At 36.6% G+C, this 72,089-nt stretch overlaps 4 protein-coding genes across 9 annotated transcripts; 2 read left to right on the top strand and 2 right to left on the bottom strand.

Moving 5' to 3' along the window:
- The first annotated feature begins 36,486 nt into the window (after window positions 1–36,486).
- Window positions 36,487–40,770, top strand: LOC107780169 (cytoplasmic 60S subunit biogenesis factor REI1 homolog 1-like). Its single transcript, XM_016600689.2, has 5 exons — window positions 36,487–36,713; window positions 39,032–39,625; window positions 39,708–39,877; window positions 40,106–40,324; window positions 40,408–40,770. The coding sequence occupies exons 1-5, from the start codon at window positions 36,609–36,611 to the stop codon at window positions 40,565–40,567; spliced, it is 1,248 nt and encodes a 415-aa protein (XP_016456175.1). The 5' UTR covers window positions 36,487–36,608; the 3' UTR covers window positions 40,568–40,770.
- Window positions 40,771–44,075: 3,305 nt separating this feature from the next.
- LOC107780170 (uncharacterized) lies at window positions 44,076–51,797 on the top strand. 6 transcript variants are annotated; one of them, XM_016600695.2, is made up of 5 exons: window positions 44,076–44,303; window positions 47,136–47,187; window positions 47,291–48,232; window positions 50,821–50,857; window positions 51,517–51,797. In XM_016600695.2, the coding sequence occupies exons 3-4, from the start codon at window positions 47,370–47,372 to the stop codon at window positions 50,855–50,857; spliced, it is 900 nt and encodes a 299-aa protein (XP_016456181.1). In that variant the 5' UTR covers window positions 44,076–44,303; window positions 47,136–47,187; window positions 47,291–47,369; the 3' UTR covers window positions 51,517–51,797. The 6 variants fall into 6 exon arrangements, with proteins under 6 accessions (XP_016456181.1, XP_016456176.1, XP_075103261.1 ...); XM_016600690.2 differs by lacking the exon at window positions 50,821–50,857; XM_075247160.1 differs by lacking the exon at window positions 47,136–47,187 and having other exon boundaries at window positions 44,085–44,303.
- A 913-nt stretch (window positions 51,798–52,710) lies between these two features.
- On the bottom strand, window positions 52,711–56,920 carry LOC107780171 (transcription initiation factor TFIID subunit 10). Its single transcript, XM_016600697.2, has 5 exons — window positions 56,664–56,920; window positions 56,478–56,542; window positions 53,954–54,011; window positions 53,841–53,891; window positions 52,711–53,095 (listed from the first exon to the last, which is right to left on the bottom strand). Exons 1-5 carry the CDS (start codon window positions 56,775–56,777, stop codon window positions 53,015–53,017), a joined length of 369 nt encoding a protein of 122 aa, XP_016456183.1. The 5' UTR covers window positions 56,778–56,920; the 3' UTR covers window positions 52,711–53,014.
- Window positions 56,921–65,457: 8,537 nt separating this feature from the next.
- Window positions 65,458–66,210, bottom strand: LOC107780172 (protein GLUTAMINE DUMPER 5-like). The gene has a single exon (XM_016600698.2). The coding sequence runs from the start codon at window positions 66,069–66,071 to the stop codon at window positions 65,631–65,633; it is 441 nt and encodes a 146-aa protein (XP_016456184.1). The 5' UTR covers window positions 66,072–66,210; the 3' UTR covers window positions 65,458–65,630.
- Window positions 66,211–72,089: the final 5,879 nt, after the last annotated feature.

Here is a 72,089-nt window from a genome sequence, read left to right as displayed (position 1 = left end):
GGAAGAAAAGCTATTGAGGGTGCTACGTGAGCACAAGCGAGCAATTGGGTGGACAATGTCTGACATTAAAGGCATTAGTCTAGCTTTCTGCATGCATAAAATCCTCATGGAGGACGGACACAAGCCAAGTGTAGAGCAACAACGCCGACTAAATCCAATCATGAAAGAGGTGGTAAGAAAAGAAGTGATTAAGTGGCTTGATGCAGGTATTGTATTTCCAATCTCTGATAGAAAATGGGTAAGCCCCGTTCAATATGTGCCGAAGAAAGGGGGGAAGACTGTAGTAGTTAATGAAAACAATGACTTAATTCCTACAAGAACTGTCACTGGATGGAGAATTTGCATAGATTATAGAAAATTGAACAATGCCACCCGGAAAGACCACTTTCCCCTCCCCTTTATTGACCAAATGCTTGATAGGTTAGCTGGCCAGGAATACTACTGTTTTCTGGATGGTTATTCGGGGTATAATCAGATTGCTATAGCCCCATAGGACCAAGAGAAAACTACATTTACGTGTCCTTATGGCACGTATGCATTCAAGAGAATGCCCTTTGGTCTTTATAATGCACCTGCGACTTTGTAAAGGTGTATGATGGCTATTTTTACTGACATGGTTGAAAGATTTGTAGAAGTGTTCATGGATGATTTTTCTGTGTTTGGATGTTCTTTTGATAATTGTTTAATGAACCTTGATAAAGTGCTTGCTAGGTGCGAAGAGACGAACTTGGTGCTAAACTGGGAAAAGTGCCATTTCATGGTACGTGAAGGTATAGTTTTGGGGCACAAGGTGTCCAAAGGTGGTTTGCAGGTGGACAAAGTGAAGGTGGAGGCGATTGAAAAATTGCCCCCACCAACATCCGTTAAAGGCATTCGCAGTTTCTTGGGCCATGCAGGTTTTTATCATCGTTTCATTAAAGATTTTTCGAAAATTTCTTCTCCTTTGTGCAGGCTTCTTGAGAAAGATGTGCCCTTCAAGTTTGATAATGCCTGTCTGAGAGCATTTAAGGAGCTGAAGGGAAGGTTGGTGACTGCACTAATTATCATTGGCCCAGATTGGTCGCAATCATTTGAGTTGATGTGCGATGCAAGTGACATAGCAATCGGAGCTATTTTGGGGCAAATGAGGGATAAAATCTTTCACTCCATTTATTATGCGAGCAAAACTATGAATCCAGCTCAGATGAATTATACAGTTACTAAAAAGGAGTTGCTTGCAGTGGTGTGGGCGTTTGACAAGTTCAGATCCTATCTAGTAGGAACCAAAGTCATCGTTTACACAGATCATTCAGCTATCAGATACTTGGTTGAAAAGAAAGACGCCAAGCCGAGGCTGATTCGTTAGGTCCTCCTCTTGCAAGAATTTGACTTAGAGATCCGAGATCGAAAAGGGACAGAAAATCAAGTGGCTGATCACTTGTCCAGATTAGAAAGTCGGAACCATGTAGTTGAAGGAGGGTCAATCAAAGAAACATTTCCTGATGAGCAGTCATTAGCAGTCACCTCAGGTGAAGCCCCATGGTATGCAGATTATGTGAATTTTATTAAAAGTGGGGTGACGCCACTAGAATTGACACCTGACAATAGAAGAAGATTCTTACATGATGTGAGGCTCTACATGTGGGATGAGCCATTCTTATATAGGCAGTGCGTAGATCAGTTGGTGCGAAGGTGTGTTCCTGAGGAAGAGATGAATGCAATACTGCATGACTGCCATGCTTCGCCATATGGAGGTCATCACGGCAGGGATAGAATCGCCCAAAAAGTGCTACAATCAGGTTTCTATTGGCCAAAATTGTTTAAGGTTGCACATGCCTTTGTTAAAAATTGTGACAGATGCCAAAGAACCGGAACTATCACAAGGAAGAACGAGATGCCCTTGCAAAATATTCTGGCAGTAGAGCTTTTTGATGTTTGGGGGATTGATTTTATGGGACCGTTCCCATATTCTAATGGGCACAGGTACATCTTGGTGGTGGTCGACTATGTTTCTAAGTGGGTGGAGGCCATTGCTCTTCCTACTAATGACGCAAAGGTAGTGGTAAGCTTTATAAAGAAGCACATCTTCACACGTTTTGGGACTCCAAGAGTGTTGATAAGCGACGGGGGAACTCACTTTTGTAACAAATTGCTGAATAATGTTCTTGCAAAGTATGGAGTTAAGAATAATGTTTCCACTGCCTATCATCCCCAAATGAGTGGTCAAGTAGAAGTTTCCAACAGAGAGGTAAAGCAGATTTTGGAGAAAACAGTAAGTGGGAATAGAAAGGACTGGGCTGGAAAGCTGGATGATGCATTATGGGCATATCGCACTGCATACAAGACCCCCATAGGTACTTCTCCGTACGGGTTGGTTTATGGGAAGGCGTGCCACTTGCCCGTTGAGCTTGAACACAAAGCCTATTGGGCGATTAAAAAGCTAAATATGGAGATGGACTTGGCCGGTGAGAAGAGATTGCTACAACTCAACGAGCTTGATGAATTTCGATTGCATGCGTATGAAAATGCCAAATTGTATAAATAAAAGACAAAGAGGTGGCATGATAAGCACATCCAACATCGTGAGTTTGAGCCAGGTCAAGAAGTTCTCTTGTTTAATTCGAGGCTAAAGCTTTTTCCCGGAAAGCTTAAATCTCGATGGTCGGGTCCGTTTGAAGTGGTTAGTGTGAAACCTCATGGGGCGGTGGAATTACGTGATACGAGTTCCAATGCGACATTCTTGGTAAATGGCCAGAGAGTAAAACACTATTGGGGTGGTGACATTGCACGTCACAAGACCTCGATGGATTTGGTGGAGGCGTGAAAAACATGTTGCGTCGTGCCGCGACGTTAAATCAGGCGCTTCTTGGGAGGCCACCCAAGTCCTGTTTTTTTTTTTGTTTTCATAGTTAGTTCATTTTTTTTAGGAATTAGATCTTGTATGTATATATTTTTTTAAAAAAAAAAGGTCCAGATATGGGAAAACAGGGTGGATGCGTCGTATCCCCCTCAGCATAAAAAAATTGACGGACCAATTGCTCAAGGCAGTGAAGTCTGCCTATAGCGTCCACAGCCGCGTCCAAACAATTTCAGAGAAAGCAGTTGGGACGCGTTGCATCCAAGCTCGCACGCACAGGTAAGTGTTATATTTTAACACATCATATGCACAACATCTCCTCATATACCCTTTTCTCATACCCACCGCCACATCTCTTATCCCTCGCACCACCACTACCTCACCCCAAACGTGACAGGTATGTATCTTCTTCCTCATTCTTTCTTTTTCTTTTCTCTCCTCATTCTCCTCTCTTCTCTCTCTCGCTGGTAGCAACAAACCCCCTGCCCCAAATTCCCCTAGGTTAAGTTTTACCAATTTAAATGTCACACATGTGATTCAAAAAGTTTGAGGTTTGGGGATGTCATTCCTGTTAGTTGTAATAGTTGCGAGATGATAAACTATAATTCCCTTCATCTTGTTAATTTTGGGAGGGTAGTCGAATTACCCTACTGATAGAAGAAACTAGGCACAACCGTTGCATATCACCTGTTCGACGAATTGCCCGTGAGGTAAATTTAGGCGCCGGTGAAGTCTAAGTAACCAAGCAACACTGGTATATGCTAGTGAATAAGTGTAGGGTCATTTGTCTTGATTGTGTACAGCATTGTCGGAATGTTTTGAGCCTATGATAGATTGTCTAAATAAATTAAACATCCGGCACATGCTAGACGTCTTGAATTGTAAAGTGTTACTCGATTTGAATTGTGTGAGCTCTATGCGTAATGATATGTCGTGAGAATAAGTGTGGGGTCGAGTGAGCTGCTATGTGTAATTGAACATGGTTAGTGAGCGTCGCTCGGATAAACCTCGTGTTGTGTATAATGATATCTATATAGCGAAGTGCTTATTTGTAAACTTGAAAAGAGTTATCATATCCCTGTTGAAAGCCATGGGCTATAGTTTCATGAAGTACTGAATGACATGACTATGCGAATGATTGGAAGTGCAAGATGTTGCAACTGCTTTATAGCTGAACTTCACTGTTCTATACGCTAATTGTTGATTTCTTTGCATTGCAGGTACTGAGGCTCAAAAATGGCAGCAACTAGCAAACCGTCCAAGCAACAAGACAAAGATAATAACAAGCAACCGCCCAAAAAGCCTACCGGAAAGGCAACAAGTGCTCCAAATCCACACAAAAAAAGGAAGCGGATTGACAAAGAGAAGGAACTGCAGACTAGGTAGTTAATTGATGAATCAGATCAAGAAGAGGAGGAACCATTAGTAAGGAGGACAGTGAAGAAGGGTATTATAACAACATCATTAAATCCGCCAAGCAAAGGGATAGAGATAAGAGAACCTGTGTCGAACCAGAGAAAAGCCTCCAAGCAGAGTGACCCGAATGATAAAGGAAAGCAGAAGATTACTGCAGAATCTGAGTCCGAGTCTAATTCGGATAATGAGCTTCTACATGTAGACATGAGTGACGAAGATGAGGGTAAACCAATAGACCGAGCTGCTTGGGAGAAGAACTTTGTTAATGAAAAGGCATTCCGAGCTTATAATAAGATACTAGGTTCAAAGAAGTACATTCCAGAAAAGCCAATCAACATCGGAGCACTTAAGAAAAAGTACCCAGAGTTTCTAAAATCAATTTGAGAGGTGCAACAATGGGGACCTATCTTGAAGGGCCACGGCAAGGCCAATCTTACTATCGTCAGAGAGCTTTATGCTAATTGGCGTCACTCCAGGGGCAGCATTGTGAGAGTACGAGGGGTGGATATTAATGTCTCAGCTGAAGCTCTGAATAATTTCTTAGGGGTGCCACACACACTAACAGATAGGTTTGACTCCATATGCAAAGCACCAGATTATGCACACATTAGGTCGGTCCTATGCCCTACCAGGAAGGATGCAAATTGGAAGCATGGGAGTATGGAGTACCATTCTCTGGCCAAGGAATTCATGAGTGCGTTAGCACGTGTGGCTCTAACTTTCATATGCAACCGCCTGATACCATGCCAACACAAAACTGATGTCCCTCGACACCGAGCACTAGTATTGTATGCTTTATTGGAAGGGATACCGCTCAACTTGGGAGCCATCATGCATGACCAAATGCAGTGCACCAGGATGAACTACAAGTGGAGATTGTTCTTTGCAAATACCTTATCGGCTTTCTTGACAGAGATGGGAGTACTATGGGACAAGGAGAATGACGACATTGAGGCTAAAGCTCCAGGACCATATGATGTTTCTCATGTACTAGAGCCGAACAAGGGAAGGTCTTCTAAGCTCACCATTCAACAGTTGTTTGAGCAGATGCAAGCTGATATGCAAGAGAACATGGCTGAGTTGATAGCGACTCGTGTAGAGTTGAGTGCCACCAGAGACGAGTTGAGTCAGACTCATGCGGATCTAAGCTGAGTCCTGACTGAGCAGGCCACGATGATGAGGGAGGTATCATTACTCCTCTGTGCTCTGGTTCAACGTGCAGATATAGACATCTCATAGCTGCTTGCATCGTCCACTGCTGGACCATCCACTTCTGCTCTTCCTATAGTCCCTGAGGCTCCACACACCATGCCTACTGAGGCCGTTGTACCACCTTCTACAGTCTCAGCTCCAGTTGGTGATGATAGGACTGTGACAGCTCTCCCTATTCGTAAGGATGCTATTGCAAGGCCGGAGGGGGTCTTGATGAATGCCATGGATGCTGATGCTCTTCCACAGACTGCGGATGAGCCTTCCACCTTGACTTGAGGGAGTTTCTTCTCACCCTACTTTACTTTATTTGTGTGCATTGGGGACAAAGCACGGTTTTAAGTGTGGGGTGGGGGGTTATTCATATTTTTGTAGATGAATGTACTTAACTGTTACAAGTTTTGTTGATTTTGATACTGTTGAGGGTTGTAATATTCACTAGATTAATGGCCTTTAATAGTTAATAAATTCATCTATATGGAGTAACTCTCAGTTCATTGTTGTGTGTAGTCGTAGTAAGTAGCCTTATCATTGTTGTGTGTAGTCGTAGAAAATAAAGGATTTTCCTGACGACAGACTACCTGGATAGTTCTCGCGAGGGATTAAGGTCCTTAGAAAAATACAAAATGATTTTCATTTGATTTTTGAAATTAGTGTTAGTATTAGGAGATTGACAGAAAACTAAAGAAAAGCACAAAAATAGAGTAGTAGCCTTGAGTAGTTAGTAAATTTTCTTTAGGTAGTAATAATCTCCTGTGATTTTTCTTTGTACCTCAGTTCTTTTTCATGGGATATATTTTGAACCGGGTAGTAATTATTTATTTTTAGAGTAGATTAGGAATTTAGAGAATAAAAGGAGCAAGAATGATGAACCTAGGCGCCCTTGACTTGTTTGATAGTAGCATATTTATGCTTTGGCATGTGTAGTATCTTTTGTATGATTTGAAATTATTGATGATGCCTTTTAAAATTGGATAGCATGTTTTGTGGCGCCTATGTCTCGTTTACATGACTTATGTTCACCTTGTGCTTAATGCTTAATATCTCGTTGCTCCGTGAATACTTACATTGTTTGAGAGTCGGAATGTGATCGTCCTTAGTGAGTCATGTGCCAAGTGTGGTGAGGTTTTTGTGTAGTCCATGTATTATACTTGTGTCTAGAACTTGCCCGGTATGTGAGTTGAAGTAAAATTTGAGGTGATGCTCGGTTTGAAAAATAATTTTAGGCTTTCTTTGATCTTTTTAAGCTTATTACTTATCATAAATAACATTTATCCCTAGTTAACCATTTTGAGCCTATTGACTATTATTTGGTACCCACATTACAAGCCTATACCCTTTTTATTCTTAATTGACATTGTTTTGATCCTTTTACCTCTTAAAGCACTTTAATTGTTAGATGAGCGCTAAAAGAAGTAAGAAGGGACTAAGTGTGGGGTGACTTTTGAGTGGAACCAATGAAAGGAAGAAAGGTGCACTTGTTTTGTAAAATACTACACCACTAGCAGAAATTGAAAAAAAAAACGAGTAGGAAAAATAGAAATAAATTAATTGTTGTCTTGTTCTTGCTAGTGGGTATGAACTAAAGTAGTGCTTAAAGAAAAAGGGACTGTTTTGGGAGTGATATTGTTTGTGAAATTGAAGTGGTGTTGAAGAAAATACGCTTAAAGTAATTTTGTGATGTATTAAAGTACTTAGGAGGGTGAGTCACTATTCCTTAAATATATCCTACCCGTCCCTTAGCCCACAGTACAACCATGAAAAAGTCCTAACTGATTTTAAATCGAGCGAGCTTACATTAGTAGAGATTTAAATTAAGGACAAGCCTATGGTACCAATTGCATGCATGTGACTTCTTTGTGAGAGTGAGCGATTTTCTTTGATATATGTGAGTCATTAAAATATATTTGATCATGAGATTCGAATGTGTGAATTGAACTCGCTTTCTTGTTCTTGTTGTGAGGGCACATGGTTTCACGAGGGATAGGTAACGTTATTAGACTTCTCTATGATGTTGGGTGTTCAAGCCATGAGTGCATTGTGACATTGAGTCGGTTTTTGAGGTTAGGATTGTTGTGAGCATGTTGTCTTTATTTGAATATTTTTAAAGAATGACATAAGTAAAGGGAAGTGTATGTGATGCATATTCTAGAGCCTAATTGTTGCAAATAACCATGGTCATAGGTGCAGTGTACTTTGAATGATAAGAGCTTAATTTTGTTTCGTCTACTATAGTGATGGTTTGTTCGAGGACGAACAAAGGTTTAAGTGTGGGGTGGTGATGTTGGGCATATTTCGATATGTGTTGATGTTACTTTACCCATGTTTTAATCGCTTTTTGATGCTATTTGATCTTTAAAATGCCCAACATAGTTTAATTATTGGTTTTATGACTAATTGAGTTGTGTGTGATGATTTAGGGTGTTTGGAGTGCAATAATATGAAGAAAAGGTGCTCTAGCTAGAGGAAGAGGGGTTGGATGCGTCGCATCCAATCTAGAAAAAAAATCAGATTTCGTGCACCCTTAGCAGTGAAGTCGGCCCATAGCATCCGCCTTAGCATTCGCACCTGGGCAAAGCTGAGATGGAGGAACAAAGGGTGGATGCGCGAAGCTAAGAAGTGGAGGATGAGGTGGATGCGGCGCATCCACCCCAGTATCAATCCCTGAAGCTGAGTCGGATTAGGAATAGGAGAACTTTGGCCCACGACTTTTGTACGCAATATATAAGCCAAAAACGCCTCTTTTAGGGCATCGAACATATTGGGAAGGGGAAAAAAGCCACGACAAAGCTGGGGAACCACGGAATTCATCTTGAGTTCTTATTTTTCCTTCTTTTATTGATTATTATGCACTCTTGTGAATTATTTGATGATTGCATGAACATGAGTGGCTAAGAACCCTATTATTCTAGGGTCATGGGCGATACATGAATATTGATGTTTGAAGTTTAATTTGACAAAGTTGATTTTATCATATTGAGTTGTTTATTTAATTCTATTTTTAATTAATTTGCTGAGTAGCTAACAGTGAATTACTATCTACGAATCTAGAGTTGAACTCGAAAGTGAAAATTCTAGATTGCATATAGAATTAAATAGAGCAAGTTCTTGAACCCGGACATCGGGGAACGGATTCGCAATTAGGATAGAAATATACCTAATTATCTTGCTCAGTTGAAATACAGGAAGTGTAAATGCATTCTTGTTAATCTTAATTCCATAGACATATAGGCATTAAGTTAGCTTGAATAGGCAAGTAAGGACTCGACAGATTTTTATGAGTAATATCAACCCTGTCAATCAACAATCCAGATAAATCAATTAGTTATTTTAAGCTAAGAATGCAACATGATTGTTAGATAACCCGTGACCCTGGAATATTATCTCCTATTGATTGTTATTCGAAATCATTTAAGTGTTGTGGTTGATCTTTAGTATTTCATTACTTGATAGTTTTTAGGTAGTAAATTAGAAAATTATCTATTTTGTGAGAAATCGCTTGAATCGATAAGTTATTTGAGTTTGAGTTAGTCAAAAGTTAATCATAAGTCTTCGTGGAAACGATACTCTACTCATTACTATATTACTTGACGGCCACGTATACTTGCGTGAGTGTGTTTGGTCGCAACACCTTCCATCGAAAAGTTATACCGATTAAGTAGGGTAAAAAACTAATTTTCTTATTACAAGTTTCAAATTTTGAATCGCTTTAACGTAAGAGAAATATATCATTTTGGATTTTTTTTAATCGCTCCGTCACTGCTTGCATGCTTTTTGTTTGTTAATTTGTTATTCAGTTTGACTTTGTCAACGTTCAATTTGACCGTTTTGTACGTGTAAATCTTTGCATGCAATTGCAACTAGAGTTTGGGCTCCTCCTGAATCTGATAGTGTATCAGATGGAGGGATCACGTTTTCAAGGCTGTACAATCAAGAGCAGAAGTTGAATTCTGTTCCTGATGATTGTGAAAACAAAAAGAACCAGGTCCAACACTCTCTCAGCCCCTATCTCTAGCAAAATTCTATATAACAAAAATTTATTATTACACCTATATATATATATATATATATATATATATATATATATATATATATATATAAAATCAGGGGCGGATCTATAGCCTCAATTATGGGGCACGTGAACTCATGGTTCCTTCGCCAAACTAGGTATTATATGTAAATATTTTCTAGAATTCATCCAATATTATGTATTTGCACTCGTGCTCCATAAAGGTTGAATGATGCACTTGGTTCAATATTTAATTATTTACTCAAAGAAACAAGGATCAATTCTCACTTTATACTTTTTTTCCCCTCCTTTCTTTTATGTTGCACTCATGTTCTAAATATCCTAAATCCGCCTCTGTATATAATATAAGTATCATTCACACATAGCACATTTTATGCATGTATGGATGTATGTTTGTATGTGTGTATCTTATTTTATTATCTTGATTATTTCTCAAGCATTCCTTTTTGTTGTGGTACACTTATGTTAATGCTATTAATTAACAGGTAACATTGATACTCCATATATCATGAGGAAAACTTATGACAAGCTAGCATTTGAATACAACATTATATGTTAAAAAAAGTAAAAGAGTGAAAACGAAATCAAGAAGGGCTTTGAGGCGTGAAATCGACCTATCGCCCGTATACAGTTTGGTGAAAATACAAGAAATTCTCTTCAAGATATTAATTTAACTTTTTTCGCTAGGATTTCACTTAATTTGGTATGGCTATATATAATTACTTGGATGAGATCGACTATCCAAATGGAGAACATGCCTACCATGATCACAACAGATTCTAAAAGAAGTGTAATAAGAAGGAAGCCTTTTATGATAATTGGAATAAACACTTGTAATATAGCCATTAATTTGGCTTATTTTCAAGTGGGTCAAGTTTTCGTAACATTTGTCATGACATAATATCCACTATAACAAAATTTGTGGACCAAGTTTTCATGATATTTGTCATAACATGATATCTACTATTAGGCCAAGGATTTCTTGCTATTAATAGATGAGTTTCTCCTCATTTGTAAACACACCAATTCAAGAGCTTTTCACTCTTGTCTTTCTTTCTCCTCCTTTATTTCATTATAGAATATTTTATAAGAGAGTGAGTGTTGGGAAACACTTGTGTGAACCCTTTCTTTGGAGTGATCTTGTGAGGTTATTCTCTTGGGGTATTTGGGATTAATTAGAGTATTTACTCTAATTTTGTACTCTTGTTGGTATAGTAAATTTGCTCCTCTCCGCTTGTGGACGTAGGTCACCTTGACCGAACCACGTTAAATTTATGTCTTCTTTATCTTCTTTAATTATCGTTATTTTCAACTTGCATTATTCTTATTATTGTCATTATAATGTTGTTTGGCTAAATTCTGCACTACCCGATTTTCCGATCCTAACAAATTGGTATCAGAGCCAGATCTATCCGGGTTAGTTTAAATAGCGAAAATGACTCTAACAAAGTCTTGTGTTGAGAAATTTGACCGAAGTGAAAACTTTGAAATGTGGCAATTAAAGATGGAAGCTATCCTAATTCAGGATGGCTTAGATTTGGCCTGCAAGAAAAGGAGAAGAAGCCGGATAAAATGACGGACGAGGAGTTTGCCGTCATAGACAAAAAGGCAAAAGCAGGTATTATTTTAAATCTCTCAAATGAAGTTTTGCATGAAGTTGCAGCAGAAAGATCAGCCAAAGGCATATGGAAAAAGCTGAAAACTATATATATGAAAAGAACAATAGAAAACAGGCTTTACCTAAAGCAAAAACTCTACACTTTTTGTATGGCTGAAGGTACCTCTATACCATCTTGATACTTTTGATTCTCTTCTTAAAGATTTAAATAACATAGATGTTGAAATCAAAGATGAGGATCAAGTTGTGTTATTGCTTGTTTCCTTACCCCAAATCTTTTAAACATATTAGAGATACTATGCTTTATGAAAAGGATAATATCTCTTATAAAGATATCAAATATATTTTGAAATCAAAAGAACAAATAGATAGAGATAACTAGGAAAACTAGTGGGAACCAAGGGAAAGGCTTATTCATAAGAGGTAGATCCAATAAGAAAGATGCAAGTAGTGAAAAACCTAAATTAAGGTCAAAATCCAGATACAGAAATGTCAAGTGCAAATATTGTCATAAGAAAGGTCACATTATTTTCGAATGCTTTAAATTGAAAAACAAAGAAAAGCATACAGAAAAGAAAAATGAGCACAAAAATACTAACACTGCCGAAACAAGTATAGCTGCTAATGAGACTGAGGGAACTATTTTTTTAGCAACTAATAATAGTTTCAAATCTAATAATGAGTGGATTTTAGATTCAGGTTTTCTTATCATATGTGTCCCAATGGGGATTTATTTACTACATATGAATCTATTGGAGGTGAAGTTGTCTTGATGGGCAACAATGCTGCCTGCAAAGTTATTGAAAAGGTACCGTCTGAATCAAAATGCACGATGGTGTGGTGAGAACTCTCACCGATGGTAGACATGTTCCTGACTTGAAGAAAAATCTCATCTCTTTAGGCACTCTAGAATCTCTTGGGTGCAAGTACACAGGTGAAGGTGGAGTTCTGAAAGTTTCTCATGGTGCTCTTGTGGTCATGAAAGCACGCACATCTGGTACGTTGTATATTCTTTTGGGATCTACTGTTACAGGTGCTGCTACAGTTTCAATATCAGATAAATCAAATTCTGACATCACCAAATTGTGGCATATGTGATTGGGGAATATGAGTGAAAAAAGTCTTTTCATCCTTAAAAAAAAGGTCTCTTATATGGCCAAAGTGCCAGAAATATGGATTTTTGTGAACATTGTGTGTTCGGGAAGCAAAAAAGAGCTAGCTTCAAATCTCCAGTGATTCATAGAACAAAAGGTACTTTGGATTACATTCATTCAGATCTTTGGGGTCCTTCACATACCCCATCAAAAGGTGGTGCCAGTTATATGTTAACTTTCATTGATGATTATTCAAGAAAAGTTTGGGTTTATTTCCTAAAAAATAAAAGTAATGTTTTCTTAAATTTCAAACAATGAAAAGTTTTGATTGAGAAGCAAACAGAAAAATAAGTTAAGCGGCTTAGAGCAGATAATGGTTTGGAATTTTGTAATGATGAATTTAACGAATTTTGCAAGAATGAAGGAATTACTTGACATCGTACTGTGAGAATGACACCTCAGCAAAATGGTGTGGCAGAAAGGATGAATAGAACTCTTTTGGAAAGGGCTCGTTGCATGATTTCAAATGCTGGGTTGGCAAACGCCTTTTGGGAAGAAGCTATCTCTACAGCTTGTTATATTGTCAACCAAGCTCCTTCTGCACCTTTGAACTTTAAGACTCTAGAGGAAATGTGGTAAGGTACTCCTGCTAATTATTCTGATTTAAAGATATTTGGTTGCCCTGCATACATGCATATAAATAATGGAAAATTAGAGCCAAGGGATAAAAGTGCATTTTCCTTAGGTACGCATCTGGGGTGAAAGGATAACGACTATAGTATCCTGATCCCACGGCACCAAAATTTATAATTAGCAGAGATGTAACATTTGATGAATCCTCTATGTTACATTCTAGAAAAGAGTCTTCTAGTTCTTGTAATATAATAAAGGAAAGAGTACACATAAGCAGGTGGAGTTGAGATTGGCATTCCTTCTGAGCCAAGCTCGTCAACTTTGGAGCAAAATACAGTTGAAACTCTTGAAGTTGAGTCAGAAGCTGAAATTCCTGAAGTTGAGACTCCTGAAGTTGAACCAGAAGAAGAGGAGTATTCTATAGCCAAACATAGACCAAGAAGAGAAAGTAAACAACCATTAAGGTTTAGAGATTATGTTGCATTTGCTTTTTCAGTTGCATAGGAAACTGAAGAAATTGGAGAACCATCAAAATATTCAAAAGCAGTTTCTGGTGCTGACTCAACCAAGTGGTTGATTGCAATAAATGAAGAAATTGAGTCTCTCTACAATAATGGTACTTGGTCTCTTGTGAAGCCGCTATCAGAAAAAAGAATTATTGGTTTCAAATGGGTCTTCAAGAAAAATGATGGCATTCCAGGGGTTGAAGATGCGAGGTATAAGGCACGATTAGTTGCAAAGGGCTATAGTCAGGTACAAGGAGTTGATTTTAATGATATTTTCTCACATGTTGTTAAACATAGCTCTATTCGTGTCTTGTTTGCCTTAGTTGCCATGTATGATTTGGAATTAGAACAACTTGATGTTAAGACAACTTTCTTACATGGCGAACGTGAGGAACAAATATACATGCATCAACCCGAAGGATTTGAAATTGAAGGAAAAAAAAGATCATGTTTGCTTATTGAAGAAATTCTTGTACGGATAAAGCAGTCTCCAAGACAATGGTACAAAATATTTGATTCCTTTATGTTAGGTCATGGTTATTCGAGGAGCATGTATGATAGATGTGTTTACTTCCGGAAGTTAAATGATGGTTCATTTGTGTACTTATTACTTTATGTTGATGACATGTTCATTGTTGCTAAGTATTTAATAGAAATTCAAATTTTGAAAAGTCAGCTGAAAACTGAATTTGAGATGAAAGATTTGGGAGCATCTAAGAAAATCCTTAGCATGGAGATCAAAAGAGATCGAAAAGCCAACAGCCTATTCCTGGCCCAGAAGAAGTACTTGGAGAAAGTCTTGGAGAGGCTTGGCATGAAAGATGTTAAACTAGTTAGTACCCCTCTTGCTTCTCATTTTAAGTTATCAGCTGCTCAGTCCCTGCCGTCAGAGGAAGAAGAGAGGTACATGCCACAGGTTCCTTATTCTAGTGCAGTCAGCAGTATTATGTATGCAATGGTTTGTACACGTTCAAACATTTCACAAGCAGTGAGTGTGGTAAGCCGATATATGGCTTGACCTGGTAAATCACATTGGCAGGCTGTGAAATGGATTCTCATATACTTGCGAGGTACATCAAATACATGTTTGGAGTATGGAAAAAATACTAACACTTTGGTTAGTTTTGTAGACTCAGATTATGTAGGTGATCTTGACAAAAGTAAATCACTGACGGGCTATGTATTTTGCATTGGTGGTTGCGCTATTAGTTGGAAAGCTACATTACAACATGTAGTAGCTTTATCTACTACCGAAGAATAATATATGGCAGTGACCAAGGCAATCAAAGAAGCCTTAGGGTTAAAGGGTATATTTGCGGAACTCAGTTCACATCAAGGTGGTATTACCTTTTTTTGTGATAGTCAAAGTACCATTCACTTGACTAAAGATCAGATGTATCATGAGAGGACAAAGAATATTGATATAAAGTATCATTTCATCCGAGAAACCATTGCTGAAGGAAAAGTCTTTGTTCAGAAGATCAACACAAGAGACAATCCTGCTGACATGTTCACAAAACCTCTTCCAGTGTCCAAGTTCAAGCTTTACCTGAACTTGATTGGCATTTATGAAGAATGATTTTGCCCATTATGGTTGTTGTGGAGAAGGTGGATCAAATTTACTATATATAAGCCAAAATTAGGCTAATATGGAGATGTGTAATATGGCCATTAATTTGGGTTATTTTCAAGTGGGGGTCAAGTTTTCATAACATTTGCCATGACATAATATCCACTATAACAAAATTTGTGGACCAAGTTTTTATGACATTTGCCATGACATAATTTTTACTATTATGCCAAGGATTTCTTGCTATAAATAGAAGAGCTTATTGATAAGTGAGGATTTTGACTACTTATTAGCGCCTTTTAGCTTTTGTTTTAGTCTAAAGGCGTTTAATTGTGTTTCCGAAACTGATGAAATATGCAAAATTAATGAAATGTTGGAAGTTAGAATTCAGGGATGAAATTCGACTCAAAAATGAGTAATCAAAATACAAGGGAACAAAAAGCACAAGAACTTGCAAAGTGCGGACCGCAGAATTTCATCTGCGGTCGCAAACAATGAAGAAAAACCCAACATGCTTCCTAGCAAAATGCGGTCCGCAAAGGAATTATACGGCCGCAATTGAAGAATTGGAAATCAACTTCAAAGGGTGTGCAATTTTCAGAAGTCCTAGTCCCTCAAGATTGCGGACCGCATAGGAATTGTGCGGCCGTAGAAGTAAAGTTGAGGATCGCAGAAGACCAAGTTGCGGCTGCAGTTTTAAATATGCGGACAATAGAAAGACTGCCTCGCGGCCGCAGATCAGAATTGTGTGGCCGCAGACCTCCAATTCCTGACAAGTTGAAGAACCTACGAACCGCACATGGAATTGTGTGGCCGCAGAACCTCCCGAGGGGCATTTTTGTCCGAAATTGTCAGCTTTGTAAAAATATAATAGTTTCACGAAATTAGGTCAACTTTTGACATCAGCAACTACAGTAGCCGTTTCTCTTTGCTTCTTTTAGTAGTTTTTCATATTTTGGATATTTTAACGTAGATTTTATCATTTTGATTTTACAATATGAGTTTAATTAGAATTTCTTCTTCAATTTCAAGCATGAGTAGCTAGATGTTTACTAGGGTTGTGACCCAACCCTAGTGTGTAAACCTTATGGGTGTTTAATTTAATGCTTGTTTATGGTTGGATGTTTATTATTTAGCCTTGTTCATGCATGGAATTAATGGTTACAAATATTAATTCATGCCTATTTGACTTAGTCTCTACTTGAGAAAGAGAGACTGTCTAGGAAAACTTGGCTAACAATAAATTGGGTCAATCGAGAGATTGATAATCTCAATTAAAGGGTTCAACCTAGAGATAGTAATGACCCGACTTGAGGTTTTATCAACTATTTTGTGCAATACCCATTTGGACTTGAGAAATCCAAATAGGGCAAAATAACTCTTTGACCGAGAGGTACTGAGTGGGTAATTGAGAGTTGACAACTATAATACACCCCGATCAGCAAAACAAATATTAAGGTCTATATCCCATTACGCAAACACCTAACTCTTGTGCGATGCTAGTGATGTAGCAGTTGGAGCAGTTTTGGGGCAACACATCAACAAGATTTTTTATTCGGTCTACTATGCTAGTAAGACCATGAATGATGCCCAAGTCAACTACACCGTTACGTAGAAAGAACTCCTTGCCATTGTGTTTTCAATTGAGAAGTTCTGCATGTACTTGATGGGTGCAAAGGCTATTGTTCATACGGATCATGAGGCACTTTACTATCTTATGAGCATGAAAGATTCCAAAGCTCGGTTGATAATATGGGTGCTATTGTTGCAAGAGTTTGATTTTGACATCCAAGATCGCAAAGGGAGCGAAAATCAAGTGGCGAGCCACTTGTCTCATTTGGAGGAGGAGGGGAGGCCACGTGATAGCCTTGAAATCAATGACTCCTTCCCCAATGAGCAACTTTTGGCTATTTCAATGAAGGGGGTTCCATTGTTCGCAGATCTAGCAAACTTTCTTGTGTGTGGAATCATTCCGGATGAGTTCTTTTCATTGTCAATATCATTATTGGGACGAGTCATACCTTTTCCGGATTTACACGGATGGGGTAATTAGAATATGTGTACCGTACGAAGAGCAAAGTGATATTCTTGAGGCTTGCCATTTTTCTCCTTATGGTGGTCACTATAGCGGAGCAAGAACGGCGGCCAAAGTGCTAAGTTGCTAAGTATCTGGGAATAGTTGGTGATGGCCACGTTGTGGAGGTGATTCATTTCAATTGATGGTAATTTGCGTCGTGCCGCGATATTAAATCAGGCGATGCTTGGGAGGTAACCCATGTTTCTTTTTCTTTTCTTTTCTTCTTTTGTAGTTAGGTGTTATTTTTGTGCTAACTGGATTTGAAGTGTGTTGTAGGGTTGAGTGTGCCTTATAGGAAATATGTCCAGAAATTTGGCTAAGTGTTGAAATAATTGCGAACCGCACAAATTGAAGGGGGAAAATGACAACTCTCTGAAGTTGGTTTGTTAGAGAAATGGCCAAATTGAGGCCGCAAGACAAAATCTGAGGTCCACAACAAATTTTGCGGCCGCACGGCAAATTCTATGGACCGCAACACAAAGGGCTTCTGAGCTCCCAGTTAACAGAGTGCGGACCGCAATGGAAATTCTGATGCCGCACTCAACTTTATTTCCCTCAGTCAGAACCATCTAGTATGAATAGAGGGCCTGGGGATACTGTTACTTTTTTCCCTCTATGAGCATTCACAAGTCTAATTACAACTGCAAGCATGTTTCTTGTCTATTTACAACTACAACTGCAAGCATGTTTCTGCGGACCACACTCCCCTACCTTGCAAGCATGTTTTACATTGTGTTGTTCGCTGCCTCTCTGATGTGTTCTTGTATGTTTGCACTTGAATTACAACTGACACCTGCATTTGCTTGGTACAAAAAATGGTTAGATCTCGAGGCAGAGGTGATACTTCAAAGGGGAGGGGTGAACTTTCTAAAACATTGAAATCATCTGGTAAATCATCTGCCACACACACTCAACATCTGTGATTACTTATTTGCACTGCTTCATATCTAGTATGCCTCAATTCCTTGTAGAATGTTTCAATTTTTAGTTTAATTTACAACTTGTTAGTTAGTTTTAGACCATTTGCCAGTAGAATTCAATTATACAAACATGTGGGGTTAAACCTACAATGGGTCAACTAGTACTTGATGTATAGGGAATGGGTAAATAGGTTTTCATGATTATACACTGCCACCATATCAAATTTGTGCAAAAACTGAAAACCCTAGAGCTCTGATCGTAATTGTTTTGAAATCTGCGGCCGCACAAGAAATTGTGCGGTCCACTGAAGTTGAAATTAGGGCACTTTAGTCAAGCATGATTCTGCGGCCGCAATGAAAAATGTGCGGACTACAGAAATCCCGTTGCGGCTACAGAACAACTATTTATCTGTTATCAGAGAGTTGTCAATTTTATGACTCACATGTGCGGCTGTAATAGAAAATGTGTGGACCGCAAAATATTAATTGCGGTCGCAAAATAGCCCATTCTCTGTTATCAGAGAATTGGCAGATTGGTGGTGTCTGATTTACGACCGCAATGACAATTGTGCGAACCGTAATCCAATTATGTAGCCGCAATGATAAATTATGCGGTCCGCAATACCCATTCTGTGGCCGCAATGAGAATTCTGCGGACCGCACTCCCCTACCTTGCAAGCATGTTTTACACTGTGTTGTCAACTATCTCTGATGTGTTCTTGTATGTTTGCACTTGTATTACAATTGACATCTGCGTTTGCTTGGTACAAAAAATGGTTAAATCTCTAGGCAAAGGTGATACTTCAAAAGGGAGGGGTGAACCTTCTAGGGGTCGAGGCAAGAGTACTTTACCCCTCGCTCTCCAAACGATAATCACAAAGAAGGCTACAGCCGGCCAAAGGAGAGATGCAAAGCCCTCCGAATCCAGTTCTTATATCCCATCTAAGGAAGCATCGGAGGGCAACTTGGTTCAAGAGAAGTCGGTTGTCCAATCAAAGCCACCAGGAAGGTATCAACTTTGGGACGAGCCTTCCACATCTCAGAGCACTTCTGAGGATTCGGAAAATGCTAGTTAGGCTTTCGAGCCCTCCTCTACACCTGTCCCTGAGGCAACAACGACTACAGTTGATGACATCCCCGATGATGGCAGAGAGGGAGATGCTACGGTTGCCGACCTTGAGCGGTCGAAGAAGAAAGAGATATAGGAGGATAGATTCGTCAGTTTGGCTACCTTCTCTAGTTTCCATGAGTGGTGGCTAGTGAGATCTCTCACTCTTGAGCATCAGTTCCAATTGAAAGAACTTCAAAAGTACAATCCTACAGTCTTGAGGCAGTTCTGAGAGCAGAATGGGTGGATGTGGTTCACCCAGAGCGTCGTAGACGCGAAGGAATACCTTGTCCAGGAGTTCTACGCCAATGTGGTGCATATCAAGAAAGGGACCAAGGTAACTAAAGTGAGGAACCTGAAGGTGTGTTTTGACCAGCACACATTGAACACCTACTTGGGGTTTGATGATGTTGAGCCCACACAATATTTGGAGAAGTTTGCAATGGATGATGCAGCTCGCCCATGGCTAGATGAGATTCTGGAAGCTCCTAGGCCACCACCACCATGGATCACAGCAGGGGTCTCTATTCATAAAAACACCCTGAGTTTCGAGGCAAAGGGATGGCAGACCTTTGTATGCAGCCGACTGGACCCGTGTCAGAATGAGACATACCTTCTTATACCGCAGGCAGCTCTAGTCGCCTCCATCATGGCTGGGTACTCGATCAATGTGGGTATCGTGATGTCGGCCAACATATTTGTGGTGGCCAGGGAAGCTGATACCTCCTACGCGTATCCCAACACCATTACTGAGTATCTTACGGATGCACGAGTGGAGCCACAAGATTTTGATACGAAGGTGGGGGCAAAGAGCCCTTCTCATGGTATTCATTGATGGATTCACACAACCCTAAGAAAAAGGGTCAGCCAAATACCACCATAGGTCAGTCTGATGAGCCATCGGTAGTAGCTACAGAGACAGTCGACATGCCATCTACTTCAGCAGAGCCTTTAACTAGTGCAGCAGCTATGCCCCCACCTCTAGCATCAGTGCCTCTATCATCCCCCATTACAGGTTTTGCCTCAGCTTTGAAGTTGGTGTTGATGCCCACTGCTCCACTATCAGCGCTGCGAGTCTCCCAGACACTGGCGAGCCTCAACAACTGGACACAAATAGCTACTGCAAAGTTGTCTGACATATCCAGTAATATTGCAGCACAGTTCTTCATTCCGGCACCCCAGATTCCCCCCCACAGTTGAAGAAACTCTGAAGAAGCTCTTGGAGAATCAGAACATAATCATGGCCATTTTGGTGTAGCATGGGTCAGTGATAGAAGAGTTGGGCAAGGAAGTGAAGAATATGCGAAAGTCCCAGGCCTCCAAGAAGTCAGTGGACAAGCTCCGGAGACAGGTTACCAAGTTTGCAACAGCCGAAGACATTCCATTTGACATGCTGATTGACCCGCACCACCTAGGCCCAGATCCTACAGTACATACAGCACCAGCTGGCCAGTCTGAGGAGCTAGACCTTATTGTTGATACTGCTGAGGCAGTACGTCAGATGTTCATAACCCAGTCATGCCTGGAGTTGATGATGATGAGATCTAGTTGGATGAGATTGGTCGGTGATGCTGTTGTGGACACAGAGATGGCCAAGGAGCCATAGGGAGTTTTCTTCACTCTTAGCATTATTTTACTCTTATTTTGTTAAGCATTGGGGACATTGCTTATTTTATTCGGGGGGTGGAGTTTATTTGATATATTTTGATGATTCTGAGACAATTGGTTTGTAATAACTGACAGTATTTTTTTCTTTTTCCTTATTCTGTATATATTCTCTCTTTTCCTCTCTCATTATGTATATATCTTCTTTCACTATGTATATTCGTTATGCTTTCAATAGTTTTTACTTTGTAGCTTCTTTACATGTATTTTCTTATTAGTTAGTGTTTAACTAAGTAGTTTATTTTTGAATTAGTAGCTTCTTTTTTATTTAATAGTTTCTTTTTATGTTTTAGTAGATAACATACCTTTGATTTTTTTAATGTCACGGTTCTTTCCAAAGGTAGTTTTTGTGTGAACCGGGTGACTCTTCCCAACGATGGATGGTGACCTTCTTAAGGGACTGAGTCTGTTTTGGTGTTTAGGTAATAATAGTAGTAGTAATGAATAAAAAGACCTAATTAAGTTATGCTCGAAGATTCAAACATGTTTCACTTGGTACCAACATACTTAGATACATGCTTATGGTTAAAAATAAGTTATTTGGAAAGAAATACCTCTAGTCAGTAACTGTGTGACTCTTGTGTTGACTTAGGCAATCATCGAGTGGTTTAATCGAACTATAGTGATTTTCAATCTTGAATGTAGTTATTGTGGGCCCTTGACTCTATCCTCTTTAACAATCCAGTTGCGTGAGAGGTGAGATGTTTTTGTTGCAATTCCAAGTATACATGTGAATGGTCTAGAACTTGCTCTGAACATGTTTCAAGGCAAAATCTTAAGTTTTGCTTGGCTTGAGAAGTGATTGTAGGCTTTCCTTGACCCGCTTGAATTTTTTCATTGCCCACCAATGTTGTTATCCCTAGTCAACCCCTTTAAGCCTCGAGCCTTTCTCATTTGATAACCATGTTACAAGCTTTTACCCGTTTTGTCGTGACCATCTCTTGGCACCCAAGCTTTCCTTAACACTGTTATGATACAATTGGATAAAAATGTAAGGTTGGGGGGAGAGACCAGGTGCTTGAAGGAGGCATCAAGGCACAAAAAGAGAAAATAAATTATGAGAAGAAAAGGCAAGAAAAGGAAAAAAACAAAAAGAAAAATGCAAATGAAAATGAATAAGTGGAAGAGTTGAAGAGATACAAAGAAAAGTAATGATACAAAGCATGGAGAAATCAAAGAGGGAGAAAATGAATGTCATGATCAAGAAATAGTGATGCTAAGTCTCTCTAGTTCCCCAAGGAAAAGAAAGTGCCTCAAAGAATTGGTAAAGCATAAGCCGAGAACAAACAAATAGAGTACTTAAGGAAAGATGAACCCGCTCTACCATAGTATATCCAACCTTAGTCCAAAAGATTCATTACATTCCGAAAAAGCCCTACGTGATTTCAAGCCGAGTGAGCTTACATTAGTGGCGATCTACATGAGGGGCAAGCCTATGGTACTTAAAGTCGTACTTGCGACATTCTCTTGAGAGAGATGAGTGAACCTTTCGTAAATCTTTTGGATTGAGTGCTAAAATTCTTAAGTAAGATAGGCAAACGGAGAGTAGAGGAGGAGGAGTTTGGGATCCATAATGACCTACATGAAAGAGCGAGCTTCCTTGATGAATAAAGTTAACTGTTGATGTTCAAGTGTCACATTAGAACTATATATGCATAAAAGTTTAACTTGTCACCTTATTGATAATACATAAGTAGTGTGGGTAATTGTTGGTCCCAAATTGATGTGTGAATGACTCGCCTTTGATTGTCTAGAATGGCCCTTAACTTGTGGAGATAGGAACTATTTTATTTTCTTGAGGACAAGCAAAACCTTAAGTTTGGGGGAGTTGATAAGTGGAGATTTTGGCTACTTATTAGCACCTTTTAGCTTTTGTTTTAGTCTAAAAGCGTATAATTGTGTTCCCGAAACTGATAAAATGTGCAAAATTGCAGGAATGTTGGAAGTTGGACTCCCAGGATGAAATTCGACTCAAAAATGAGTAATCAAAGCACAAGGAAACAAAAAGCACAAGAACTTGCAAAGTGCGGACAGTAGAATTCCATCTGCGACCGCAAACAATAAAGAAAAACCCAACATACTTCCTAGAAAAATGATGTCCACAAAGGAATTGTGCGGCCGCAATTAAAGAATTGGAAATCAACTTCAGAGGGTGTGCAATTTTCCAAAGTTCAAGTCCCTCAAGATTGCGGACCGCAGAAGACCAAGTTACGACCGCAGTTTTAAATCTGCGGACTGCAGAAAGACTGCCTCGAGGCCGCAGACCTCCAGCTCCTGAGAAGTTGAAGAAATTGCGGACCGCACATGGAATTGTGCGGCCGCAGAATCTTTCGAGGGGTATTTTTGTCCGAAATTGTCAACTTTGTAAATAGAAGAGTTTCACGAAATTAGGTCAACTTTTGACATCAACAACTACAATAGTCGTTTCTCTTTGCTTCTTTTAGTAGTTTTTCATATTTTGGGATATTTTAACATAGATTTTATCATTTTGATTTTACAATATGAGTTTAATTAGTATTTCTTCTTCTATCTCTTCAATTTCAAGCATGAGTAGCTAGATTTTTACTAGGGTTGTGATCCAACCCTAGTGTGTAAATCTTATGGGTATTTAATTTAATGCTTGTTTATGGTTGAGTGTTTATAATTTAGCCTTGTTCATGCTTTAATTTGTGGAATTAATTGTTGCAAATATTAGTTCATGCCTATTTGATTTAGTCTCTACTTGAGAAAGAGAGACTTAGTCTAGAAAAACTTGGCTAACAAGAAATTGGGTCAATCGAGAGATTGATAATCCCAATTAAAGCGTTCAACCTAGAGATAGTAATGACCCGACTTGAGTTTTTATCAACCGTTTTGTGCAATATCCATTTGGACCTGAGAAAGCCAAATTGAGCAAAATTACTCTCTGACTGAGAGGTATTGAGTGGGTAATTGAGAGTTGATAGCTATAATATACTCCGATCAGCAAAACAAGTAAAAGGTCTATATCTCATTAGGCAAACACCTAGGTGATGGTCATAGCCCTAGGCTTTTTACAAAACTTGAAAAACAAAAAAAAAATCTTAGTTTCATTTCTTAACCTTGCAATCTTAGTTTAAAATAGACATAGAAACAACTTCAATTTGTGGAAGTGTAAATTGAGGTAGTTCAAACTCACGTACTACAATATATACTCCTAACTCCCATATATAGCTCCCTGTGAAAATCGACCCCGACTTTTGTTGGGTACTACTATTGCAATCGACCGTTTCATATCTTTGATTTAAGGTGTGAATTGGACGAGATCAATTTTCGGTGCCGTTGCCGGGGAATTAAAAACGGTGTTAACTATATATTTAGGTGTGTTTTGGAATATCTTCTTTTCCTTCCTTGTTACTAATGTATTGAGAAATTGTAGGTGCAATCATGGCAAACAATGAGCTCGGAAACATAGTTTTAGGGGATGTGGACGTTGAGGATGATCAAATGGATAAGGTCCCTCTTGAACCTCAAGCCAATAGACGAGGTCGAGTGCCTCATGACAATATGCCCGCTCCACTTCCACCTCCACCACGAGCGGCTCCACGCCCGGTGTTGCCGAATGAAGGGTATGCAAGTGCTATAGTCCCTCCCCGTATTAGGGCGGGCAACTTTCAAATAACCAACGTGATGCTCACTTTGCTTGAGCAACGAGGGTTCTTCACCAGTGCACCGGATCAAAATACATACAAACACTTGATGGGGTTCGTAGATACGTGTTGGGGGAGTAAACAAATAAATGTCTCCGAGGATGCTTTGAGGCTAAGGCTTTTTCCCTTCTCTCTACGGGAAAAAGTTTTAGATTGGTTGGAACGTTTGCCAAATCATTCAATTCATACTTGGGATGAATTGGCGGAGAAATTTATTTCTAAGTACTTCTCTCCCTGGCACATGGCTATACTTCGGGATGAAATTCTAGCGTTCAAGTAAGAGCCCAATGAACCACTACACGAGATATGAGAATGATATAGAACAATGGTGAAAAAGTGTCCCAACAACGATATGACGGAAAACATGATTCAACAAACTTTCTATCGGGGGATCAATACAACCAACCAATGTTAACACACTTCATTACCTTTGCAAACACGGAATCTACAATTACATGCCTTAGTAAAATTATCCAAATCTTAGATAATTTTAAAGTTTTAAATATTAAGCAAGCAATTTGTAATTTTAAATTTTTAAATATTAAGAATTTTTACCTAAATAAAATAATTGGAAATATTTAATTGCCAATAAACTTTAGCTAACCTAACTCCTAAATAAAGGAGGGTTTTTGTTTAAACTATTAGAGATGTAAGATACATAATTCTTGCATTTCAATTTTCAAAACCATAATAAGAGTCTAAAAAGAAAAGATGTTTCATTAAACAACGGTTCAAAAAGAGCCAAATTTTGGTTTCTTTTTACTATTGGAGACGTAAGTTGTGCATATCACAATGCTAAATTATACATTTCATATTTCAAAATCCTAAATATTAAAAAATTTATCATGAAAAAGTATTATGGTTATGTTATTGTTCAGTGTTCAGTTAAGGAAATGATTTATACAAGGTAAAGTTATAGTGAAAATCAAAGTCCTAAATCTTAGGAACTCTTACATAGTTTAAACAAGGAAAGATTTAATAATAAAATATTTTAATTATTTTTGAAATATTAGGAAAATAATCTATTTACTACTTGTCCAATATGAATTCTACTTTTAAAGGGAGAAAAAGACGAATGATATTTTGCTAAGAAATTTCGTGTTTTTAATATAATATAGATTGATAGATTAATCTATATAATTCCTCCATAACTTCTTAGAACCAAATGACCCCTCCCAAGTCTATTCCAATACATCATCGTCTAAATTTGACATCTTTTAATATATTAGGGAAATCTATATATTAATATAAAAGCAGGACCCAGAGAAGTGATGTGGCATGTCCTATTGATCTCTAAATATATTTATCTACTTTTCTAATTTCTCAGGCTTTTCTCTCTAATTTTCACAAAATAAATTCAATTATTAAATTAAAAAAAATACAATCAATCAGTAAAGGTACGTCTTTCAAAATTCTTTGGAATCCGTTCCAAACCAAAATCATACCTTCAATTCCCACGACACCAAATATAGAGAGTAAATCAAGAATCTACTTCAATTTCATTGCTCCCAAATATGTAGTATAAAATCGACAATCAACAAAGGAGAAAAATTCAACCAATACCCATATCAAGCCAGAGAACAAGTGAACATGGCAGAAGACTTTTACGGTCTGTGAGAAAGATCTAAGTTACAAAGCTTCATATTTGGTTGGTCGACTTCATGTATTTATGTGTTAAATTCCGTTTTATCATTTTCTATTGCAGGCCTTTATATTGATTTTTCCCGTCCTTGCACTACAGTCGGCGGAGCCAATTTGTCCAAGCATGTGGATTCCGGTGAAATATTTCCTTGTTGTTTTTCTTCTTCTTTTTTATTTGGCTTTTACACTGCTTATCCTGAGATTGAGATTTATGTTAAGAAAAAAGAGTGAAAAAGTAGGGGAAAATGAGAATAGCATCTCCAATTGGTGTCTGCAGCATATATAGGTTTTATAATTATATTGAAAGATGATTAGTAATGTTAAAAGTGACATAATTTTTTAATTTCCATTGTGTTTATACTGACCAATAACTTGAGGTATCTGGAGATTCTAGGTCAAACTACATGTTCAAATTGTACTTATATGATTGTTGCACAAAGGAACAAGCAAAGTAGTAGAAAAGAGAGGACGAACCACCAGTCAAAAATTATCTCTCTTCCCGCTTTTCTTCTCCGAGGCAAAAAAATAATAATATTGTGTCCAACTCTAAATGATATTGTTTAATATTCGTGAAACTTATCTAATTATTTAAATTTAAGAGATATATTTCTATGTCTTATGTTCTTGATTTTTCTTGATTTTTATGTTGGTTTTAGCAATAAAGTTTGTATCTTTTGGTTATTTTGTCGTCCATTTTGTAACGTTTACTTAATCTTGAATGTGCTCTTAATAAAATTTTTATCTAACATTTTATGCAGAAATAATGATGTTAGGATGTTTGTTTGCCATTTGTTGTATCTATTTTCTCAATCAGCATCTTGATTTCAGGTTAATTTTGAACTGTAAGCATTTTGGATTTTCTATATGCACAAATGATGAGACTTTCTCATTTACTGTGACATGTTTTTAAGTTAATGGTCCAGTCAATTTTATCTGGACATGTAATGAGATAAAGATGTTACTTTTCTTATCCAGATACGTATTAAGGTAAAGATGTTACCTTTCTCATTTCAGATTGAGATGGGAACTCTTGAAATTTTGGAGTAATATTTGAACATTTTGAATATTCATTTTCAGTAAAAGAGCGAACACTTGGACGCTTCTCTTTGTTAGATTTTTTTTTTTTTTTTGGAATTTGTTTAGATTGGATTTTGGATTACGATAATAGATTTTGTTTTGTACCATGAGGACAAGAGGCTATTCTGATATCATTATTTTAATACACGTTGGGTGATGTTGCTAACCACAAATATTTTAGTTATTTATACCGGAGATGGTCCTGGACAATGTCGTGATTATATATTATGACAAAGTAAACTTAATTAATCATCTCTTCATTTATTCATCCTTCGCTTACAACTTAGATGATCATGAGTTTTTACCAGAGTGATATCACAAACGTTTTTACGAATGTTATTTATTATATTTTTTGCCTTTTCTCTCCATTTTTTGTCCCTCTAAAGATTTTTGGTTCTTTTATTTTCCCTTTAACCTTCTTAAAGTCTTTCATACAGAAATTGTCAAAACATTAAATTGAAAGAGGCAATTAAGTGTTTTGGTCTTTCTCTCAGCTATACTTTATTATTAATGTGTTGTCTTTTCAGTTTTTATTGTGAATCCTATGCCTCTTCATTTATATTAGTGTGTTTTCTTTCATCCTATATCCTTTTGCTTTTTTCTATGTTTTATTTTCAGTGTGCATTTTGATGGAATCAGGAGGTATTGAATTTCATGGGATAAACTTAGAGTTGTATACACATTGGAAGCATATTATTTATCTATGTGAATAAAATTTTCATATATGTTCTTGAATATTCATTCTGGTATCGGTGAGTGCTCCGCTTCAGTTGGAATTAGTGTAACTATGGTGTTGCCCTTTTAGTTTTTTGTGTTCAATTAATTTTGATTATTATTTTAGCTGTTTCATGAGCATTAAAATTATCTATCGATTATTTTTTATTTTTTGCAAAGAAAGACTATTTCCCATTGTTGTTTTAGATTCATTGGAGAAACTCTGCAGTGGTTATTTTATAGGAATACTGAAGAATCAAGTTCTAAGTAGTTATGCACTTAAATCTTTTTATTTGTTCTTATCTGACATAAGTTCCCTAAAATATTTGAACACTTCTATAATAAAGAAAGATTCGTGCATCATCATGGATCTGTTTTAGAATTTCGGCTCTTCTACTATTTTTATGTTGATTTTAATTTTTGCATATGTATTATGCTTATGGTTTTATGCCTTTGCACTTCCTAATTTTCATTATATTGTTGTTACTATTTTTATTGCCGTCATGGATGTGGCATGTCCTATTGATCTCTAAATATATTTATCTACTTTTCTAATTTCTAAGGCTTTTCTCTCTAATTTTCACAAAATAAATTCAATTATTAAATTAAAAAAAATAACAACCAATCAGTAAAGGTACGTCTTTCAAAATTCTTTGGAACCCGTTCCAAACCAAAATCATACCTTCAATTCCCACGACACCAAATACAAAGAGTAAATCAAGAATCTACTTCAATTTCATTGCTCCCAAATATGTAGTATAAAATCGACAATCAACAAAGGAGAAAAATTCAACCAATACCCATATCAAGCCAGAGAACAAGTGAACATGGCAGAAGACTTTTACGGTCTGTGAGAAAGATCTAAGTTACAAAGCTTCATATTTGGTTGGTCGACTTCATGTATTTATGTGTTAAATTTCGTTTTATCATTTTCTATTGCAGGCCTTTATATTGATTTTTCCCGTCCTTGCACTACAGTCGGCGGAGCCAATTTGTCCAAGCATGTGGATTCCGGTGAAATATTTCCTTGTTGTTTTTCTTCTTCTTCTTTATTTGGCTTTTACACTGCTTATCCTGAGATTGAGATTTATGTTAAGAAAAAAGAGTGAAAAAGTAGGGGAAAATGAGAATAGCATCTCCAATTGGTGTTTGCAGCATATATAGATTTTATAATTATATTGAAGTATGATTAGTAATGTTAAAAGTGACATAATTTTTTAGTTTCCATTGTGTTTATACTGACCAATAACTTGAGGTATCTGGAGATTCTAGGTCAAACTACATGTTTAAATTGTACTTATATGATTGTTGCACAAAGGAACAAGCAAAGTAGTAGAAAAGAGAGGACGAACCACTAGTCAAAAATTATCTCACTCTTCCCGCTTTCCTTCTCCGAGGCAAAAAAATAATAATATTGTGTCCAACTCTAAATGATATTGTTTAATATTCGTGAAACTTATCTAATTATTTAAATTTAAGAGATATATTTCTATGTCTTATGTTCTTGATTTTTCTTGATTTTTATGTTGGTTTTAGCAATAAAGTTTGTATCTTTTGGTTATTTTGTCGTCCATTTTGTAACGTTTACTTAATCTTGAATTTGCTCTTAATAAAATTTTTATCTAACATTTTATGCAGAAATAATGATGTTAGGATGTTTGTTTGCCATTTGTTGTATCTATTTTCTCAATCAGCATCTTGATTTCAGGTTAATTTTGAACTATAAGCATTTTAGGTTTTCTATATGCACAAATGATGAGACTTTCTCATTTATTGTGAAATGTTTTTAAGTTAATGGTCCAGTCAATTTTATCTGGACATGTAATGAGATAAAGATATTACTTTTCTTATCCAGATACGTAATGAGGTAAAGATGTTACCTTTCTCATTTTAGATTGAGATGGGAACTCTTGAAATTGGTTGGAGTAATATTTGAATATTTTGAATATTCATTTTCAGTAAAAGAGCGAACACTTGGACACTTCTCTTTGTTTTTTTTTTTGTTTTTTTTTTTGGAATTTGTTTAGATTAGATTTTGGATTATGATAATAGATTTTGTTTTGTACCATGAGAACAGTAGGCTATTCTGATATCATTGTTTTAATACACGTTGGGTGATGTTCTAACCACAAATATTCCAGTTATTTATATCGGAGATGGTCCTGGATAATGTCGTGATTATATATTATGATAAAGTAAACTTAATTAATTATCTCTTCATTTATTCATCCTTCGCTTACAACTTAGATGATCATGAGTTTTTACCAGAGTGGCATCACAAACGTTTTTACGAATGTTATTTATTATATTTTTCGTCCTTTATTTTTTGCCTTTGCTCTCCATGTTTTGCCCCTCTAAAGATTTTTGGTTCTTTTGTTTTCCCTTTAACCTTCTTAAAGTCTTTCATACAGGAATTGCCAAAACATTAAATTGAAAGAGGCAATTAAGTGTTTTGGTCTTTCTCTCAGCTATACTTTATTATTAATGTGTTGTCTTTTCAGTTTTTATTGTGAATCTTATGCCTCTTCATTTATATTAGTGTGTTTTCTTCCATCCTATATCCTTTTGCTTTTTTCTATGTTTTATTTTCAGTGTGCATTTTGATGGAATCAGAAGGTATTGAATTTCATGGGATAAACTTTGAGTTGTATACATATTGGAAGCATATTATTTATTTAGGTGAATGAAATTTTCATATATATTCTTCAATATTCATTTTGGTATCGGTGAGTGCTCCGCTTCAGTTGGAATTAGTGTAACTATGGTGTTGCCCTTTTAGTTTTTTGTGTTCAATTAATTTTGATTATTATTTTAGCTGTTTCATGAGCATTAAAATTGTCTGTCGATTATTTTTTATTTTTTGCAAAGAAAGACTATTTTCCATTGTTGTTTTAGATTCATTGGAGAAACTCTGCGGTGGTTATTTTATAGGAATACTGAAAAATCAAGTTTTAAGTAGTTATGCACTTAAATCTTTTTATTTGTTCTTATCTGACATAAGTTTCCTAAAATATTTGAACACTTCTATAATAAAGAAAGATTCATGCATCATCATGGATCTGTTTTAGAATTTCGGCTCTTCCACTATTTTCATATTGATTTTAATTTATGCATATGTATTATGCTTATGGTTTTATGCCTTTGCTCTTCCTAATTTTTATTATATTGTTGTTACTATTTTTATTGCCATCATGGGGACATATTTTCTTACTAACGGCTGAGAATTATTGGTGGTAGTAGCCTTTGTTTTCTCCTGGTCTCTACAATGTTCTCTCTAGCTGTGCTCGGTATATTACTACTACTATTATGTTAAGGTTAAGATGTCAAAGTTCTTCCTCACCAATTTCTACTTTAGATGTGTACATGATATTAAATTTTATCTTGCCATAGGATTTCTTTGCAATGAGTGTGTGTGTGTGTGTATATATATTTTTTTTTTCAAACCATTTCTCCCATATTTAATCTATTGAATTCCAGTAAATTGTCATGTCATTTTGTGTTATATTACTATCAACCATGTCATTTTGGCCATTTGAATTTAGGTGCTATTGGAATTTCACACTCAAATCTGTTTGTGAAGGGTTTATAGAAACATCAAATGTGACTTATCTTTTGACGGAGAAACTAAGAGTATGACTGTTGCTCCATTTGGTCGATATTTAGGAAGTAAGGTCAACAAAAAACTCATGAACCAATTATTATTGTGAGTTCAATGAGTTTTATTATGGTAGCCACCTCTGCTCGGATTATGGGGAGCCCTGAAATTTTTTTGGGCTGTAAAGAAGACCTTTTGTTTCCTTTGTACTTATATTAGAAAGAGAATTTGAATGATTCATGACTAGCTTAATAAGAGTTTCAAATGTAATATAGTTATTGTCATGACCCAAAATCCAAAAAGGTCGTGATGGTGCCGGACACCACTGTCAGGCAAGCCAACCATAATCAATTAACTTAATTACCCATTTTAGTATTTTTAAAATAAAAAAAATTTTAATAAAATAGTAAAGATAAAACTCATAGAGTAAATGATAAATATTTTTAAAAACTAAATTTCTAAATAATTCATAACCATTCCCAAAACCCGGTGTCACAAGAGCATGAGCATTTACTAGGGAATTAAAATAAAATACATCATCTGTCCATAATACAAATTAGACAGGGAAGCATAATAACTCTAACGGAGATTCTGTTAGCTGCGGATCGTAATATAGAATGCAGCTTACCTATGTCCCCACAATTATTAACCACACCTTTGGGCCCACAAGGCCGCTATACATATATGTACCTGCACAATAAAATGTGCAGCAAGTGTAGTATGAGTACGAAAATAACGTGTACCCAGTAAGTATCAAGCCTAATCTCGAAGAGGTAGAGACGAGATAGCCGACTATGACACTCACTATGGGTCAATAATATTAAATAATCATGAAAATAGAAATATTTATATCAACGTGATTCACAAAGTTAACAATAATTTTATTTAACCAGCAGAAGTAATTAAATTCCTTCAATTTCAATAATTCTCAATATATTAATTAAATTCCTTCAATTCAAATAATTTCTAATCTATTAATTAAATCCTTCAAATTCAATAAAAATTTCAATTTATCAAATAGCTTTACAAGCTGTAATAAACTGTCCAAGTATCGTATAATTATTATTATTATTAAGCACGATTTCTGCCGAGGTTGTACGGCCCGATCTAGAGTTTCGTGTACACTGCCGAGGGACGTGCAGCACGATCCATAAATGCATCTATCTTGCCGAGGCGTTCGGCCCGCTCCACAAGAAAGGAGGACATTTTCTTATGTACCTCTGGAAGGAGAGTATATTTATTATAAGATAAATTCGGGAGGAAGAACAATTTCTTTTAACAATTAATTAATTTAAACAGAAAATCAAGCATATGAGATTTCCATCCTTTAATATCTTTATATGAGATTTCCATCCTTTAATATCTTTATCAAACAATTCACAATATATTCATATATATCAATTAATATTAATTAAATAAAGAATATAATTTACATAAGTAATTCATGCTTTGAGTCCTAAACTACCCGGACTTTAGCATTAATAGTAGCTACGCACGGCCTCTCGTCACCTCGTGCGTACGTAGCCCCCGCAATTAGCAACAATTATTCAATTTAATCCCTATGGGGTAATTTTCCCCTCACAAGATTAGACAAGAGACTTACCTCGTCTTGCTCTAATTTAATCCACTAGTAGGCCTTTTCCTCGATTATCCAACTTCGATTGGCTAGAATCTAACCAAAAATAATTCGATACAATCACTAAAATTTATAGGAATCAATTCTATAAAAAAAATACTACATTTTCAATAAAAATCCCGAAATTAATTAAAAATTCGTCTGTGGGGCCCACATCTCAGAATATGGCGAAAGTTATGAAATTCGACAACCCATTAAATTACGAGTCCAACCATACTAGTTTTACTCAAATCCGACTCTGAATCGATACCGAAATCTCAAAAATTCGTTTCTGTGAGATTTCTAAAAGTTTTCAAATTTCAATCTCAAAACACTAATTAAATGGTGAAAACAATGATATATTTGTGTATATAGACCAAATCCGAGTTGAATCACTTACCCCAAATGTCTTTCCTTGAAAATCTGCCAAACGTCGCTTCTGCTCAAGCTCAAGTTTGTCAAAAATGGCAAATGAGTCGAATGCCTCTGTTTTTATAACTTACACATCTGCCCAGTTCGATCTTGGGAGCTCGATCTTGGGAACTCGATCTTGAGAGCTCGATCATGGGAGCTCGATCTTGGGAGCTCGATCTCGGGAGCTCGATCATGGGAGCTCGATCATGGGGGAGCTCGATCATGGGAGCTCGATCTTGGGAACTCGATCTTGGGAGCTCGATCACAGCCCAGAATTTCCAACAGAAGAGGAAATATTGCAACAGCTTTTTAACTCAAATTTTTGATCCGTTAACCATCCGAAACTCACCCGAGGCCCTCGGGACCTCAACTAAATATACCAACAAGTCCTAAAATATCATACGAACTTAGTCGAACCTCTAAATTACATCAAACAACGCTAAAACCACAAATCATACCCCAATACAAGCTTAATGAAACTAAGAATTTTCAACTTCTACATTCGATGTCGAAACCTATCAAATCAACTCCGATTGATCTCAAATTTTGCATGCAAGTCATAAATAACATAACGGAGCTATGAAAATTTTCGAAACTGTATTCCTACTCCGGTATCAAAAAGTCAACTCCCCGGTCAAACTTCCAAACTTAAAATTCTTATTTTAGTCATTTCAAACCTAATTTCACTACGGACTTCCAAATAAAATTCCGATCACGCTCCTAAGTCCAAAATTACCATACGGAGCTGTTGGAATCGTCAAAATTCTATTCCGGGGTCGTTTGCACATAATTCGACATCCGGTCACTATTTGAACTTAAATTTTATTTTTAATCAAAATTCCATATCTCGAGCTAGGGACCTCGGAATTTGATTGCGGGCATACGCCCAAGTCCCAAATCACGATACAGACCTATCAAAACTGTCAAAATACTGATCCGAATCTGTTTGCTCAAAATGTTGACCAAAGTCAAACTTGGCCTTTTAAAGCCAACTTAAGGAACTAAGTGTTCCGATTTCAACCCAAACACTTCCAAATTCCGAACCAACCATCCGCACAAGTCATAAATCATTTAAAGCACATACGAAAAGTTTTATTTAAGAGAATGGAGTTCCAAAAGTCAAAACGACCGGTTAAGTCGTTACAGTTATAAGTCACCTTTTATACATATGAGGTGCCTTAAAATAAAGTTGCTTGTGTTATATACTTGATTTCTGCTGTGTAAACTTTTGCTGCTATAAATGTTATAACTATAGCTTTTATTATTAATAAAATTCTGAGACAAATGGTCATTTCTGTTTATGGTTCTTGCTTAATATGGTCTGGCAGTCGTTGAAATTATCCAAAGTCATATTCATTAAAAAATTGCATTTGCTGCATGGTATGATAACCAAAGCATTGATATTATGCTCAACATGAAAGTGGTTATTCCATATAATACCAATATAACCCATTTTCAGTAAAAAATAAAAAAGAAAAAAGAAAAACTATATTGCGGCTGAATCTAATTTGAAAGCTAAATCTTTAACCTGTAATAATATTTATTGGGCGCCATAATGCTCTACATGACTTTACTTTTGCGACAATTAAAATAAATACAAGGATAAAAAACTTGAGGTAGAGGCTGAGAATAGTGAAGTCATATTAACCAAAGCAAAAGAAGCACCACCAATAGAAGTACATGCACCAAGTAAGTCGGCTTTTCAAATTTTAGAACCAAACCAATTAAGTCGGTTTTTTATCGATTCGGTTTTTGTTAGTTTTTCGGGTTTTTTTGGTTATTTATCGGTTTTTTCTTAAATATGAGACATACACTACCAAACGCATATTCCGGCTACTACATTTTCAACGTAACACTATCAAACTAATTGCTCTTTGAGAAATCTATCATTTACCAAGATATATTGATGATAATTGACTCAAATAGTGATGAATAATTTAAGTACTCAATTAAAAATCAATTATTTTTAACATGAAATAAATTCTTGTACTTAGCAAAATAAAACTACCAATCAAACTAGAATGCAAAGAATTAGATTATTATAATAACAAACAACTAGACTAAAAATACAAATGACTAATATGTACCATAAAATTTCAGAAACTTTATATAAAAATATACATATATATAGGTATAATAATAAATTTATATAACTACTTTTATAGTCGGTCTGGTTTGTTTTTTTCGGTTATTTTTTTATTAAAACCAAAACCAAACCAAATTTAATCGATTTTTAAAATTTAAAACCAAAACTAAACCAAACCTAAAAAGTATCGGTTTGTTAGTCGGTTTGATTCGGTTTTTCGGGTTTTTATGAACATTCATAATAGTATGATATACTCCCTCCGTTTCAATTTATGTGAACCCATTTGACTGGGCACGGAGTTTAAAAAAAGAGAGAAGATTTTTGAATTTGTGGTGTAAAATGAGACACATATATTTTGTGTGGCTATAAATCATTGCATAAAGATAAATTGTTTCCAAATAAGGAAAGTGATTATTCTTTTTTACACAAATTAGAAAGAAAATAGGTTAATATAAATTAAAACGGATGAAGCAGTAAATAACAAATAAATCAATTTAGCTAGGGAACATTCTACTCTATATATGTAAAAGAATTTTTAATAATCATCTCCTTTTTCTTTTTCCCTTTTCCTATATACTATTTTAGTAAGACAAAAATTGGATTCATTATTCTTAATTTTTTAAGTTGTTATTTAAAGCATTCTTTTCGTGTCTTAAATAGTTGAGTATTATAGTACTATGAAGGATTCACTTCAATTAGACGAAGGGCGAGGTATTTTATCTGAAGTTAGATCTTTCGTTTTTATGTGAGTAAAGATTAAAATTTAACTTTTAATTGTGTAAAAGATTTTTCACTGTTAATGTAATTTTACCAATTCTCATATGTCATTATACATTTTAATAGTTTATAGTAAAATCGTAAAAGAAATTTTTTATTAGTAGAGATTGATTATCTGTTTACTGATTTAAATATGTTTTAGTTTTTTATGATCGCGCTAAATTAACTAGTTTTAAAATAAATAGAAGATGTGGGCACTTTCTGATATTAGGCCTAAATTTCATTGGACCGAAACCTGCTCCCGCAAGCCATTTGTGACACAAACCCTTACGCGCTGCCTAAGTATATAAAGAAGAATAAGAAGCCAACAAAAAACGCCATTTGAATCAGATTTTGAAAATGCCAGGCTTATCTTGCAACGCTTGTGACAAGGAATTTCTTGACGATACTGAGCAAAAACTTCATTACAAATCCGAATGGCACCGCTACAATCTTAAACGCAAGGTATTGCTGAAAACACCTTTTGATTTAAAAAAAAAACAAATGTAAAATCGCTTGTGAATTTGATTTCTATGTATTAATTGCCCTTTATCGTGTATTAGATTGGGTGAGTACAACGTTTTATAAGTAAGATTATGCAGATTTAACCTACGCCGTTCCTGTAGGGGGGAACGCTTAGTGCCCCTTTTTACAACAGTAATGTCTGGTCAGCTTGGATGCACCTATACTAATTCATACTTCTTGCGATCTCTCTTTTTACAACAGTTATATCTGGCCAAACTTGTATGCACCTTGACTAATTCATTTGATTCTTGCTATCCACCAAGGTATAGATTGTTGGAAAAAATATTAGCTAGCTTTTTTGCCTCAGCTGGAAACAGCTACGCCGTTCTCTTGCCCCTTCTTTGTTTTGGGTGGGGGTGGGGTGTGGGGCAGAAACCAAAGGATGAAGGTAGTGGGGCAGTCAGGAATTTATGGAAGGGGATTCAAAAAACCTACTAGATTGTCATACTTAGGGTTTGAACTTGTTACCTAAAGCAGTTTTTGAATCCCTTGGCCACTACACTAATCAGAGGATGTTTGACTGGGCACATAGTCTAAAAAGGAAAGACGGACTTGTGGTCTAAGATATTTCAGTGGCTATAAATCATCCCATAAAGGGTATAATGAGAAGTTTAAAAGTAAATTATTTTTAATATAGAAAAGTGTCATTTACTAAAAAGGATAGAAGGTCATATTAATTTGGACAGAGGGAATACTTGTTATCTCCCTCCAAAATTGGACTTTGTTCCAAGTTGTAGTGTAGATAACTAGTTTTTCTACCTCAGCTGGGAAAGCTGTCCATTGCTTTTGCGCCTTCGTTTAAGGGGGGCAGACAACCAAAGGATGAAGGGTTGAAGTTGTCACCATGAACTAAGAATTCAGAGAGTTGAGGATATGAGTTTCATTTTTCATTTTCAGGGTAGCTGACAAGAGCTATAGCATGCCAGTTAACAGGAATGCTAACTGAGAGGCCAGAGGATTGGAAGTGACGACTTATAGAGGACATTGATACTAAGGGGAGATATGTTTGTTGAATTTCAGAATCTAATAGGAATGGTAACCGAGAGATTAGAGTGCATCTCTAGACTGTTGGGAAGAAAAATGTCAGTTGAATCAAAAGAGTGTGCTTGAGAGCTTTGGTTCAGTGGTAAGCGTGTAGAGCATGATACATTGGTTAGGAACAAAAAACTTGGTATTAAAGTGGAGAAGGGTAGAGTTGCAGGCCCATTATCCATCAAGTTCCAAACCATTTCCAGTTGGTCTTTGAGGATTTCTTGGATATTAAAAAAAAAAGAATGGAAAGAGTTTGGCTATTGGTCTTGTGTCTTAGACATCATTTTCTTCTTTTTCTTTTTAACCCAAAAGATAAATTTCTAGTTTGGTTTTGTCGGAAAATGACATATTCTTAACCTTTACTTGGTGATAGAAAAATGGGAAGTTAAATTTAATTTTCCTGTTAGTACATCTTTCTTTAACTCTGGCTAGTTTGTTTTTTTAGGACTGACCGTGGTTCTTTCATTCTCTTGTTCATTGAATAAACAATATCTTACCGGAGGGGTACATTCGATATATTTTGTGCCCCTTCCCACACTACTGTACAGTAATTGAAGAAACCAAAAGCTCAGGAATACAGTTATACAATCTGCTGTTGCGGAAAAGCATGTGGATCAAACTTATCAAAAAGAAAGCAAAAAGTGGATTTCACCTGATAAAAAGAAAGATTGCCCCCAGGGATTAACTCAATTGGCAAAGGTTGAGAGATTTGTGTCTTAGGTCCCAAATCGAGCCCTGCGCCAACTGCCAAGTGATCTTATTCTGGTATGTAAATGGAGAATGGTCGAGTGGGGGCCCCATCATCCCCGAGTTTCGGAGGCTGCGGTTGGCCCAAAGGGTCGGCTCTAGACGGATTTCTCAGTCATAAAAAAGTGGATTATTGTAGAAATTATACCTACTAATATGGTGCTTCTTATGATTTTTTTTCCTTTTATATCTTTGTTATAGTAACCAAAATCCCATATATCACTGGCCTCTTTACATATTATTTTCATGGGCCAGGAAGAGGTTTGAGTCTGGTAAAGGAACCTGTGTCCAATTGAGATTTTTCAGCTGAACACTACCAAATTAGGGACTTCAGTTCACGTATCATTCATCAAAGCTTAGGATTGATGACTATATATGTCTATGTCTGTCTCTGAATCTCTTCCATATAGTTTGTTAGGGATTGCTTCATGGGTAAGTATGCAGAATTGATGTTTTTGCTGTTGTACATGTTTTTTCAGATAGCAGGAGTTCATGGAGTGAGAGAGCATATTTTTCTAGCCAGACAATCTGCACTTGCAGAAGAGAAGAAAAAGTTAAGTGAAACTCCGTTGATCTATAGCTGTGGTCTTTGTGGCAAAGGGTATAGAAGTTCCCAGGCCCATGCTCAGCATCTGAAATCTAAAAGTCACCTAGCGCGCGCTTCTCAAGAACCAGGTCATCATGATGAGAATAGTGTGACAATCAAGCCACTTCTACGCCACCCTCAGAATGGAACTTCACGGAAGGCAAAAGAATATGGTGAGGAAAGTGATGACAGTGATGAAAGTGAGTGGGAGGAAGTTGATCCAGAAGAAGAGATGATTAGTGAAGCCACTGATTCTTTAACAGAATTAAAGATGAACGAGCATACATCTAATGGCAATATGGATGAAGATAGTGATGTTGATGAAGACATTGGAGACTTAGACCCATCATGTTGCTTCGTGTGTGATAAAGAACACAAGACCATAGAGAGCTGCATGGTTCACATGCACAAGATGCATGGATTCTTCATACCTGATGTTGAGTATCTGAAGGATCCCAAAGGGTTCTTGACTTATCTTGGTCTCAAGGTAGAATATGTTTCCTCTCATCTTCTTTCCAGGCTTTGTCAACTATTTGCGGTGTTCACAATCTTATTTTTTCCATGCTCAGGTTAAAAGGGATTTCATGTGCTTGTATTGCAACGACAGATGTCACCCTTTCAGCAGTTTAGAAGCAGTTCGGAAGCATATGGAAGCTAAAAGTCATTGCAGAGTGCATTATGGTGATGGGGATGAAGAAGAAGAAGCTGACTTAGAAGAGTTTTACGACTATAGCAGCAGGTATGATTTCTAATAAGAAGAAGCTGACTTAGAAGAGTTTTACGACTATAGCAGCAGGTATGATTTCTAATAAGATTGCTTTCTAAGTAATTTGGGTAGGATGTGGGGGGGTAAGTACTATACCTTTTGTAGATTTGTTTTTCCGAAGTACTTTAGGTAGGATGTGTGTTGTAACTAGTAAGCTCTATAGCTTTTGTTATTGGTTCTGAGACTTCTCTTCCCTCGTAGCTATGTGGATGAAACTGGGAAGCAGCTCATTTTATCGGATGACACGGGCAACAGTGTGGAACTTGGAAGTGGTGGATCTGAGCTCATAATAACAACAAGAAACGATGATGGAAGATCTGTTAAGACTCTTGGATCAAGAGAGTTTTTGCGTTACTACCGACAGAAACTGAGGCCTACGCGGATCAATGATGTGGCTGTCAGTGCTGCATTAGCCGCAAGGTATGTATTTGACTTCTTCAAAAGCGTCCATTATCGTCATCTTCCTTCAAACTGTCATCTGAGCCAAAACCATTTCCTTCCAGGTACCGAAGCATGGGTCTTGCAACAGTGCAGTCCAGGGAGCACATGGTTAAGATGAAGGTGTTGAAGGCCATGAATAAGTCTGGTGTGGAGGTTATGCGCAATAAGATTGGCATGAAAAGCAATGTCATCCGTAACCTCCCCAAGAATATACCATATTAGTCATTTCCAAACTAATGCTAGCCTTGCAATAGTTTGGAGATTGATTGGATTTCTATTGTTCCAACTTGTGTATTTCCCCAGTCATATTTATATTTCTGGTTTGCGTTGTGATATCTTACATAACCATTCGTGTTGGTGTATTGATTCTATAATGCTCTTATGTTTTTGCTCCAGGAATTAAAAAGGATGAATTGTTTGAATTAGATCTTGGCTCTCGAATTTTCCTTTCTTGATCCCTCCTGTTGTTAGAAATGTTAAATGTTTTGTGTTGAATGTTTTTTTTCCGTCTGTTGTGTTGGAAAATTAGACTCAAGTAGTTATCGTTTACTCAAGCTATATTTGCTATTTCAAAGTTTTTTTTGGTTGGTATTTTTCTCTCTTTTTATGATTTCGATGACCAATGCAGTGACACTTCAAGAGTTATGATTGTTCTAGCGCCACTGCGTCCTTTTATCTCATGGCCCATTTTATAGCATTATGTCACGTACTTGGTCATTAACTAAGTATACATGCGGTGCTTGCGGCGCTTGACAACTCGATCATTATTTTGCGCAACTCACTCACGTTCTTGATGTGCCAAGTCAACCTAAAATACTATACTCAAGGTTGTTAAGGGAATGTTAGATAAAAAAAGACGAGAAATTTGCCAAAGGAAGCTTTTTTTTATTGTAGAGAACTTGATTATTTTGCTTGATGAGTTACAAATGAATAACCCATTCATATATTAGTTTTATGGGGGCTAGTGAGTAAATAATAATTATACACAAGGCCCTTAATACAAGTAAATCTCTTCTCTAGAATATTCTACATAGCTAAAATCTTCTAAGTACTTTACTAGCAATTCCATAGGGTTCTAAGGTGTTTCACGAGAAATCTTCATATTTCTCTAGAACATTCCCACATTTGCTAGTCTATTTCATATGTAAGCTTCCACATGACATTAATATATGCCAAATGGCACCTACGTGGCATGATGATGTGGTGGGTCATGACACTATCCCCACCCAATTTTGTGTCGCCCTCGGCACAAAGCATCGACACGTACGCACGCACCTCGCCTTGGAGTCGCCGAAGATCTTTGTCCATTAGCCATGATATCCTATGGAGCGGTTTGCCTTCCCATGTCACAAGGTACTGGTCACCTTTCTTCTTGCTCCGTTTGTACTTTGGATGGCTAGCAATGATGGCCTCGATCCTCCGCCCATCGGATGCCTCTCCTTGCTCTTGGCCTGAATCTCCCCATGACTCGACCAAGTCTAGCAGCTTCTCAAGCATCGGGTCTATGCTTCCACTCTCTATTTGGCTGCCATCTGTGGTCCCACCCTTGCTAGCAAACTTGACCCCTCTACTTGGTGCTTCGTCTAAGTCCGATAGCGTGCCATCACTTTGTAACTTGTCATCCTCTTCAACTATGTTCTTCCAACGTTTCTTGCCACCACCATGCTCTATTTGCTTGGCGCCAAGATAGGCTTTGGAATCCCCTACTTTCGGCTTAGATTCCAAGCGCATATCCCCAATGCACCCAATGCAGGCATTTCCTCCTGTGTCACCCTTGTGTGCCTGAGCAAAGTTCTCGATCATTGCTGCAAGCTTCCCCAACTCTGGGCATTCACTTGCGCGATGTAATCCTTTACAGAAGTAGCACCCTCCTTTAGGCACGTACTCGCTACCATTTTTCGGCCCCTTGCCGTTTCCCTTGGACCCCTGTCCGCTATGGGATGGCCCATTGCCACTGCCCTTGTATACCTCGGCTATACTTTTCCCGTTGTCCTTGTCATGATCTCCCCCACCTCTCTCGGCGTTGCCTTTTTTGGACTTGATAGGATCCATCTTGAAGTCAACGAGCGACTCGGCTACCGTTATGGCCTCGTCCACGTTGGCTACTTGATGTCTTATTAACTCCTGCTTTGCCCAATTTTTCAACCCATCCATGAAATAGAAGAGGGAATCTTCCTCGGACAAAGACGAGATTTGCAACATTAAGGTAGTGAATTCGCGCACATACTCCTGAATTGTGGTCGTCTGTCGGAGCTCCCTTAGATTCCGCCTAGCCTCATACACTACATCATCAAGTAGAATTGCTCTTCAACTTCTTAATGAACTGGTCTCATGTCTTAATCTTGCATAGACCTTTTTTTCCATGTTGGCACACTTTCGACGCCACCCCAGAGCGGCAACCTCGGTCAAGTACATTGAGGCATTGCGTACCTTCACGACTTCGTCATCCTCCTTGACTACCTCAAAGTACTTGTCCATCCTCCAAAGTAAGTCGCCCACCTCGCGTGCGTCCCGTGCACCGCCATACTCCTTTTGCTTATGTATTTTCACATTTGTCCCTTTTGCATGTACCACGCCCATGATAATCCCGACCATCGTTCTCTACAAAGCTTACTTCTAGCAATCTCTTATATTCTTCCTAACATTCCTTTAGTCATAAACTTTGCTCTAATACCACGTTGTCACGTCCTTAGTCGTTAACTAAGTACACGTGTAGCACTTGACAACTCGCTCACTATCTTGCATAACTCGCTCACGTTCTTGCTGTGCCAAGTCAACCTAAAATATTACACTCAAGATCGCTAAGGGAATGTTAGATAAGAAATACAAGAGAAATTTGCCAAATGAAGCTTTTTTTATTGTAGAGAACTTGATTATTTTGCTTAATGAGTTACAAATGAATAATCCCTTCATATACTAGTTTTATAGGGGCTAGTGAGTAAATAATAATTATACACAAGACCCTTATTATTTACAAGTAGGTTCCTTCTCTAGAATATTCTACATAGCTAGAATTTTCTAAGGATCTTCCTAGCAATTTCATAGGGTTCTAAGGTCTTCCACGAGAAATCTTCATATTTCTCTAGAACCTTCCCACACATGCTAGTCTATTTCATATGTAAACTTCCACATGATATTAATATATGCCAAATGGCACCTACGTGGCATGATGATGTGGCAGGTCATGACAATTAACGCTATATCTCTTTTCTTGTGGTTTGGTGTCGTGCTTCTTTTATGTTGCACATTTTTGGCCATTTTTTTACAGCAACTTCTGGTTAGATATCAACGACCATTTCTTTACCCGGTTGTTTTCGATTACCAAATACACAATTTGGTTAATCGTAGCTTTTTGGATAGGCGTCGCTTGTGTTTGTTAGGACTTCTTCTACCATTAAGGAGTCTGGGGAGACGAACGGAATTTATCGACACTTTTATTAGAGGTCTTCGTTCAAATATAAGAATAGATTAACTTATGATAAGTAATATTTTCGTCTAAATGGGTCGTATGCAGCATGAATTCAAATTAGTTGAGCTAACAGACTAATAAGAAAAAGATAACAACTATAGTTCTTACGAGGCAAAAATAAGTATTTAAAAGAAATTCTGTCTTAGTTATTGACAAGATGACCCAAAGAAGGTTGACTATTGTTAATTTGGCACCCCACAACTTTTAGCTTTTGTTGACAACTTCACTAAAATAAATACATAACGAAGTTTACTATTGAAAGGAAAAAACGTGACTAAGTATATTCTAATTAGATTAGATCAAAATGGATTTGGAGAAAGAAAGAAAAATATAAACACAAAACCTTACATTGTAAAACTTTACTGACTTTTCTATTCATTTTCATTTGCTTCTTTTCAGCATCTCTCATCAACATATAAATTCATATTATTCTATTTCTCTCTTCAATCTTCTTCTGGGTACTCTTGATTACTTTCCAAAATTTATCAGGTTTGATTCGTCCCCATAAAATCTTTTACTCTTTTGCTCTATAGGTGTTTTGAATGATCCATCGCTGTTTCCATTTTCTGTTTTAATTTTCGAATTCTATGGGTTGACTTTTTTCATATAAGTGAATATTGTCTTGGTCAAATTTTTTGGGTGTTCTTTGATATTAATTTATATGGGTGTCTTTGTTGATTTATTGATGCTAATATTTATCTGTTTAAAGCACTTTCCTGTTTAAATTTTTGGTCTTTCAGCACACCTTTTTGAGTTTTGATTTTCTTTTTTTTTTTTTTTTTTTTTGCTCTATGAATTGTTGAAATGGTGAAAATAGGGTAAAGGAATAAAATGAGTACTCCTTATATTATATTGAAGTCTTCATTAATCTGATATTTACGTAGAGGTGAGAGGAGATAAGAGGAAGCCAAAAAATTGAAAGATAGAGAGTGGATAAATTGGGTCTTAGGTCCAAATCTTATCGGAGGCAAAAAGCCACCAGATGATTTGTTCCTATCAACCTAAATCTTACCTGATACCTATGTTGGTGAGAGGTGAGAGGTAAGAGGTAGTAGGTTTTATTTTTGTTCTAATTTTTAGTATATGTTTCATACACTTAAATGATCTAAGTGAAGCACCAGTGAGTAAGATGGCCCTTTCCATTTGTCTTCGCGAAGGTAGAAATTTGCATTATATACAACAACAACATACCCAGTATTATCCCACACTGTGGGGTTTGGGGAGGGTAGTGTATACACAGACCTTACCCCTACCTTGTGAGGATAAAGAGTTTGTTTCCAATATACCCTCGATTCAGGAAAGCATAAGCACCACATTAATGAAAATATAGACAAGAAGGGACAGCCCAAAAGCCATATAAAAAGCAGAATAAAGACAACAAGATAATAAGGTGATCACAATGAAAAAAAACAACGGTTAGTCAATAAAAACCTACTACCTACAGAAAGCGAGACTGTGTGCCGATACTACTGTTAAGAACACTCTAGACTACCTACTCTACTACCCTAATCCTCGACCTCCATACCTTACTATCAAGGGTCATGTCCTCGGTCAGCTAAGTTGCGCCATGTCTTGCCTAATCACCTCTTTCCACCTCTTTTTTGGCCTACCTCTACCTCTCCGTAGGCCCTCCAATGTAACCTCACAGATTCTCACCGGGGTGTCTGTGCTCCTCCTCCTCCTCACATGACCAAACCACCTAAGTCGCGTCTCCCGCATCTTGTCCTCAATAGGGGCCACACCCGCCTTGTCGCGAATAACCTCATTTCTAATTCTATCTAACCTGGTGTGCCTTCACATCCATCTCAACATCCTCATCTCTGCTACCTTCATCTTCTGGACATGAGCGATCTTGACTGGCCAACACTCAGTCTCATACAATATCGTCGGTCTGACCACCACTCTGTAGAACTTACCTTGAAGTTTCGGTGACACCTTCTTGTCACACAAAACACCGGAAGCGAGTCTCCATTTCATCCATCCAATTCGATGTGTGACATCTTCATCAATCTCCCCATCTCCGTGAATAATATACGATGTGTAGAAATTTGCATTATATAGTGATAAGCAATTCATGAGGTACGGTTTCAATCTTTTGTTGGACCAGGGAACACCTCCAACCCAATTTATAAGGGAGTTGGCTATTAGGGTTTTTAGGGAATAGGCCTTATGATCAAGCAACGCTGATATAGGTGGAGGTCATCACGATTTGCATTTGTTGAACTGCACAACGGGATTCGGTTGTGCTATCTGTTCTTGCATCTCATTGTCTGAATCTGTTGGAAAGAATAAATAGGGATGGGAAGCTTTTCTTGGTACATCAACTTCAAGCTCGGGGATGGAAGGGAGATCAAGTTTTGGCCAAATCGGTGGGCAAGATCTATTTCCATTAACTGGTGCCTAAATTTGTGTTATGGAGTTCGACTAGTTGATGGATTGTGCTCAGATCTAAAGTCCATACTGGGTCACAATTATTCTAATCTAGAAGAACTTAAAGCTCCGTCCTTTACTTTACCCATTCTCTGAATATCCACTAACATGTGATTCATTCTTGTTTGAATTCTATTATTAGAAATTGATCTCCATGTTACAACCCTTTCGGTTGCAAGTTCTTTTGGAGAGCAACTCTGCCAAAATGGTCGTACTTAAACATGGCAATCACCATGGAAGAACTTAGCCAACTGATTCAACTTAAATAGTTAATTTCTAAAAGGATAAAAGTAAAATGAAAATGACTTACAAATTTCTTCTTCAGCATGAGGTACTATGGAAGATGTTGCATTCCTAAAGTTTGGGAGGCATCTCTAGGAATCATACTGTATGAACTTTTTGGTAGGGAAAGAATAGCTCTAATCATTTTTGATGGATGTATGCAGTATAGAGTCAAAAGCAGTTTGTTATGCTTCTGCTTCTCTGGTTTATATATGGAAGAAGGAAGGCAGCAAATTTCAAGAGTTCTTGTGTTCAATAATGATCGTTTGATGTTTTTAAATACTTGCATCTTCTTATGAAAAATCAATCCTTGCATCTTCTTACGGAAGCTTTTCCATACTATTATTTTGGTTGCTTGCTATTGCAAAGATGAATTGATGATGAGCATATTTATGAGGTGAAAGGGACAATGTATTGATGGCATTTTCTCTAGAACAGTCATATAAGGGTCTCTTTAACTCTACTCAGTTATATTTTCAATGCTCTTTTTGAGATAAGTTGCTATTTGGTGATGAATCAATTGTCTGCCTTTGGAGTTTTAATAGCTTTCACTTGATTAGCTTTTCTTCTCTCACTTTTTTTTTTTTTTTTTTGGCTTTTGCTTAACAGTTTTGATATATGCTTGTTCTTCTATCTCGCCGTTGACCTAGAATTAATTCAGGTCTGTTTTTAGTGAAAATTTGTTGCTTACTCATTTTCTACCGTTGCTTTTGTTTGCATAATTTCACTTTTTTTTTAGCTCGATTCTCTTTAATCCTGACCAGAGGAAGGGAGATGCTGCATGCTGACAGGAACTTGGTTTTTAGTCTCTCCTATCATTGAAACTTCACACTGAAAGTGGCTATGATAAAGTTCTCTATGGAGGAGGTGGAACTGTATACCAACTGGGATAATGTGATTTGTCCCATTTGCTTGGACTTCCCTCACAATGGTGTTCTCCTCCAGTGCTCATCTTATGAGAAGGGTTGCAGGCCCTTTTTGTGTGACACAGATCATTTGCACTCCAACTGTCTAGAACGCTTCAAACAAGCACATCAGATGATAGTTGGGTCACAATTACTTTCAACATCCAACGAGAGAGAAGATATGATAAAATCGGAAGCCAACAATTGGCCTGCCTGCCCCTTGTGTAGGGGAGAAGTTACTGGATGGGTTGTTGTTGAGAAGGCTCGCATACATCTCGATGTCAAGGAACGCTGTTGTGAAGAGGATAAATGTCGATTTACGGGCACCTATTTCGAACTTCACAAACATGCTAAACTTGCCCACCCTCATGCATGTCCCGCGAAGATAGATCCTGCTCGACAGGTTGACTGGGAAAATTTTCAGCAGTCCTCTGAAATAATAGATGTCTTGAGTACTATTCATGCAGAAGTTCCCCGAGGGGTTGTTTTAGGTGATTATGTGATTGAATATGGAAATGATAATTCTGAAGATGATTTTGAGGACTTCCCTTCAGCGCAGGGGAACTGGTGGACATCATGTATCTTGTATCAGGTATTTAATAACTTTAGGACGTCTAGAAACAGAAGAAGATCTAGAGTAAGTAATACAAGAAGAGGAAACCGCCATTTGGGTTATGATGCTTCTAACTCTGACGAGAGTTCTGTGACATCTGTAGAATATGTAGATTATGGGGTTGACGAGACTGATGATGAGCTTGTAAGTGCTGCTGGCCTCTCAGGGAGAAGAGCTGATAGTCGCAGGTCAGTAAGTTCTTTATATATCAGCCTTTATTTATTTACATTATGCACTACATTTGTTTTAAGCTCATACAAATAACAAACTCAGTGAAATTTCACGAGTGGGGTCTGGGAAGGTAGTGTGTACGCAGACCTTATCCCTACCCGGCGGAGAGGTTATTTCTGATAGACCCTCAGCTCAAGAAAAGATGAAAAGAAGCAGTGGCCACTAGCAGTAACAACAACAAGAAGAAGATACTAAGAAAACGAAGCGAAAGATAACAATCAAAACAACATGTAGTAATAGCAATTTAAGAATAAGAAAGATACCATACTAACACTAATAGTACCGATATGGGATAGAAAAAGAAAAATGCTCGACTGCCTACTAACCTTCTATCCTAATGTTCGACCGCTACTCCCTCCTATCAAAGTTCATGTCCTCGGTAAGCTAAATCAACGTCGTGTCCTGCCTAATAACCTTTTTCCAATACTTCTTTGGCCTACCTCTATCTCTCCTCATACCCACCAAGCCAATCTCTCATACCTCCCAATTTAGGGCATCTGTGTTTCTGCTCTTCACATGCCCGAACCATCTTAGCCTCGCCTCCCGCATCTTGTTGTCCCCGGGGGCCACTCCCACCTTTTCCTGAATATCTTCTTTCCTAATCTTAAACCTGGTATGCCCGCCCATCCATCTTAACATCCTCTTTTCAGCAACAAAATCTTCTGGACATGAGAGTTCTTGACATGTCAACACTCAACCCCATACAATATAGTCGGTCTAACCACCACTCTGTAGAACTTACGTTCAAGTTTTAGTGGCAAATTCTCATCACACTTAACACCGGATGCGAGTCTCAATTTCATCCACCCCGCTCCGATACGATGTGTGACATCCTATTCAATTTTCTTAGATTACTGACCCAAGATACTTGAAATTTCCTCTCTCGGAGATGATTTGTGAGAATCCATTATTGTGAATCTCAGCTATTTCGATATTCCTCAAGTTGGTATCCTTGTTTTCGCAACCTATAAGATTGAGCAAAATATGGAACTTTCTGTTTTAATTAAGAAATATCCAAACATCTAGTTTACATGCCATAGGGTAAGCATGTGAGAACTGTAGACTTTTAACTTTGTGTGCATATATGTCTTTTATCGCTTCTCAATCAAGTATGATGATGAAGAAAAGCAAGCGCTCATTACGTAGCTACCACCTCAGTCATGGGGGGTGAAGGTAATGGAGCAGGAGCTACTACCACTCTAGCTGTCCAGCCACGCAACTAATCCTATGAGATGGGGTGCTAACGAAAAGCTGCACCGGGTGTAATTTCTAAAACATAATGCAAAGTTTGGTGGTATCTCATATCAAACTTTTTTCCCTGGTGTAGGGTCTATGTGGCCCCACAAATTTCCGAAGGCTCCAGCCTTTTCTCATTTGGTCCGCTATGATTTGTGGAAACCTTGCTCCCTTTATTCTCTTATTAGACGCCACCTCGAATCAAGCTTTATTGCGACATGCTCTAGATTGATGGGTTCCTTGTGTAGTCTTGGCCTTCACCAGATCCCTTTGTTTGCTTCTAGTGAAGTGAGGATCTAACGAACTGCACTCCACATCATATGTTTTCTGAGCAGTTTACTCACACATTTTGATGCATTAGATATTCTTTCTCCTTTTTAATAATTCTTATCAACTTTTCTGAGTCTTTCAGTTGATTGCTAATTAGATTGTCTCATTTGCATGCTTACAAATACATATTGACTGTTTGAACTTCTCATTCTGTGCGTATGAACTCCAGTATCGAACTCCTATCTTAGGAACTTTTGGATTACTTTTTCTCCTCTGTCTAATTACAGTGACCAGCCAATTTGTGTGGATACTGTATACATTATACCTGTGTATCACCAGATTTCATGCTTGGACACCATCATTTTTTCTATTATTGAGTTTACAAACTTGGACTCTTCTGTGTGAATGTTCTTTGTCCTTAATTGTGGTGTTCTGGCTTTCACAAGTTTTAGAGCTTTCGAAGAATTTTGAGCGTCAATCATTGGCATCTACAATCAAATTAGCTTCATTTGATCGCAGGCAATTGTGGCTTATTTAGGAGAATTTGATTGTTGTCTATGGACTGAATCTTAGTTCCTTACCTTTACTTTTTTGTTAATACTAATTTCCTTGTGGGAACTATAAAGAATTGATATGGGAAGAAAATGGAGTGTTAAATATGACTTCAAGTTTTATATTTGTTTTCACCAAGCATTTACGGTGCCAAAATAGTAAGACAGCGAAAATTGATTTTATCGTTAGTATGTAGCAAAAAAAAAAATTAAAAAATAAAAAATCTGTGTTCCCTAGATGGTGAGTTAATGGCATTTTGTTTTTCATCTTTCTGACTAATAAAGGATGAGACACAGTTAACCATAGAAATGGGAACCCAATAAGGGTCATCAAAAGGCTGGTTTGATTTAAGCATTGCTATTTGCTGAAGCATAGAAATGGCCCATATGAAAGAGATTTGCTTTTTTTTCCAATTTGCATAGTGTCTTTGTCATTATTCAGTCTGATTCACCATACTTATTCCTTCATCCTTCTTTTTGTGGTACAGTTCCCGAAGGCGTCGTTCCCGCTTCTATGACAATTAGGTAACTACTTACTGTAATTGAACTCCAGCGCTCCCCACTGATTCATATAGTCTGTTTGACATGGATTATTTTCATTAATTAGTACCTTATATCAATGTTGTCAAAGGCGCGTTTAATCCCTGAAGCGAGGCTCAAAACATGTTGAGCGCTTTGCCTCGCTTTGTGTGCGCTTTAGTGTCGCATCAAGGCTTAAGGCATAGTAATCCTGAAAAGGCGACATTAAACAATTGATATTTCACTTCTCGTAAATTTTTTCCAATTTCTTTGTCCATATATTTGTTATTCATGCTTATAATTATTAGTATTGGACTACATATACATATTTTTACTTTTTCTCTAGTTGCGCCTTTTTTCATTAAAGGCCACGCTTTATTTGCGCTTAAAGCCCCAACGGACCTTAGAGATTTTTTTGCGCTTTTCGCCTTTGATAACACTGCGTTATATTAGAACTAGGAGCAGGAATAACAGTTGAATTGGCTTGCACCTGGAAAAGGGTCAGGAGGCTGTTGGATTTCCCCCTTCTCCCTCCCCCCGGCCCCACCCCAGTAGAGTGAGCCAATTTAATGGCTCGCCCCGACTACCATGGTGCAATCCATGATTCCCATTGCTCCAGTAACTAGATCGTTCCATTTCTTACGGGTGATTTTTGCACGTTGTAGGATTAATAAGGATCCATTGGAAAGACTGAAGTGTATCTTCATTTGCTCGAAAACTAGCATCATTCAAAGAAGTGTTCCCAAGTATTCCTGCTGGAGTAGTGGCTATGGAGTGAAGAGGGAAAGGTTAAAAAAACTTGTTCATGTAGTTATGGTGCAAACGGTTGTAAGCTTGATGCTTGCTCATGATAAACTGAAGGCTTCATAGATAGTCTTTTGGACATTTTAACTTCTGTGTTAGTGACCTTTTGAATCAGTTTATCATAATCTTTTTGCAGACTGCCAATTGCTTTAGATTCTTCAGGAGTTTCTAAAAAACGGTAAATAGTACCCTCCAATAATTATCTGTTTTTTCTTCAATCCAATAATGATTTGTTGATAGTACCAATTTTTGCATTTCTCATTGGTGATGGATATTGAATTGATAACTTAGTTCAATGAATGATTTTCACAATGGTGCAGCTTGCAAGTGTTATACTAAGTTTTCACTTTTCAGTTATTAAATGATGACATTTGAGGATCAAATTGAGAACTCATTTCTAAAGTTTGCTTTGAGGATCAAATGTAGTCCTTTCAATTTTAGGTTGAGTGATGAGTTGACATGTAACATGTTAATGTGGACTAAAATGTAATCTATTTTTTTTCATATCTCCCAATCTCATGTTGACCAATGATTTCCTTTTCCAAGTTTAAGAAAACGATTCAAGAGAATGAAATCTTCCTAAAGCCCTTGCTTAATGGTTTTCAAAGTCATTTTATAAAAAATTCTGTACCTAATAAAGTGACTGCGGCTTTTATTAATGGCAACATCTGATCTCTCTTGTCACACCCTTACCAAAAGAAGAAAGACATCACTGTCTCACTCAATTCAGACAGTGAATGCCTGATTCTGGTAAGAAAGATGTTGCAGCCTCCTTCGAACTGGTTGATCAAATGAGACATTATTGATCCAACAGTTTCGGGGCAATCGACTATTTCTCCTGGTTTAATGGACATTGAATTCGTACAAGATTCTATGCTCCTCCCATCAATTTTTTCCAACGTACACTAAATGAACACACCATGTACAGCCTACAGGTTTACAAAAGAAGTTCAAGAAAGACCAGGATGAAACAGATACAAACAATAATGAAATATTGGTCATAAATCACATGAGGTGATCGAAGGCAGATTTTGTCTATCCATTATGCACAAGGATCAAACCAAATAAAGTATATTCATCAACCAGCTCAAAGCTGATTTAAACTTCTGCATTACTCGTCAAAATCATCACCCCTGTTGGTACCACGAAAGGAACTTCAAAACTAGCAATCCAACAATGGTGGCAACTACAGCTAACGTTGGTAAGTAACAGATATATATAGATACAAGGTAGTCAAAAATTGTATCCTTCACATATATAGCTATAGAGATATCAAAAGATGACAAGACAATGCCCTCGCCACCATCAGATGACGACAAATGTGATTACAGAGATTTGTAGGCAGGCAATAGAAATACATCATTCCTCTCTTGAAGCAGGATCTAACCCAGCAGATGGGCTATCAGCAAAGTATTCTTGATGTTTGACGTTTACTCCATACTGCAATGCAAATCAAAAGTCAAAGTGAACCATAGTAAGCAAGTTGAAACACCGAATATGTGCAAAGAGTAGCACTGAATCGATATCAAGGACAACTTTCGGAGAGGAAGAAACATCAGAGGTTCTAAAGGAATGGAGAACACATTTCTACCCGTGAGAGCATGCCGTTTGCTTCTAAACAATTTTTGGAGCATCCATAAGGTCCTAGTTGGTATAGATGATTTAGTTGCTCTTTATTGAGAATCATATGTTTTGTGTAAGGTCTTCTACTTCTTATATACCCATACTGTACTGCCCGATTGCATCAACAAAATTTTTATCTCACCAAAAAATTTAAACGAAAGATTAAAGTTTAACAAAGATCTACAGACCAAGAACTTCATAGACACAGATGATTGTATACAATGTGAATCATCACTTTTCAAGTTTTCAGAGGAAAAACATCCAGATCAAGCAGTGTTCAGCCAGCAGATTCTGCCAAAACAGCTTATGCACGGACACAAAATTTCATCCTTATATCTTGATCATCTGGTCACTAGTTCTCAAAGTACTCACTGAACACAACTATTTAACTATAGGAAAATCATTTAGAAAGAAAAAGCAATAGTAATGAATATACACTTCAACAAATAACTATTGCTCAAAAAGCATTATATAGGAGACTGCTTACAGAGTAAATTAGATGATATTACAGTGATGGATATATTTTTTATAGAGCAAACAATGATTCTAATCCGATGCTTACCTCTCGTAGAGATTTTGAAAGATCATCCATCGTCAAGATAAGGCGTTTGTCCTGCTAAAACAGAGTTAGAACTAATAAACATAGGCAAATGAAAAGAGAAATAGGCGAAGCACCTTTTGCTGCTTATCTCTTTTATCCTTGACAACAGCTGACTGCCTTGCCTTGCAATGCCTGCATCACCGTGAGAAACAAGAAAGTTTATCTAATAGAAGCTCGGATTCCGAGAAACATTAACCAAGAACATGTGAAAGTTCACGAAATTCAACTCTATTTCGGTTCTCAACACAAAGAATGGGGGTATCCTTTATCCTGATCTACCCCCAACTTATAGACTTTCCTGCCTTCAACCACTGTCATTTTTACTGTTTCAACGCTATTTCTAGTCTCTACATAGAATACCAAAGGGGATATGCCTTGCTCATAATATATCCATAGCTTTCATCAACCTTCCTGCCCTTAACCACTGTCATTATGTTGTTTTGCAATGCAACAACTCCTTTTCATAAAATTCCGCTTCTTTGGAACATTAATGATATACATAGACACCAATCTCAAACCCTTATTGATTCCCTCTATGACAAGGCGATACTCCATTCTCAAAAGAATCACAATTGGAACCTAAGTTCTTCCAGGAATCCTATGGGATCTAAAGAAACTTGCACGACTAAAAGATGGAGGAGCTTAACAGCTTAATAAAAGAGAGAATGGTATTTAACTGCTTAAAATTTTCTAAGAGAACTTCTAAATAGAACACAAGGAACTCCCTTATTACTCAATACAGATTCCTGTAGCCTAGAGAAAAGTAACTCGAGTAGAAAAAAGGATACAATCCTAGAAGGTAACTAAAGGCCATGACGCACTCCTTCTACAAATTTTATTTTCAACTAAGAAGAGATTAGGTAGCGAAGACGATCAGATGCTGCAAATAAGGGGGTGCCCTAACATGGGGAAGAAAATATCTTCCTCTCTGGAACTAGTTAGCCAAGTATACTTTTTAGTTTAACATATAATCCTAATGTTGTTAAAAGCATGTTTGAGACAAGGTTAAACTCAAAAACTAGGTGTAAAGTAAGACACTTCATCTTGCTAGGCAGCACTTCAATGCAAGCACCAAGGCTTTAAGTGATGTCTTCCGAAATGCACCTGTGAGCCCACGTCTCACTAGCAATGATTATGGGTGATATATTAATTTTTAAGAAAAAATTATGAAGAAATTCTTTGGTTAGGAATAAGAAATTATAAATGCAGTATAAAGCAACTAATTAGATAATTAAAACTATACATCTTTGCAATTGAACAAAAATTTAAAATGAGTTTTATTACATATATTTTGCTTAAGTGAAAATATTCAATTTCTCTGCCAAGATATTGATAATTGTAGTTATTGTTTCTTGCTTACACATTGCAAATCTTTTCACTAAAGTTTGCTTTTTAATTGCGCTTAACAACACCGACACAATATTCTATACTTTTCCGACTTTGCAGTAAAAAACTTGGAAGGTTAGGGGGCAAAGGGACACTCAACAGTAGAAGTGTCATAGAATGGCAAACACTTGAACCAGCACTACCACGCGTGGAAGCCTCGAGAAGTAAGAGACAATCAGTGTGAGCAATATGCTGAAGAATTAGCAGCTTAATAAAAGTTTTTTTTTTTGTGTGTGTGGGGGGGGGGATCAGTGGCAACATCTGCAATAAACTTCTGTGTAGCAACTGCCACCAACCTTATTCTGCATATACGGAGGAGACGCTCAATATAACAACACAATGTTCAAAATAATAAGTTAAGATGAAACAGCAAAATTGAAACGCATATTGCTGCCTAAAGAAACATCAAATGCCACAACTCTTCAACAACTATTTAAGAAAGCAAATACCAACAAAAACAACCTAGTAGAATCTCACTAGTGGGGTCGGGGAGGGTAGAGTATACGCGGACCTTACCCCTACGGAGGGATAGAGAGGTTGTTTCCGGAAGACCCTCGGCTAAGAGACAATAGATCCGTAAGAAAGCAAATACCAACACAATTCACAAATATATTAATTGTAAAAAATTTACTGCCACAAAAGAAAAAGAGTTTAAGAATCAAAGGGAAGGAACTCAAGGGCGGATGTACAGTATAAGCTACGAATTAGCCGAACCCAGTAATTTTAGCTCAGACCATGTATATGTGTTAATAAACCTACGAAATATGTATAAATATTAAATTTCGAACACAGTAACTCAAATGGTCAGTGCGTTCAGTGGCTTTCTAAAGCCATAAAGTTCAAATCCTAGAGGTGCCTCTATTATTTAGTAACTTCAGGAGAAGATAAACCTAGTAAACCACAAAAATCTTTCTTCCGTTTTTGGGCAATCCTAACAAGGAACAAATTTTCTATCACTAATATTTTTTTTATGACAGTGGTGCCAGGCCAGTTTGCACACACCTCAACTATTTCACGGGTACCCGCTACTTCTCACCAGCACAGTTACTAGTTACCTCTACACACCAAGACTTACACGGATTGGACGAAATCACCTACTATTAATTGTAATAATCTATGAATAATATTAGGAACAACTAAAAAGATTAAATTGGAGAAACATCATAATTTTTTCCAAAAAAAAAAAAAGAAAGAGAGGAAGCGAGTGCATACAATCGAACGTCAGGACATTGGAAGCCACTTTTACCCAAGTAATGCTCCACTAATTCATCTGGAATCTGATCAAAAAGGTTTTAACCGTCAGAAACCGAATGTAAAATTATGTATTACCTAAAACTGTACGATTTGGAAAATTTGCAATTGAACTAAAAAAAGAGAAAGGGGAAAAGGTGAGCTGACAGTGGGAGTATAGTCCATTAAGGAAGCAAGGAAATCGGCGAGGGCAGTGTCATCCTCGTGTCTTCCTTCACTCGTTTGCTGACCCCCCTGATTTTGACTCTGACTCTGGTTCATTTTCAACGGCGGATCGGCGCCGTTCGGAGTTTCAACTCGCCGGAGGTAAAATGAGGTAAGGAGGTTTTCCGATATTTGCTTTGTGAAGGAATTTGAAGGGATGAAAATTGGAGAGAAATTGAAGACAAGTTTATTTCTTTTTTTGTTCCTTTATTTTAGCTTAAGGGTAAATAGATAGAAATACTGTAGGCCTTTTATTTATTTTTTTCGAAAAATGGTCAAAATTATCCTCGAACTATCGAAAATAGCTCAAATATAACCTTCATTTATTTTTTATACCAAATTTATCTTCGACGTCTAAAAATTGGACCACTAATGGCTGACACATCAGTTTTTGGACATATTTAAATATTATGAAAAAAGAGTCAAAATTGCTCTCGAACTATCAAAAATTGCTCAATTATACCCTCCGTTTGTTTTTTGTACCAAATTTATCTTCGACGTGCGGCTGCCACATCAGCTTTTGGACATATTTAAACATTATGAAAAAAGAATCAAAATTGCCCTCGAACTATCGAAAATAGCTTAATTATATCTTTCGTTTGTGTTTGGTACCAAATATGTCATTGACGTCTAAAAATTGGACCATTACTGCCCTAAAAAATAACGGTCGTCACATGAGCTCATGTGAACAATAAAAATCTATCTCCAACGGACGGTCCTCCATATTAACAAAAGTCCACACGGATAAAATTTCTTTCTCTATTTTCATTCGTTGACTCATCTAAGTGTTGCTCTTTCCAAATAATTAAAGCTACACCAATCTTATTATGAGAAATTTAGTTGGGCTATTCTTAAGATTGACAAATCTGTAAAAAAAAAAAAAATCAATATACTATACAAGAAATAAAATATCAACTTTTATCACCTAAAATCAGAAATCTTATCACAAAAATGGTAGAGAACAACAAAAGCTGCATATTGCAGTACTCCCATGGCTAGCTATCCAAGCTCATAGCTCAAAAATGTCACAAATTAGTTGCAGAAATATATCCTCTTAGAAACAACTCTCATAAAGAACTCGAAAACAACTAGAATGAGACCATCCTCTAAAATACTATATCCTTCCACTTCCAGCCGTCATCAATAGAAAAAAAAAAACGACGACAAATAAGACCTAGACCCAAAATCTCATAAAAAGATACACTTTTTAGACACCACATAATCCTTCTCCTCCTCACTGGTCTAGCTAGCAGGCCACCTGAAGTGCTTCACTGCTCCTTCGCGGGAAATGCAGCAACCCCTCGCAGAAAATGGGTTCTTGCGGGTGGAGAAGGTTTTTTTTTTGGGTTATGTTGTACTAGCATGTCAACATGATTATAATATTTAAATAGGTCCAAAATTTGATGCGACAACCATTAGATTTTAAGGCAAGGACATATTTGGTACCAAACACAAACGGAGGATATAATTGAGCTATTTTCGATAGTTTGAGGGCAATTTTGACCTTTTTCGTAATATTTAAGTATGTCCAAAAGCTGATGTGGCGACCGTTAGTTTTTAGGGTAATAATGGTCCAATTTTTAGAAGGCGAGGACAAATTTGGTACCAAAAACAAACTGAGGGTATATTTTTCGATAGTTCGAGGACAATTTTGATCTTTTTCTTTCTTTTTCAAAACTAAAAGAAATACTAACTCCAAGGTATGAGTGTCAAACGGGCCGGCTTGACCCGATTCTGGACCGACCGGACCGGAAAGTAGGGGCCAGGCAGGGCTGGATTGTGACGGGAAACGGATTGTGCCGGGTAGGATAGGGGTATCGGTTAACCGGATCGGTCAGAACCGGTACTGTCAAGTCAAATTCGAACCGGTTAACCGGACCGACCCGGACCGGTTCAACGGCTATAAATCAATTTTTTTTAAATATAGTTGGCAACGATCAACTGTCATTTTGAACGTTGCCCAACGGCTATTTGCAAGAATAGCCCTTTTGGACATTTTTTTTCAAAAATAACACTTTTAGTATTTACTAATTTAGCCCTTTAAAAAATTATAAATATACCCCATCTTCTTCATTTCTTCACTCATCTCTCAATTCTTAAACCCAAATTCTCAATTGTCATTCTCTCATTTTTCACCTAAATTGTAATCAACTATTTGGCTCTCATTTTTTTTGGAATTTTATTTATGGTATTATTTGAAGTTTGAACTTTGAACAATTGATGTTTCTTCGTGGTAACATCGGAGTTGCGAAATTCAATTTCAAGACTTCAAAAATCTTCAAGTGTTCAATTTATTGCGGAATTCGGTGCACTCCTTCTAACTTTTTCTCTTATTTAATATTATTTTTGCATATTTAATTTTTAATTGTAGTTAAATTTTCACAATATGTTTAATACTGCAAAAAGAGTTTGTAATAAGGTTGCTAAGCGGGAAAATAGGAAAAGAGGTACTACTTCAACTTCTAGTAGTAATTTAAAAGACTTTACACATGTTTCTGAAACATCACCTGATAATAATATAGATTATGAACATTACAGGAAGATTTCAGTATAGAAGATAATGAATTAGAAACTGAAGATGAGACACCACTTACACCTAGTAGTGTTGGAGTTTGTAGCAGGGGTGGTGGTTGTGGCACGACCACCTGTGGCCCCAACTAGTAATCGGAGAAGAAGAAATAAAGTTTGGAAATATTTTGAGGAAATAGAAAATTCTGATAGAGTTAGATGCAAAATTTGTAAAGATAATTTTAAACATAAGACTGGAGGAAGTTTAGGGGGGATTGGGACACTTAGTAGACATATGAGAATTACTCATCCTATAGAATGTGGCTCTGATTTAGATGAAAATCAAGGAACTCTAAACCCTAGTACTGTAGGACTTATAAAATATGATAAAATGAAGGATCATGAGGAGTTAGCAAAAATGATTGTGGATTGTCTACCTTTTTCTTTTGCTTCTTCGTCATATCTTATTATGTATATTCAAAGGATTTATATTCCTTTATTTAAAGGTATCTCTAGAAGTACTTGTAGATCTGATATCTTTAGACCTCATGGATAATATCAGACATACATACGTTATTTGTTTGACCACCTTCCTTGTAGAGTTTCTTTAACTTCTGATATTGGCCATGCTGTTAATGGAAATAATTATTTGACAATTACATGTCATTGGATAGATGATAATTATTGTATGCAAAAATGTATTATCGCTTTTAAATATGATGAAAATCAAAGTCATACTGGTATTTTTATAAGTATTACTATTTGCGAAGTTGTTGCATTTTACAATCTTAATAGAAAAGTATTGTGTATGTCTTTTGATAATACTTCTAACAATAATGCTATTACTAGATGGAATTATACATACTTATTTTTAAAATATTGTTACAAATATAGATTGCCGATAACTAAAGTCGCTAATGTGCATTGTACTGATCCAAACCGTATGTTAACAACTAATACTTGGGAGGCCATTAATGATATTGTTAAATTTTTACATAAATTTTATACAGCTATTGTTGAGTTTTCTGGAACATATTACCCTACTGTTACTATGGTTTTAATACATATAACTGAAATTTCTTTTCTACTCTCTGAATTTAAGAAGAAAGAAAAATATAAGGATGCTGTTGAAAAAATGCAAGCAAAATTAAAAAAATATTTCTTTCCAATTCCTCCTATTTACTTAATTGGTACTGATTTAAATCCTTCTATTAAGATGTTTAATTGTCACCAATTAATCAATTCTTTATATACTTATATGGAGATTGGACCAACTGAAACCCCATATATATATATATATTGTTGTATGAACAAACTAAATAATTATTTACAATAATTATATAATTATTATGCAAATATAATTGATGATGTTGTTATTAATGTAGGCAATGTTAATTACACTATTCATTGTACTACTTCTACTGCATCTGCTACTATGGATGAAGATGAAGGCCTTGATGGTTATAATATTTGGTTTACATTTCCTTCCACTCAAACCAGTAGCAGGAACATTGATGAACTTCAATTCTACTTGCAAAAACAAACAGAGCTTCACACAAAGGAATTTTCACCATTGAGATGGTGGCATGAGAAAGAAAAGCAATGTCATGTTCTTTCCGCTATGGTTCGGGGACGTGCTAAATGTGCCAATTTCAACGGTTGCATTTAGTCAAGCAAGACAACAACTAGGAGACACCCGTCACTCATTGGGAAGCAATGCTTTGAAAGTTTTAGTATGTTTCAGAGATTGGATTAGATCGGAACGAAGAAATCAGGAACGTGAAGATGTTGATAAACCAGAAGACGAGCAACTTGGAGATATATTAACACACGGTAACCCATCTAAATTTAACACTCCAGAAGATGGCCAAGAAGTTCATATTGAAGAACTTATTAAAGTAATGCAAAACCTTTGAAGTTCTTGATTTATATTTAATAATTCAAATTTGAATTTACTATTTTTTAAAAAAATTTAGTTGTTGTAAAATGTAAACTTTAATTTGCAAGTTTGAAATAAAAAAAAGAACTTACAAATTATAAGTTAAATTTGTTTTCCATCTTCATTGTATTATCTTAAATTCTTAATGAAATATTCAAATATAAGGCTTTTAATGCCTTTGAAATTTATTCAAACACTCTTTTTATAAGATTGTTTTTATCTTTTACATTTTTACTTTATCTTAATATAAATTACGATAGCTATACAAATATCAAAATACAAAAAAAAAAAAAAAAAAAATCGGCTCGGCTCGGCCCGGCCCCTTAGGCCCGGAACTGTTCCGGTTCAAATTTTCATCGGCCAGGCACGAAACCGATAAAACCGGTAACCGGCATGGCATGGAGACCGGCCGGTCTCCTTTTCCAATAACCCGGCCCCGGCCCTTGACACCCATACTCCAAGGCCATCTCCAACCCTTGCCTCCATTTTCTTCTTCATTCAAAATGGAGTAAAGTTACTCCAACCATTACTCCATTTTTTATTCCAAAAAAGAATATTTTATTTTATATTCTTCTCTCTTTTCAATATTACTGTTTGCAATAAATTTGTGCAGAAAAATAAAACTGCAATCACAAACAACTATAAAGAAAAAAGGATTTTATTGATAAACATTGCATGTTACAACTCTGTTTATCCCTTGATTCTTCCCGTTGGTTTATTTTACGTGATTCGTGGGCCTTAGCTTCATGTTTTTCGAACGCAGGACTTTAAGCAAGACATATTTGACATGTCTTTGATCTCTTAATGAATATTCCAAGAGTTTCATAGAATTTCAGAGATCTCATATTTGATCTCTTTGTGCATATTCCGAGAGTTTATGAAATTGTTGAGATCGTCTTTGAAGGACATATGTAGCCTTATTTATAGGCATGAGTTAGGGTTTGGGTGGAGTAACCACCAAGTAACCCTAATAGACTCCTAATATTTCAAGAGTCGTCTTGAATTTATGATTTATCTTGATCTGTGAAAATTTCAGTGTCTACAATTATATTATTATCTTTTATTTAAATTTTATTTTCTTATTTCTATTAAAGAAATTCTTTCTTTTTTTCTTTTTTACATATTCATCACGTATAATTTATACTCCTTTCTTATATAACCATTTAATATAAAATTATTTTATACCATAAATTTTTAAATAATATAATTTGTAAGCAAATATTATAGATTATATATATTAACGGATAATTCAAATAAAAGTAAAATCATTGAGATACAAGATAATTAAATACATATTACATTATGGTAAAAAATTATAAAGATATTACATAAACATAATTAGATATATATAAAGAGTTAAATAATAAAAATAATAATAAATTAAGGATGAATAGTAATGGAGGAGATAAATAGTGTAACTCCAAATTTGGAGTATCACTATTCATCCCCATTTTGCAGCCAATAATGAAAGAGCATTGGAGACAAAAACTGACTGCATTTTGGAGAAATGCAGCAGCGTTAGAGATGCTGTAAGGAAATTGTTTTTGCTCCTCTATTGTGCAAGCCAAAGAGACAAAGAACCCAAAAAAGAGGAAAACTTGTGAATTTTGCCTTTGTTTTTTTATTTTACAACTCCTTTTTTTTTTTTTTCCTGAATAGAGAAGTTCTGAGTAAGAAAGGGGGGGAAAGATTTGGTGAGAACTGAATCTGCAAGACACAAGGTAATAGCTCTGTTAGTGATACTTTTATACTTGAGTAAAAGAACTAATTATTCCACAATTTAGCTTAGCACCAAGTTGATTTGTCCCCAAAAAAATTGTTTATACTATGACAGACGATGATAATTCTATCCGTCAAAACTTAGTCAAATATAAAATAATCACCTAAACTCACTTGCCTCCGTTGAGATTTGGTTCAGCTTCATATATTGTCAGTATCTAACAATCAAATTCTTTCAGATTGCCAACGGCATGTGTTTTCTAGACATGGTTTATAAGATAAGGTGTCCAATATGTGCAACAAATTATCCAAAAATAAGCATCAGTTGATGCCCTAGGAGAAAACGACATTGTTTGCGCCACTATTTTAGTTTTATTGTTGGCCAAAATCTTAGTTAGCCCCTTAAACTTGACACGTTTTGTAAAATAAATATATAAATTTATGGGGTGATCAGATTGACACTTGAACTCATCCAAAGTGTAATTTTTAAATACCTCTGTCCAACCTGGCATACCGTGTGTTGTATATTTATTGATGAGCGCGTGATAGCTATTTTAAAGCTGTTGAATCAGAAAATTAACAATAAAAAACCCCTCTTTATATAACCCATACCCAATACTATTTTTCCCTCTTTATATAAACTTATGGTCATTTGATGTGTTTTCTTCTACATCTCTCTTAAATCGGAGTAGATGCTTCCATATATTTTCCTCTCTAACTCGTTATCTCCCTTCTCCAAACAAGTTGACGATGATTTCCCATCATAAAATAAAATCTCCATCTTTACATGATTTTCTTTTGATTTTGCTGAAGTTTGGATGAAATTTAACTTTAGAATTAATAGAACTATGATATAAATTAGGTAGGGATGGGATGAGAGTTGGGTCTTAGAAAGCGAAGAGAGAGAAGATGAACAAATGAAATGTATTATTTGGCTTTAGACTATTATTTGCTTACATGAAAAAAAAAAATTCACGTGTTAACATATTATTCGTTCATTTTCCATGTAAGTGGCATTTGGACCTCACGCACAAAGTCTAACATAAAGAGGTGTTTAAAAATTACACTTTACATGAGTTCAAGTGTCTATCTGGTCACCCCATAAGTTTATATATTTATTTTACAAAACGTGCCAAGTTGAAGGGACTATCTAAGATTTTGGCCTTTATTGTTCTTTTTCCATTAATCATTATGGTTCTAACATCACTACAAGTATCAACCTTTTGGAGAAATATTGAGTAAAGCTGCGTACAATACAACTTTGTAGTCTGATCCTTCCCGGGATCCTGTGTATAGCGGGACTTAGTGCACCAGGCTGCCTTTTTTTAATTTTATTTTTATTTTTTATAGTTATGGTTCCCACCATCTTTGTTGCTCTTATGGGTCAAACACAATTAAAACCCGAAGAATTAACCCAAATAGACGCTCACCTAACCGCTTAAATTAAAAATATGTATAATATATGTATAATTTATGTATTATTATATATGCATAATTATGTATAATCCATGTGTAAACTATATATATGACTAGAAAAAGTAAAACATAAATATGGCTATATGTGTAAAGATCCCTTAAAACCCACAATAAAACGAATATATACGCCTAATCACTTATCTTCACTTTATTCTTCTCTATGATGGAGGATTAAACTGCAGTATATTACAATTTGTTTAATTAATAAAGGTACTCTCGATAATATATTTAAATTAATAACTTTCTTTTCAATCTGAAAAATCTTGCGCGATTGTTTCGGAAAAGATTTAAGTCTTGGAAAAACTTCACCGGAAAACATGTTTGCTGAATTCTTTTTCAAAATATTCCCCCCCAAAAAAGATATTCAATAGATTTAACTTTTTAAATCAAAAAAGGTCTGAGAGTGTTTTCATTGGAAATTTTTGCTGGGTGTTTTTCACTGAAAAAATAATTCTTCCACCCAGAAAAGCTTTACAAATAACTTAATGTGCAGCCGCATATTTTCTTTTTTGCACAAAACAATTTTCTTCAAAACTATTTTCAAAATCTATAACTCCCCTCTGGTCCAAAAACTTATAAGAGTTGTACTTAACTATTAGAGTGAAAAAATAATCCAGATGATACATTTAAACACTTGAAGAATATTAGAAATAAAATACATTACAAGAGTGAGCTATGCATTTGAAGCGGTAAGTTTTATTATTTGTAGAGTAATAAAATATCCTCTTAACTAATCTAGTTTTTAATTAAATTCATTTTATTTTTCTGCAAGACGTATTACTTCAATTTTGTTAGGCAACTTAACCCCAAAAAACTAGCCTGTGATGAATGAATAACCAAGACCTTATTCTTCAACTAATGTGTGAAACTCTTAACACTTGCTATTGTTGATACTTGTTTGATTCTAACATCGAGTAAATAAAAAATAGAGTTGAGTCGATACGTCATAATAAAAGAATAAATTTTAAGCCTAACTCAACGTAAAAAAAAATTAATTTATGAATTTAATGATGTCCAACATCATATAAGATAAGGTCATTTGCTCAATCAAATGTGGAAAACTCTAAGAAATCCAATAAATTCCAAAAATTCGGATTACTGGAAAATGAGAGTTTCCTCTCACTCTTTCTTATCTCAGCCAAAAATACAATTTCCCGGATGTCAAAATTGAAAAATAAACCAAAATGTAAAATCGTAAAAAAGAGAGAGAGAGAGAGAGAGAGAGAGAGAGAGAGAGGGAAGAAGGAGGAAAAGCCTCTGTTTTGAGCTCAGTGGCTTTGTCCATGGCTGTCTTCACTCTCCATTTCAAAATTCTGCTCACATTTATCCCCACCACCAAAAGAATTACTTCTGCTTGATACAGGCGTAGCCAAGAAAGTTGGGTTTAAATCTCCAGCCATAATCACTACAATTTTCTCTTCAAAAACCGGCAAGACCTTCAACATATCGGCGGCAGATTTCTCGCCGGCGCCGGCTTCAATATCACTTTGAGACTGAGACTGAGACTGATCATCATCACCATTTTCTCTTGGGTAGCCGGAGTTTTTCCAGTAAGAACAAGCTAAGATTACAAGAGCAAAAGTTATCAACAGTAGCATGGCTGCTACGCCGGCAAAGAGGTACGGCGCCGGAGAATGCCACGGCGATCTTTGGACGACCGCCGCCGGTGACATTGGTGAAGAAGCAACGAAGGTACTCACAGTTCGCATTTCTTTTTTTCTTCTGATTATTTTTCTATTTTCTTGGGCTATATGAAAGGGAATGAGAAAGTGAAAGGGAAACTTTAGATGGATTGTAACAACTGCTTTTTGCTTAGCTTGAGAAGTTTAGAAATGTTAGATGTATATTTATCAGTGTAGGGATTTGGGATGGGGGTGGGGGGAGGGGAGGGAGAAAAAAAATATATTTAATTTTTTTTTCAATAGGAAGTTTTTTCTCCTTTGATAAATATGAACTCAAATTAATCAGACGGAGCTAGTATTTCAAATTTATGGGTTTGAAATTGTAATCGTCTTAAGTTAAAGATTCTAAATTAATAATTTATATATATTCAATAATATAACCCGGGAAAAAAGCACTCAGCTTGTGCGTAGGCTGTTATCATTTGAGCAAAGACGGGAATAAACAATGTCATTGGTGGTGTAAAGCTACCACCAAGTAGATCCCTCAATAGATATCGTATCATTATTTTGCTTTACGAAATATCATTGTCTCATACATATCTAAGCTTGGAGATGTTATAAGAATTTTTTATGTCAATAAATGTGAAATTTTACTACACTTACTATTCACTTTAACAATAATTACTATAATTTTTTATCATCAAAGATTGTGATATGTGATAATTAGCTCTTGTGCTTTTTCATCTTTAATTAGATGTTACGAGTTCGAGTCATGCGATTGGAATTATCTTTGATAGGGACCACTTTACTTCCAAAGTAGAATTTTCTGATCCAAATCTAGATTAGTCTGAGTCCCAAAGCAAAAATTAAATATTGGGCAGAAGACCTTTTTTAAAAACAATTATATATATAGTTTATAGTACTAAACACAATGAGTTCGTGTGCCTCTGCTGCTTATACTATGCAGGATGCATCTAACTTTAATTAAGTTTGTAGAATATAAATATATTTGCAGTTCTTTTAATTCAATCCTTATAATTTTCTATTCGTATATTGTTTTAAATCGTTTTAGAAAAAACTAAAAGAATAACTACTTTCATTTCATAGTGAACAAATTGTACCTTTTAAAAAGAAATCATCACTAACTTTATATATTTGTTGGCATAATACGCTTTTTAATTGATGTATTGGTTATAGAATAACAGAATTAATATATGGAGCCCTTCATGTTCGCCACATCTGTTTAAAAAAGTTCAATAAAATTAGCACTTAAAGACTTTTTGTTAAAGACTTAGGATTCCGCAAACGAAATGGATTAAAGAAGCTCCCACATGATTAATTTTTTTTGTAAGTGGAAGTATTCGAATAGATAATGTTTTAGCCACTTTCTTTAAGTTGGGTGACGACATAATTATCAAAATGCTTAATAAATCTGTTCCGGACTGAATGTTCTGTTTATATTCTCAAGAACCAAAGCTTAATTATCTTGATGATCGATGACTTTTAATTTTTTCATAATTATTTAAATTATTGTATGCTAAAATTGTTTTGAATATATACATGGCAAAATTAAATAATAATACATGTTTTAATAATATATGATGGATCATAAAGAAGAAATTATTAAAGTTGATCCTACTTCTCGACGATTCAACATTTGCAGTTTGCACTTTTCTTTCCCTCTTCCTCTAAAACTAGACTCAACAGCTTCAGGAAACCTGAATGAGTAAACAAATTTTGTTGAGTAACAAATTATGATTATTAGTAGTCTGTAAAAGATTCTTGAGTTGGGTTGACATGGCTAGTCTCAGTTCCATAGTAGTAGCTCCTTGTACAAACATACTCCTCGTTTCTATAAATCAAAATCTGCCCTAAAATATTTAGGGCAATATAGCACTAAGGAATGAGTCAGTCGAGATCGAACAGGAAGCAGCGAGGTTTGTGGTCGAGATGTCAACAACGGGCGAGATCGAGCACAATTAGCAGAGTTGTAACGGCTAGTTTTCAAAATAAGATATTAAAGAGAATATTCTAGTAATATTCTCTTCACTTGTACTATTAAGGTTTGTTAGGGTTATGTCTCATATATATAGAAAAAGAGACAGTACTGTAGGGCATGTGACATTCATTTGATAAGAACAGACTTTTGAGAAAATATTCTCTTTTTTATTAAGATACAAACACTACCTTTTCATCAAGATTCTTGTTCATATTATTCAACACTTTTTCATCAGATCCGAGAATAATTCGAACATTCTAGGATTTGTCTGTCACTCATCATTGTCAGGAGGGACAATCATTTAGTTCATACTTTATTGGGTGAATCACTTCTCCTATTTACTTAAATGCCATTTCATGTTATTTATTGTTAGTTCTTCCTCCGTTATTGCTCACACTTTTTAGAACAATTAATGTATGTTGTAGTCAACCCACTACCAGATCTGTCTAACGTTATTCACGTTTTCGGAACTCACATCTAGAGATATTATTTTTAACTAGGTTTAACCCATTATTATATAAACTTGACTGTTTTAGCCAAAGTTATATTTTTTGGTCAAACAATTTGGCGCCGTCTGTGGGAATTTTCTAGTTAAATTTTTAGTTTCTTCTAGATCTATAACTAACACGGATCGCTAATGTAAAAAAAAAGAGCAAGAACAAGATCTCCTTTCTTTGTATGCACAAATCTAATATGGCAGGTAAAAGAGAAGAAAGGACGAGAATAATAAGTGACCTCCCAACCAACCTCATGAACGTCATCATTGAGAGTTGTGAAACAGTGGACGAAGATGCAACGCCCAATGCCTCCCCTAGGCGAGATGGGTCACCCCTCCTCACTGCAGTATCACAAAATCTCTTAGTAAGGGAGCCTCTACATCTGTGGGGGAAGAGACGCCCCGAGCTGTAAAAAAGCTCCTCGAAGCATGGCTAACCGATATGCTAATTGTGTCCTCTACAAGTCCTCCCGAGACGCAACTGTGGAAAATATAAGGATTTGCATTGTGAAACGAGCAAACGAATAGTGTAACCAATTCCCTCCACCTCCAACAACAGGTATTACTCACAACGTCATTGATAATGCAAGTGATAACACTCTTGCAATCATTTTGAAAAGGATGGAGAAAATGGAGAACGAGAACAAGGAACTCCGAGATCAAATGAAAGAACACCAGGAAAGGGTCGATAAAATACCGGGTGCCCCCAAACTATTGCCGAAGAGAGACGCCGACCGATTTGTCGAGCAGCCATACAGTGACGATGCAACCCTCATGTATCACGACCCCAAATCCACTAGTCGTGATGACACCTAACCCAACCCGCTAGGTAAGCCAATTATTAAATATCCAATTCCAATAAAATTAATAAGGCAATTAATTAAAAGAGGACATATAAAACTAATACATTTCCCCAAGAACTGGTAGTACAAATCATGAGCTTCTAAGAATAGAGTTTACAAAGCGGAAATAAAATATATACATAGTTTATTTAAAAAGTACATAAACAGAGTTTTATAGATCTAAGGCTACCACGAACAAGAGGCAGCTACAACATGCAGGTACATCTTCAGATCCAGCTCCCAACAAACATAGAAACATCAGAAACCAACTTCTGCACGCAAGGTGCAGAAGTGTAGTATGAGTACAATCGACCCCATGTACTCAATAAGTAACAAACCTAACCTTAGGTTGAAAGAAGTGACGAGCTAACAAAAAGGTCGGGTACAACACTAAAATTCCACCATAGTTCATAACATCATAGTACAATAACAAAAGAGTATCTCGAAAATAAAAGGCTCAGTTCGTTCACAGTTCCAAAAAAAAAAATAGGCATTTCTTTTCAAGTATCTGAGTAAAAATCCAAATCTTTTACCAAAAAAAAAAAGAAGCCAAAGTACGAGTAAGTTTGAAAACTGTGGTTTTTCCCAAAACTTCATTCAACAAATAGTAAGATGTTTCATTTTAAGAGAGCATGAGGAAAGTACTTCTCTATGCCTACATGTCAAGATACAGGTAAAATCATAAATGTCCCCAAAATCGGGTAGCAGAAGGAAATGCATCTCTATGCATGTATCTCAAGTATGCATGTCAAATGCAATGCATCTCAATGATGAGCTCATGTACTCACACTCTCAGAGTACTCAATCTCACTGTCTCATATTCTCTCTCACTATGCTCAATGCTCAGCATACTCTATCACTCAGCGTTGTACAATACATGTTGCGGCGTGCAACCCGATCCATATATGACCATAAGGCCCGTTGTGGCGCGCAACCCGATCCATATATATATAGTCGACTGTGCTCACTGGGGGTGTGCAGACTCCGGAAGGGCTCCTTCAGCCCAAGCGTTATATTGCTGCGGCGTGCAGCTCGATCCAATATTGTTGCGGTGTGTAACCCAATCAAGTCTATTGCGGCGTGCAACCCGATATATATATATATATATATATATATATATATATATATCCTGCCTGCTCGTTGCGGCGTGCAACCCGATTCATATAAAATATAATCAATATAATATGCTGCAGCGTGCAGCCCGATCCCAAAATATCACACTCACTCTGGCCCTCGGCCTCACTCAGTCATCAATCTCTCCAGTCTCACTCACGGGCTCACAATGTCATGAAACTAGCCCAACAATAATAATATGATGTATCAATAAATAATATCTGAGACTGAGATATGGTATGAATGCATGGATATGACTGAGTATGAAATATCAATGAAATCAGTGAGATGATAGTAAGAGACGACCACTATGGGTCCAAACAGTACCGACATAATCCCTAAACATGATATCTAGCATGATTGACAACAGATATCAACAAAGTAGGACCACTATACAGTGCCATGGGAACAACAGAGTCTCAATTCACATGGTGCACGCCCACACGCCTATCACCTAGCATGTGCGTCACCTCAATACCAATCACATAACACGTATTTCAGGGTTTTATACCCTCAACACTAAGATTAGAAGAGTTACTTACCTCGAACAAGCCAATTCCAACACCGAACAAGCCAAGCGATGCTCCAAAATACCATCCCGCGTGTTTCGACCTTCGAACGGCTCAAAAACTAACCAAAAACAACTCAAATACATCAAACAATGCTAAAGGAACCAATCCCAATCGAAAAGATCAAATCTTGAATCAAAAGCCCAAAATCGACCAAACGCCCAACTCAAGCCCGCACCTCGGAACCCGACAAAATTTACAAAATCTAATAACTCATTCAATTACGAGTCCAACCATACTAGTTTCACTCAAATCCGACCCCAATTCGATGTTCAAAACTCAAAAATTCATATTATAAAACTTTAGGCCAAAACCCCCAATTTCCTCTATAAAATTCACAATCCAATTACCAAAAACAAATGTAGATTCATGAAATATACCCAAAACTGGGTAGAGAACACTTACCCCCAATTCATATGGTGAAAATTACCTCAAGAATCGCCTCAATCTGAGCCCCATAACTCCCAAAATGAAGAAAGAATCAAAGCCCTCGATAATATAGCTTCTGCACCAGCGATTCCGCATTTGCAGACAATTCGTCGCATCTGCGGTAAAAACTTCGCTTCTGCGAAAATAGCCTTGCCCAGCAAACCCCGCACTTGCGGAACAATTTCCGCTTCTGCATACTCGCAGGTGCGACTCCTCCTCCGCATCTGCGATGACCTCCAGCCAAGCCTGCTACGCTTCTGCTTCTAATTGTTCGCATCTGCGGACTCGCATTTGCGCTTACTCTTCCGCAGATGCGGAAACACCAGAACCAGAAATCTTAGCAAAAATCCAAAATGCAATGAAATGATCCGAACCTCGTCCAAAACTCACCCGAACCTCTCAGGACCCCATCTGAATATACAAACAAGTCCCCTAACATAACACGGACCTACTCGAGGCCTCAAAATACACATAACAACATCGAAATGACGAATCACACCTCAATTCGAAATCAATGAACTTTGAAACTTCACGCTTCCACAACCGATGCCGAAACCTATCAAATCACGTCCGATTAACCTCAAATCTTGCACACAAGTCACATTTGACATTACGGACCTGTTCCAACTTCCGAAATCAGAATCCGACCCCGATTCA

Source organism: Nicotiana tabacum, chromosome 24 (genome assembly GCF_000715075.1).
Source record: "Nicotiana tabacum cultivar K326 chromosome 24, ASM71507v2, whole genome shotgun sequence".
Taxonomy (NCBI): Eukaryota; Viridiplantae; Streptophyta; class Magnoliopsida; order Solanales; family Solanaceae; genus Nicotiana; species Nicotiana tabacum.
Note: the sequence above shows the minus strand (reverse complement) of the source record. Positions and strands in the feature narration are given on the sequence as shown.

Coding starts and splice junctions, on each gene's coding strand:
- LOC107780169 (XM_016600689.2), top strand. CDS start 36,609: ATGCCAGGCTTATCTTGCAACGCTTGTGACAAGGAATTTCTTGACGAT. Junction 39,626..39,707: donor TGACTTATCTTGGTCTCAAG/GTAGAATATGTT, acceptor TTCCATGCTCAG/GTTAAAAGGGATTTCATGTG. Junction 40,325..40,407: donor AGTGCTGCATTAGCCGCAAG/GTATGTATTTGA, acceptor ATTTCCTTCCAG/GTACCGAAGCATGGGTCTTG.
- LOC107780170 (XM_016600690.2), top strand. CDS start 47,370: ATGATAAAGTTCTCTATGGAGGAGGTGGAACTGTATACCAACTGGGAT. Junction 48,233..51,516: donor AGAAGAGCTGATAGTCGCAG/GTCAGTAAGTTC, acceptor TGCACGTTGTAG/GATTAATAAGGATCCATTGG.
- LOC107780171 (XM_016600697.2), bottom strand. CDS start 56,777: ATGAACCAGAGTCAGAGTCAAAATCAGGGGGGTCAGCAAACGAGTGAA. Junction 54,012..56,477: donor CAATGTCCTGACGTTCGATT/GTATGCACTCGC, acceptor ACGGTGATGCAG/GCATTGCAAGGCAAGGCAGT. Junction 53,096..53,840: donor TTTCAAAATCTCTACGAGAG/GTAAGCATCGGA, acceptor TTTGCATTGCAG/TATGGAGTAAACGTCAAACA.
- LOC107780172 (XM_016600698.2), bottom strand. CDS start 66,071: ATGCGAACTGTGAGTACCTTCGTTGCTTCTTCACCAATGTCACCGGCG.